The following is a 60948-nucleotide window of genomic DNA, read 5'->3' on the forward strand; positions in this document are numbered from 1 at the left end:
GCCTCAGTGTGCGTTGCGATTGGGAAGGAGATGAGGCTCCAAAGCGACTCTACCATTTTTTTCGTTTTCCAAAACTTTCTTATTATGTCAGTTGTGCAATCGATGAATGGTTTGACCCGCATCTGGTGGGCGTTTCGAAGGCTGGTGGTGGAGGACAGCTTTTCTTTTCGGGTGATGGGTTAAGGTAATTTTTACGTCTGGAATTGTTTAACTGGAAAGCTCCAATTCGTTTGAGAGCCCTGCGATGGTGTTCCGCCATACAATTGTGGTGGACAGAGATCGACAGAGACGGGAAGGGATGCGATGTAGATGACCGGATTAGCGGAGACTGAACGAAATTACGTAGAGAATATGCTGCGGTCAGATCGTCTGTGGCAGCAGGGAAGCAATTGATGTGGCACTGTGCGCTTTGTTGTTTTTTCTGAGAAATGTGTAGCGGAACCCAAAAACCGGCTTGTGACAGGACCGGGGTTAGCGAAAAGTGGTGGCGACGCTGCTGCTCTGAGCATCTCGCAGCCGCTCATAAATGATGACATCCTTTCGCATCTCAGTCGACCATGCTCCTCTGCAAATTCTCGCCCATCAACTCGATTCCTCGCATTCAGTTCGTGAGCTGCAGGAGCCTTGTTGGTGAGATCTTGTTGAGAGATCTCTGGGCAGGCATTCCTCATTTGCTGTTTGATGTCCTGTAAAGACGCTCTCAGCTCCGTGTGCAGGGTCCTTCAGCGAGGGAACCCATCGAGCATGTTCAGCACAGCGGGGGCGTGTTACATTCATGACTCTGTGAGGGTGTCTTTGATCGTTCTCACGGAGCGTTCCCTGTGATTTCTAGAGCTAAGCAGCTGGTATACGCCAGGATACAGATAGAGGTATGTGCATTGCATTCCTACACCTGTGCCAGCCAGTCTGGTAATGGATACACGTAGCCTCCGACTGAAGTTCGCCATCGTAACGGTTTGCGTTGATACTCGTTATATATCACCCTATACGAACAAAGTCTTAGGAGTGGAAGCTTTGGAGAGTATGTCGAGTAAGGTTTGCAGGGTTGAATGCCCTGCTTCTTTTCTCTACAGTGCAACGGGTCGTAACCTCAGCTTAACGAGAGCTGAGTGATATAAGTTATATTTTCTTTTTGAAATCCTCACGGTGAGGGTTGGAAAGCCGTAGCATCTTGTACTTTTATCTCCTTCAAGACCTACAGCGCACCTTTCGTTTTAAATTCCGAAGGAAGGACGGTGCTATGGTAAGGGTCAGTATCTTGGTGAAGCTTGCAGTCGTGCTCGCTTTTTGATATCACTATCGATCGTTTGAAACTACACTGGTCGTGAATGCTGTGAAGGCACTGATGTGTATCAAGTGGAATTTCAGATAGTTTCTTCACGTACGGTAGAAAAGCAATCGTGGCTTGTCTCATTTGTTGTAATAATGCTCACAGAGTACCTCTCAGAACCTGCAGGGCCTTGATATCTGTGGATTGAGATTCCGGATGGCAAAGTCGAGTTGCTAATTTTTGTGATTTCCGACATTGTGCATGGACCATTGCCATGACTTGTTGTGCATTGTGTGTGTAGAGGTGTGATGACGAAGTATGGGAATGCGACATCTGGTAGTTCACCTCCAGGCGAGGTGGTAGTGGTGACCCCCGCAACAGAAACCTTCAGCAGTGAGAGTTGGCGGCCAGAGCCTGGTCATGTGGTGGTCTTAGCGCCAATTGACACTGACGGCGACTCGAAACTCCAACGCGCAGAGACCGCCGATGGCAGTCTCCCTGAAAGAGTGGCGCTCCTCTCAGGATGGCGTCGGCACAACGAGGTGGCGTCGTTGCAAGAGGTGAAGTCATCCATTAAGGTGCCCGAGGGAGCATGGTATAAGAAGGTGTTCGCCTTTGCGGGCCTTGGATTCATGATCAGTGTTGCATACATGGGTCCAGGAAACTGGGCCACAGATCTCAGCGGAGGTGCTGCATTTGGTTACACGCTACTCTCAGTCATCTTGTTTCGAATTTTACTGCCATTTTCCTCCAATCCATGCCCCTGAAGCTCGGTATTGTGGCGGACCGTGACTTGGCACAAGCATGTCGCGACGCATATCGCAACTACGTGGTGTGGTTCCTGTGGGTTATGACGGAAATCGCTATCGCCGCGGCAGACCTGGCGGAGGTTATCGATTCCGCCGTCGCCATGAACCTCTTGTTCGGCCTCCCCTTGTGGGCTGGCGTGTTGATCACCGCTGTGGATACGATGTTCATCCTCGCGTTCGGAACCAGAAGTTTCCGAAGCTTGGAAGTAATCGTCTTCCTCCTGTGCATACTCATTGTGGGAGTTTTTGTCTATGAGCTCATCGCTGTGAAACCGGAGTGGATCAAAGTTGCCCAAGGGTTGTATCCCAAACCTGAAATCATCACCAACCCAGACATCCTTTACAACGCTATCGGCATCATCGGCGCTACTTGCATGCCCCACAGCTTGTATCTCCATTCAAGCATCATCCAGACGCGCGCCTACCCTCGCACCAAGGAAGGAAGGAAAATGGCAGTGAAGTACGGCAGATGGGACTCGACCCTTTCTTTGATGCTTGCCTTCTTCGTGAACGCATCCATTCTAATCCTCGCTGCTGCGGCCTTTCATTACGGTCCTCACGTCAATCGCGAGCTCGCTAACCTCAGTGACGCGTACATGCTCCTCGCACCTGCTTTGGGCAACAACGCTGCAAGAATCCTGTTCGGAGTCGGCCTACTCGCGAGTGGCCAGAACTCGACCATCATCGGCAAACCAGCTGGCCAGATCGTGATGGAGGGGTTCCTCAAGAGCAGAATCAAACCATGGCAGCGACGACTCGTCACCCGATCGATTGCGATCATTCCAGCTGCGATCGTCGCGGCTATTGGCGGAAACAGCGGTGCGGGGCGTTTGCTGGTCCTCAGTCAGGTCATTCTGTCCTTCACTCTGATCTTCGCCGTGGTACCGCTGGTACATTTCACTAACTCCCGTCCCAAGATGGGCCGCTTCGTCAACTGCAGGATTGCGAGAATCTTCGCATGGTTCGTTGCAGCAGTAATCGGCTGCCTCAACCTTTTCCTCGTGGTGCAAAGTATTCGTGAGGGGTCGTTCGGGGAGTCGGGCCACATCTTAGGCACAAGCCTGTGTCCATCAGTCTGATCCAAGTCGGTGCCGGCACTGTGTTGCTTAACCGCGGTTGTTTTACCGACTACGTCTTCCATTTCTAGATGCGAATGATTCACACGACATGGGAAGAAGTCGTAGTTGATGTTTCTCCTTCCCCTTCCGAGTCAACCTCTGGAATGATCCCGATGATGGGGTGGATCGAAGAGCTCCAGTTAAGTGAAGTAAAATCAGGAAAAACGTAGTAGATCTGTCTCTGTACAATCAGTCGATCATGCAGCTTCATTGCTCAGTCTTCCACGTCTGTTGTGAGTATTGTGCACAACCGGGACAAGTGTGACTGTGTAACAAGATGGATCCACGTTGTGTTTCCCCTGTCATGCTCGTACTCTGAGTTGCCGTTGTGTGTCATGCTTGCCATAGCCTTCTGTTGCCCACATGGAGCTGATAGTGTGCATGTTGCGTCAAAAACTACACACAACATGCAGATTCTTTTGCTGTGAAACAGTTCTTCGCAAACACTCAAAATAACCGGAATAATACGCTTTTCTTCTTAAATCAGTAACCTTGACATCCTCTGTGTGTACCATTTGAATCAATTCCATCATATAGTTTGTGTGATAATTTATGTATTTACTTATTTATTGGCATGTATGTATGTATAATTTTACTTTTGGTAAATTAATTGACGTAAATTGACGTCACAATATGCTTCAATTGATGTCACAATATTTGTTTGATGTCTTGCTGCAAACCAACGTAGTTAATTTCATGTTTAAATTATTGCAAAATGTTGCAGTATGCTGTATTTTGTGCCATAATAAGGACAATGTCATGATGTAACAAAAGACTATTATGCTTCAAGTTTGATAACAATGTGTATACAAAATTACTTATAAAAATACCCAATTAAATATGGGAATTACAAGGCAGACACCCCATTATTACTATGTGGATACCCCCCTCTGCCATGCATCCCTACATATACACAATAAAACTCTTATTTATACTAAAAATATTTAGAATAAATTTATAGTAAAAGTTTTCCTAAATAAAATTAATAATTTTTCAAACTGAATAAAATGATTTCAATAGAATGTGTTATAAATGTTTGTTGAATTTAAATATATATATATATATATATATATATATATATATAATAAAAATTTTAAATTTTTAAAATTTAAAGATCTTATTATGAAAAAATTGCCAACATTTAAGATATATTTTTATTTTTATTATATTAGAACGAAGATTGATCATGAGACAATAAAAAATTTCAATCATTCATAAAATAAATCTAAGAAGTCATTGCTTAGATTATTTGTTTTTCTTTAATATATATTAGCTAACAAAGAATCTAGACACCTTTTTTTAAGCCCCTCTCAAACATTGAGATATTTGGAAAGGCAGTATTCATATATAAAGAATGAAAGTGGCAGTTCTACATCCATGTATTATGATCTCTATACTCACGCTTTTGTCTCTTCTATCGCACTATACAATAACTCACAACAATATTATTGACCGAGTTGTAAGACTCTTGCTATTATTGTTTGTTGCATCAATATTCCAAAATATCGACTTGTTTGTTTATGAATAGTTTTAGAGATTAAGTGAATGTGGATGGTTATTTTTGTTTATTAGCTTTACATTATATCAAGTATCTTTCATCCAATTTTTCACAAAAGGATGTGTATTAGAATATCTTCTATACATCACATCTACATAGAGATTCATTGAAGTAAGAATATGATATTTTAGATTCAAGGATTACTATTTGATCTAGATAATAAGCTTGGTCATACATATATCAATGATCCTCACAAGTTTGGTATATAAGTATATATCAATCTAGGTAATTATTATATCATCCTTTTGTTTCTCTATTTTATTTCTCTCATGGCATTAAAATAAGAAGCTTATATTTTTTTTATGTCTTTGTTTTCTAATTATTACTTATCTTTTTTAAAACCATTTTTATTTTTACCAATCATTGGGACTAGATCTATACTCATTGTTGCTTTTTTTTCACAAACTAATCTATTTTTTTTTAGTTACATATGACAAAATCACCATGAACAACTTGAAAAGAATCTCTTCAAAAGATACAATGTTAGTGGGACCTAAAAACTACATGTATTGATTAATCTTTTTACAAAGTATTTTTGAAAAAGATGATTTATGGGACTTGATTGAACCAATCTTATCGTCAATCTTGTCTCCTACAATATAAATAAACACCAAAGATATTCCAAATCTGGATATTACAAAGACAAATCATGAATAAGCATCTTCTACTAAACCTATTAAGTAATGACAAAATTTTGGATTCCTTAGAAATAATTTTCTTTAGACAACCAAATAATGATTGGATTTTTGATTCAAGAGCCTTCTATCATTTTTCAAGAAACTACTTTGCATTTAATTCAATAGATTTATTGCACAGTGCCACAATCACATCCACAAGAGGCTACTCTCATATAATAATAAGACAAGGATTAGTTGACTTATATTTGTCTAATAAAAAAATGTAATCCCTAAAAGATTTCTGTTATATTTTTGACTTATATAGAAACATACTTTTAAAAAGATAAATTACTCATCTAAGAAATCTATGCATTTTTAATCCTATCAAATATAATATCATCTCACTTCAAAAATTACATAGAATAGTAGCTAAAAGATCCCATGAGCAAACAAATGGACTCTACAAACTAGAATACTTTGACCAAAGTTTTAAGACAAATAGTTATCCAACTAAAACCAACAAAGTACTAGAAATAAATTGCTTAAATAATACTACCAACTTATCTATATCATGACACAAATATTTAAGATACATAAACTATACAAGCATAGCTTTCATCAATTCTTATAAATTAATAAAAGAAATATCTTCTTTTTATGTAGTTGTCAAGGACATGAACTTCAAAGAAAGAAAATCCTTGATTCAGTCTAGTATCATTGAAGAGAATTAGAAAGTCACTCCAAAGGTAATGTAATATTAACTAGAATGGCTATTGCCAAAAACAAGAAGATTAGAAAGTCTTGAAACAAGACTAAGTACTAGAACCGCATTGATAAGAGTGAAGAAGGTTTCACTCTTGCCTCCATATTTTTTTCTTAATTATGAGCTATGTGGCGATATTCTACAGGACCTCCAAAACATATTGACTTTACTAGCCACATGTCTTAACTTGCAAGGCAAGTTATCTATATATGCACCATATGATTAACTTATTCTACAAGCTATTATACGGAGTTAACTTATTCCACAAGCTACCAACACGTGATTAACTTGTTGGCCAAGTTTCCAACCTACAAACATATCTAAAGTCAAAACCACATCTATGTAGCTTCTAAGAAGCTTCACTAAAAGTCTTTATGAAATTAATCTATATTTACCTACTTCTACTTAATTATATAATTAATTATTGAGATAAATATATATATCCATAACATTATCCGCCCTTTTAGGGACAAGTTCTATGAAAAGTGGTGTCATATTGTAACATGACTATATGGTAAAAGATGATAATATGGATCTTATTATAGAAGAGCCAAGTTAAAAGATAAAGTAAAAAAATATGGATAAAAGATAGGAAGGTCGTAAAACTATTAGTAGTACTACTACTTTTTTATAAAAGTGACTTTTATTTACTTTTAGGACCATAAATTAGGCAAAATAAGGTAGATTGGAAAAATAAATAATATAAATATCTTTAGAAAGAAATTAAAAGTAAATTTTAGCAAAAATTACCTAAAAAAACTAGATATTGATACTCGAGGAGGGCCGGTTAGTAACCTAGTCGAAATCAGACCTTGAGGCTTAAAATCGAGCACCTACGATAACTGGGAAGTTCTTTTGTAGATCGAAGAGTGGGGTCTGATAGCAAACTACATAGGATTTTTATAAGCATTGGATTTGGATAATTTGGAGTTGTTGTGACTTTGTAAGAGCTTTACAAAATCAAGTTTATTTTTGGATGACTTGGATTTAGTGAAATAAAATAGCATTGACATTTTTAGTCATTTCAAGAGTTTTTTAATAGATCTACAAGTGAAATTTTGTAGGTTAATGGTCATAGTTGTGCTTAATATGTATTGTGAATCTTAGCTCGATCTAATGGTTGAATTGAGCGTTGTTGAGGTTTAAGTTGGTCAAGGTCTCAAAAAGTAGAATTTTAGGTCCAGTGAGGGTTTAGGGTTTAGGATTTGGTTTGGGATTTGGTTAGGATTTGATTTAGGATTAAGATTTGGTTAAAAATTGGTTTAGGATTTAGGATTTGATTTAGGGTTGGTTAGGATTTGATTTAGGATTAGGATTTGATTTAGGATTTAGGATTTTATTAGGATTTTTTTAGGATTTAAGATTTAGTTAGTTTTTGGCCTAAAGTTTGAATGAAGTCTAATAGGATTTTAATTAGGATTAAATTAAGATTGAATAGAGATATATTTGAGATATATTTGTGATCATTCTAATATTTCTTTAATATTTCTTATTATTTTTTTGTAATTCCTTTGAGATTTCTTTGAATTTGATTAAAGCTTTTTTAATGTTGTTATGGTCTAATTAGAATTTAATTAATATTCTATTAGAGTTAGAATTTTTTTATTGAAATTTCCATTCTACTTTCCACATTTGGTGCCCAAAGCATTCTCAAGCAAGACTTCACGTATTACGACAACGGTCTTCATATGTTGAATAAGTCCAAGATACGGCAAATTATATTTGCCACAAACTCTGATCTTTGTTTTCTTTAAAGATGGTTGATAGGCCTTCTCAGCCATCAATAGTATTCCATATCAAGACAAGAAGACCACCTTGTTATTTAGTTGTTGTTGAGGCCTTTGTAACTTCCTTCAAATAAAACATTTGAAACACTATTAAGAGTTATTTCTACCTCTAATAAAATCACAAAATAGCGGGAGTCTCTTCCAAGGTCATTATACCAAACATGTTGTATCTCACCATCTAATCAAGGAAGAATATGTCATTCTTGAAGATCTTCATCTCAATTTTATTGTCTTAAAGGTTGTCACAATCGCAATGTCTCATCTGATAAGTTTGCAAATGAAAGCTCTTGAGTTGAATCTGTTGGTTGTTGGCTCTCTATCTCCTTAGCATCACAAATATACATAAGCTATAAAAAAAGATAGAAGGTAGAATATTATCTTCTTTTGATCTTGTTTCTTTTATAGAAAAGATTTTTTATTCTTGTCACGGACAAGAACTCGATGAAAAAATAATTCAAACATGTGAGCATTCACTCAAAGAGAGGTAACAAAATATATAAGTATATATATTGAAAGAGAAACTGGAAGGGCTATTGCCAAAAGATAAGAAAACTAGAGACCCTTGAAACTAGACTAGAAGCAAGAAAGGAGTTGACAAGAGTGAAGAAGCCTTCACTCTTGTCTCTATATATACTATCTAACTAGGGGCTACGTGGCGACGTTCTATAGGACCTCCAATATGTGTTGACTTTGTAGGACACATGCCTTGACTTACAAGGCAAGTTTTTCTATGTGTGGGCCACATAGTTAGCTTGATCTTCAGGCTAACAACATGTGTGGCACATGGCCAACTTGTTGACCACGTTTCTAATCCAAAAAGTCAATTAAAGACACATATGAAGTCAAAGCAGCGTCTAGGAAGTTTCTAGGAAGCTTTCATATTAAATATTATAGAATTAACTTACTTTTATCTACTTTTACTTACTTCTACTTATTTCTATATGTAATTATTAGCTTACATGATTATGGCCGTGACATTACCCCCCCTTCTAGAGACGAGTTCCACGAGGAGCGCTCATCATATGTTGAGGAAATCTATGATGCGACGAATTGTATTCGCCATATATTTTGATCTCTGTTCTCTTCGAAGATGATTGATAGGGCCTCTCAACCATCGGTAGTGTCCCATACCAGGGCGGGAAGACCACCCAATTATTTGATCATTGTTGAGGCCTTCGTAACTTCCTTCGAATAGAATATTTGGAACACCATCAGGAGTTGTTCCTACCTCTAGCAAAATCACCAAACATCGGGAGTCCCTTCCCAAATCGTGATACCAAACGCGTTGTATCTCACCATCTATTCGAGGAAGAACATGTCGTTCTTGAAGATCTTCATCTCGATTGCGTCGTCTTGAAGGTTGTGACAATCGTAATGTCTCGTCCGGCAAGTCAGCAAATGAAGGCTCTTGAGTTGAATCCACTGGTTGTTGGTTCTCCATCTCCTGAGCACCACTACAACGCAGCTATGAACAAGAATTGAAAGTAGAATGTTATCTTGCCTAAATGTTGTTTCTTTTATAAAGAAGGTTTTCATCTTGATTTTGATGGATATCGTCGATGAAAAGCCTCCACTGCCTTTGCTGCATTTGCAAGATTCTTCATTGGCTCCCATGTGCATTCACTAATACCATATCCGCGCCAATGGACAAGATATTCTATTTTATTTCGGCATCGCCTTGAATCTAAGACTTCTTCTACTTCAAACTCTTCATTATTGTCCACTTCTATAGGAGGAGGTGGAGCTTGTCGTCTTCTTGGTATGTCCACTGTCTTATATGGTTAAAGAAGAGACACGTGGAACACTGGATGGATTTTCATTGTCTTCGGTAGATGTAAACGATATGCAACTGGATTGATTTGTGCAGAAATAGAAAATGGTCCCAGCCTTCGATAGTCCAACTTGTCGCAAGGACGAGTGGTCTTGATATTACGACGAAGTAACCATACCTTATCACCCACGTTGAATTGTGGTTGCTCCTTACGATATACATCTGCGTTTATCTTTTGTCGTTCTTGAGCTTCCTTCAATTGCGCCTTCATTATTGCATGTTACTCTGACAATCGATTTGCCATATCTTCTGCTGCAAGATTATCAACTTTTGAAAAATCAAAAGCATCAAGTCGTGGATGATAGCCATAATTGGCAAAGAAAGGTGTTTGTTGCGTGGAGAAATGTACCGTATTATTATAAGCAAACTGTGCCAATGGCAGAAGGGTTGTCCAATCATCTTGTTGGTAGTTGATGGTACACCTTAAATACTGCTCCAAGACTTGGTTTATGCGCTCTGTTTGTCCATCAGTTTAAGGATGGAAAGCCGAAGATAGCTTTATGTCCACTTTTAAAATCTTGAAAAGGGTCCTCCAGAATCTCGATACAAATTGAGTTCTCCTATCCGATATGATATCTTTAGGTAATCCATGATAGGGATAGATGTTATCAATGAAAAGCTTAGATGTTATCAATGAAAAGCTTAGCTGTTTCTTCACCTGTGATAGATTTTGTACATGGCTCAAAATGTGCCATCTTGGTGAAACGATCTACTATCACAAATATAAAATCATAAGATCTTGAGCTTGAAAGATCTGTGATGAAATCCATAGAAACAGAAGACCATGGTTGTTATGGTATAGGTAATGGCTGAAGAAGTCCGTAAGGTCGATGACGAGGAGTTTTTGATCTTGAACAAATATTACATGATTGTACAAAGTCTTTGACTGACTTCCACATTTGAGGCCACCAAAAATCTCTTGATATGAGTTCCAAAGTCTTATTATATCCAAAGTGTCCTGCTGCTGGAAAATCATGACGTGCTTGAAGAACACGTAAACGTGCTTCTCCTTCTGGAACATATAGGGGTCTTTCAAAATATAATAGATTATTCTTGAACTCGAACTTAGAAGAATCATGAGACTTGGAAGAATTATTTTCAATATCATGAACAAGAGGGTCTGAGGACATACTGGACTGGATTTGCTTGAGAAAAGTTGAATCAACAGTCAATGTTGATTTCATTGCTCGGAGATGAAATTGCTCCGGTTTCAAGAGGACCGTTCTTTGTTGCTCAAAAGCTGCATCTCCTTCTTTTGGTGCAAAATAAGAACGTCTAGACAAGGCATCGCACAAACCTTGTTGTTTTCCTGGCCGATAAGTAATAATGAACTCGAATCTTGACAAAGATATACTCCAACGAGCTTGACGATGATTCAACACGCGTGCTGACATGAAATACTCGAGGTTCTTGTGATCTGTATACACAGTGATTGGACTAGAAGCGCCTTCTAGACAATGACGCCATTCTTGAAAGGAATCCACGATTGCAAGCAGTTTTTTATCATGGATCTCATAATTGATCTCGGCTGCTGAGAATTTTCTTGAATGAAAAGCTATCAGATGAAGTTTGTCATCTGTTCCCATTTGTGATAAAACTGCACCCAAGGCAAAATCCGATGCATCTGTTTCCATAAAAAATGCCTTGGAAAAGTCAACACGATATAAGACTGGTGCAGAGACAAACGATGTCTTCAAGGCTTCAAATGCTGCTTCCGCTTCTTGATTCCATTGGAATTTGTCTTTATTGGTCAAGCGTGTAAGTGGAGTTGCAACTCGTGAAAAGTCTTTGATGAAGATCCGATAGTAATTGACAAATCCCAAGAAACATTGGACATCTCTTACTGTCCTTGGAATCTTCCAATCCATGATTGTTTGGACTTTCTTAGAATCCATCATGAGACCATCATTTGAAATGATGTATCCTAAAAAGTCAACTTGAGTAGTGTGAAATACACACTTTTCTATCTTGGCATACAATCCTGCATCTCTAAGTTTTTGTAATACTTGACGAACATGTATTTCATGTTCTTCGAATAGATCAGGATATCGTCTAGATAGCAGACGACAAAATTGTCTAAGAATTCACGAAATACATCATTCATGAGATGTTGAAAAGCAGCTGGTGCATTCGTGAGTCCAAAAGGCATGACATTATATTCAAAATGTCCGTACTTGGTTCGAAACGTAGTCTTCCATTCATCTCCTTCCTTGATTCGTACTAGATTATATGCTCCTCTTAGATCTATTTTTGTATAAATCTTAGCTTGATTCAACTGGTCAAGGAGTCCTGATATCAAAGGTAATGGATACCTGTTCTTGATTGTGATCTTGTTGAGTCCTCGATAGTCAACACACATTCGCAAAGATCCATCTTTTTTCTTTACGAATAGAATTGCAGCTCCTGCTGGAGATTTTGAATGGCATATGAAATTCTTCGCTAAATTCTTGTCAATATATGTCTTGAGTTCAGCCAACTCATCTTACGATAAACTGTAAATTGGTCCAAATGGTGGCTGAGTTTCTTCCTTGAGGTCGATTGAACAATCATATGGGCAATGCTTAGGAAGAATATCTACATTCTTTTTCTCAAAAACGTCTTGATAATCCTGATATTGACTTGGAATGCTACTTGAAGTCTTTACGCTTTCAGAAATAGGTGCAGCATAAATAGCAAAAGTTGATCCTTTTTTTGCTGCATGTATAAATGCTTTTGCACCTATAAGTACAGATTTTATTATACTAGACTTATAACTTTTTACTTGGTTGGTAGAACTATTAATAATGCTTTGGGAAAAGTCAAGTTTACGAGAATTCCAATCTATTCGAGGATTATATTTTTCTAGCCAGGATAAACCTAAAATAATTGGATTGGACGGGGATTCAATTATGTTAAAAGCTATTTAGCTAACATGACCGTTTATTGTTACTTTTATAGGGCGAGTTTCATGAGTGACATCTCCAGAAGACAAAAGACGGCCATCAATGACTTCTACATGTACGGGTTTAGTTTTCTGTACAAAACGTATTTTATGACTTTTAACAAATTGTTCATCTAAAAAACATGCTGAGGCTCCCGAATCTAATAAAGCAAAGGCTTTGTAATTCTTAGGTCCTAAATATAATTCTATTATAAAATAAGAAGAGGGTTCTGAGGAGAGGATAGGACCTTCATTAGGAATTGTACAAGGTTCCAGCTGCACGGTCCCTATTGTAGCTGGACGAATTCGTTTTCCGACATGTTGTCTTCTTTGACCACCGTACCCCTCATTTTATAGTTACGTTGTTTCTTTGGACAATGTTGAGCAGTGTGCTTAGGTTCTCCGCAGTATAAACATAATCCTTCTTGACGATGACGAATCTTTTCTTGCTCAGTTAGGGGTTTAAAACGTACTGCGTCAATTTGCATGTCTTCTACTTTCGAATGTACGTTTGGCGAAGATGCTGATGTTGCCATTGAGTAATAACGTTGAGGTTCCCGTGTACGACTCTCGGATCGAAATTCAAAAAGTTGATTGTCACATTTTACCGCAAAATCGATTGCTTGACTCAAAGTTTGAGGATCAGGTAAGTTGAGCATCAATTTCTTTACTTCGTATTGCAATCCATAAAGAAATTGATTGATGAGTGCAGCATCATCCCACTTGATGTCAATTGCAAGTTGTTGAAATTATAAAGCATACATTGTTACTGAGCGATTTCCTTGTCGCAAAATTCGGATCTTGTTTGTTGCGACACGAGTTGCATCGTGTTCACCATACATAGATCGAAACTCTGCCAAAAAAGCTTCCAAATTGTCCAATATTGGATTTTGTTGTTCAAGAAAAGACGAAAACCACGATAATGCAGAACCAGAAAGTAGAGTGCCAATAAACCTGACTTGTGATCCTGGAGTTGGATAGCTTTGCGGTTGAAGTTCAATTACCAATTGTACTTGGTTGATGAACCCTCGAAATTTTGATCTTGTACCATCAAATTTCTCGGGTAAAGCAATTCTTGGTTCTCTAGTGCTTACAGGATGTTGTACAATTGGAGAAGGAATGTGATTTGGTGCAGATGTTGAAGCAGCTCTAATCATCTCTATATCTCCACTTTCTGCTATTCTTGTTCTTTCCTGTGTTGGTGAATTGAGTTGATGCATCGCAAGCATTAACTCCCTCAATTGTTCTTGCATTTGTGCCATTGCACTCTTCATTTCAATAAGCTCTGCCATAATGATACTAAGAAGAAAAATTTGTCTGATATTGCTCAAGACAAAAGAAAAAGAAAAGACTTGATAACAAAGAAGATACTAAGAACAATATCAGTTTAGAAGTGGGTAATCCGCAAACTTCTACTACGCTTATGTCTTGTCAAGAAAAAGAGGTAATCCACTCTTACTCAAGAAAAAACAAAGCTCCGATATTGTAAGTGTACTCTTGTCAATCTATCACGGACAAGAACTCGATGAAAAAATAATTCAAACATGTGAGCATTCACTCAAAGAGAGATAACAAAATATATAAGTATATATATTGAAAGAGAAACTGGAATGGCTATTGCCAAAAGACAAGAAAACTAGAGATCCTTGAAATTAGACTAGAAGCAAGAAAGGAGTTGACAAGAGTGAAGAAGCCTTCATTCTTGTCTCTATATATACTATCTAACTAGGAGCTACGTGGCGACGTTCTATAGGACCTCGAATGTGTGTTGACTTTGTAGGACACATGCCTTGACTTACAAGGCAAGTTTTTCTACGTGTGGGCCACATAGTTAGCTTGATCTTCAGGCTAACAACATGTGTGGCACATGGCCAACTTGTTGACCACGTTTCTAATCCAAAAAGTCAATTAAAGACACCTATGAAGTCAAAGCAGCATCTAGGAAGTTTCTAGAAAGCTTCCATATTAAATATTATAGAATTAACTTACTTTTATCTACTTTTACTTACTTCTACCTATTTTTATATGTAATTATTAGCTTACATGATTATGGCCGTGACAATTCTTCATCTTGATTTTGATGGATTTTGTTGATGAAAAGCTTCAACTTTCTTTGTTGCATTTACAAGATTTTTTGATGGCTCCTATATTCATTCACTAATATCATATCTACACCAATGAACAAGATATTCCAGCCTATTTCAGCGTTACTTGAGTCTAAGACTTCTTCTATCTCGAAGTCTTGATTATTATCCACTTTTATAAGAGGAGGTCGCATTTGTCTTCTTTCCAAAATATTCACTATCTTATATGGCTCAAGAAGGGACATGTGAAATATATGGTGGATCTTCATAGACTCTGGTAGATATAATCAATAAGCAACAGAATTGATTTGTTCACAAATAGAAAAAAGTTCCAACTTACGATAGTCCAACTTATCACAAGGATGAGTAGTCTTGATATTGCGATGAAGTAACCATACCTTGTCACCTATGTTGAATTGTAATTGCTCCTTGACATAGGCATCTGCGTTGGTTTTTTGCCATCCTTGAGCTTCTTTTAATTGAATCTTCATTGTTGCATATAGCTCTGATAAATGATTTGCTAAATCTTCGGCTGTAAGATTATCAATTTTTGAAAAGTCAAAAGTATCAAGTCGTAGATGATAACCATAATTGGCAAAAAAGGTGTTTATTGAATAGAAGAATGTATTGAATTATTATATATAAACTCTACCAATAGAAAAAGAGTTGTCTAATTATCTTGATGATAGTTGATGGTACATCTCAAATACTGTTCCAAAATTTGATTCACTTGTTCCGTTTGCCCATCAATTTAAAGATGAAAAGCCAAAGAAAGCTTTATATCCACCTTTAAAATCTTAAATAAGATTTTTCAAAATCTTGATACAAATTGAGTCCTCCTATCTGATATAATATCCTTTGAAAATCCATGATAGCAATAAATATTGTCAATAAAAAGCTTAATTATTTCTTCACCTGAAATAGATTTTGTACATGGTACAAAATGTGCCATTTTGATGAAGTGATCTACAATTATGAATATAAAATCATACAAACCTGAGACTAGGAGATTCATGACAAAATCCATAGAAACAAAAGACCATGATTGTTATAGAATAGGTAATACTTGAAGTAGTCCATAAAGTTGATGGCGAGGAGTTTTGGATCTTGAACAAATATTACATGATTTTACAAAGTCTTTGACTACCTTCCATATTTGAAGCCACCAAAAATCTCTAGATATTAGCTCCAAAGTCTTATTGTATCTAAAATATCTAATTGCTAAAAAATCATGACAAGCTTGAAGGACATATAATTGTGCCTCGCCTTTTTAAAAATATAGACGATCTTTGAAATATAGTAGGTTGTTCTTGAATTCAAACTTTAAAGTATCATAGGATTTAGAAGAATTATTCTTGATATTATAAACAAGAAGATCAAAGGACACACTTGATTGAATTTGCTTAATAAAGATTGAATCAACAATCAATGTTGATTTTATTACTTGAAGATGAAAATGCTCAAGCTTCAATAGGATCATGCTTTGTTGATCAAAAGATGCATCTCTTTTTTTTGGTGGAAGATAAGAATGTCTAGAAAGGGTGTCTGATAGACCTTATTATTTTTTGGATTGATAAGTAATCTAGAAATTGAATCTGAATAAAGACATGCTCCAATAAGCTTGACGACATTTGAAAAGATATGTTGACATGAAGTACTCCAGGTTCTTATGATCCGTATACTCAGTGATTGGACTTGAGGCACTTTTTAGATAATGATGCCATTCTTCAAATGAATCCATGATTGCATGGAGCTCTTTTTCATGGATCTCATAATTAATCTTAATTAGTAAAAATTTCTTGAAATAGAAAGCTACTAAGTGGAATTTGATATCTATTTCCATTTGTGACAACATAATACCTTTAGCAAAGTCTGATGCATCTGTTTCCACAAAAAATATCTTGAAAAAATCGATGTAATGCAAGATTGGTGCAAAAATAAACTTGTTCTTTAAAGCATCAAAAGCTACTTTTGCTTCTTTATTCCACTCAAATTTGTCTTCACAAGTCAAACGTGTAAGTAGAGCTGCAACTTGAAAAAAGTTCTTGATGAAGATTCATTAGTAATTAATAAAGCCTAAAAAATATTGTACATCTTGTACTGTTTTTAAAATCTTCCAATTTATGATAATTTGGATCTTTTTAGAATCCATCACAAAGACTTCATTGGAAATGATGTACCCTAAAAAATCAACTTGAGTAGTATAGAATATATACTTTTCTAACTTGGCATGTAATCTTGTATCTTTAAGTTTTTGTAACACATGACGAACATGAGATTTATATTCTTCTGTGTTCTTAGAATAGATTAGAATATTGTCTAAATATCAAATGATAAAATCATCTAGAAACTCACAAAAATATCATTCATAAGATGTTGAAAAGTAGTGAGTGCATTCATAAGTTCAAAAGGCATGACATTATATTCAAAATGTCCATACCTAGATTGAAAAGTAATCTTCGATTCATCTTCTTTGATACAAACTAAGTTGTATGCTCCTTGTAGATTTATTTTGATATAGTTCTTTGCTTGATTGAGTTGGTCAAGAAGACTTAAAATTAAAGAAAAATGATATCTATTCTTCATGGTGATCTTATTTTCTTTTATAATCTACATACATCCATAGAGATCCATCTTTCTTCTTCATAAATAAGATAGGAGCCATAACTGGGGATTTAGAATGGCGTATGAAGTTCTCTGCCAAATTTTCATCAATGTACTCCTTTAATACAGCCAACTCATTTTGCGATAAGCTATAGATTGGTCCAAATGGTAGTTGAGCTCATTCTTGCAAATCAATTGAACAATCATAAAATCGATGCTTTGGAAGAATATATGCATTCTTCTTTTCAAAAACGTCTTGGAATTCTTGATATTGGCTATGAATACTACTTGATATTTTTTGAATATTAGAAATAGGCATAGTATATATAGCAAAAGATAATCCTTCATTTGTACCATACATGAAAGCTCTCGTATCTACGAGTAAAGGTTTGGATGTACTAGACTTTTGTGCTTCTACTTCATTAATTTGATCTTGGATTATACTACTAAAAAAGTTAAGGTTACAAAAAATCTAATCTATTTGAGGATTATATTTTTTTAGCCATGATAATCTTAAAATAATCGGATTGGAAAAAGATCTTATTACATTAAATATTACTATATTGTTATGATCTTTAATTGTTACATCTAAAAGAACAATCTCATGGATAACATTTCTAAAAGACAATGAAAAACCATCTATGGCTTCTACATATATGGATTTAGTTTTCTTGACTTAAAAATATTTTTTGATTTTTGACAAAATCTTCATCTATAAAACAAGTTGAGACTCCTGAATCTAATAAGGCAAAGACTTTGTGATTTTTAGGTCCTAAACATATATCTATTATAAAACAAGATGAGAGGTCTAAGGAGAGAATAGGACCTTTACTAGGTACTGTATCTGATTCTAATTGCACGATCCCTATTGTAGCTGGAAAAACTTATTTTTTGACACATTATCTTCTTAGGTAATTGTACTCCTCATTTTGTAATTGCGTTGCTTCTTTGGACAATGTTGAGCAGTATGCTTAACTTCTCCACAATATAAATACAAACCTTCTTAGTAACATTGAGTCTTTTCTTGCTCTCTGAGAGATTTAAAATGTATCGTATCAATTTACATTGATTCCAATCTTGATGAATATATTTCAAAAAACTTAAAAGTTGCTGCCATTACTTGACTTGTTTCTCTTGATCCAAGTCTTTGTTCTTGATGCCTTTCAAATAATTAATTATTGCATGCAATGGCTTATGCAATAAATTATTCCAAAGATTTTACTTTTGATATTATTAATAATAAATCTTTGACACTATCCTTCAATCCATATTAAAATTGATTGATAAGTGATTTGTAATTTCAGTCCACATTGTAAGCTAGGTTTTGGAATTTAGCAGCATATGTGGTGGTTGATCGTAATCCTTGTTGTAAAGATAAGAGTTTGGTCTCTGTTACTTGTTCTCAATCACTTTCTCTAAATGTTGTCATAAACACTTCTAGAATGAATTCAAATCATAAAAGAGTGGCAAATCTTTTTCCATTAAAGGTACAAATGAAGAGAGAGCACTTCTTGATAGAAGTACACCTATGAATCTAATTTGAGTAAATCCATCAAAATATTGGAAAGGCTGCAACCTTTGATAGAACTTGATTTATTGTAAAAATCCTCAAAATTTTTAACTTCTTCCATCAAACTTCTCATGCATACTAATCCTTGCTCTCATTATACTTATAGAAATAAAACTCCTTGGATTTGGTTGTAACATCGATCTACTTGCTTCCTTCAATTGCATAACTTCTTGCCGCAAACTCTGAACTTCTTTCATAGGCGTAGGCATAGTATGTCCATAATTCACATTAGAAATATATGAGATTTCTACTCTAAGACTATTGATAAGCTCATGAAGATATGCAATAGTTGCAGATCTATTCTCACTTCCACTAAGAATAGTATCCATAATCTTTTCTTCCATAGGTAACTCAAATAAATCTAAAAAAGTTAAATTAGAGGAAGATAATCTACAACCTCTAATAAAAATTTCCACAAAGAGGAATAATCCACTTTTTTTAAGAAAAAATTAATATTAAAAAACAAGATTTTTTTTGTTGAAAAGATGAGTAGTTTGTAATCTTTAAAATACAAAAATAGAAGTGAAGTAATCCACTCACTTCTAAAACAAGACAAAAATAATATGTTAATACTCTTGTCAAATTATCAAGGACATGAACCTCAAAAAAAAAGAATCCTTAATTCATTCTTGTATCACTGAAGAAAACTAAAAAGTCACTTCATAGGTAATGTAATATTAATTACAATGGCTATTGCCAAAAACAAGAAGATTAAAAAGTCTTGAAATAAGACTAAGGACTAGAACTACATTAACAAGAGTGAAGAAGGCTTTACTCTTGCCTCCATATATACTCTTAATTAGGAGCTACATGGCGATGTCTTATAGGACCTCCAAAACATGTTGACTTTGCTAGCTACATATCTTAACTTACAAGGCAAGTTATCTATATATGCACCACATAGTTAACTTATTCCATAAGCTACTATATGGAATTAACTTATTCGACAAGCTACCAATACATGGTTAACTTGTTGGCCAAGTTTTTAACCTATAAATACATCTAAAGTCAAATCCGCATCTATGAAGTTTTTAAAAAGCTTTGCTAAAAGACTTTATGAAATTAATCTATATTTATCTACTTCTACCTAATTATATAAGTAATTATTGAGATAAATGTATATATCCATGATGTTAGTATACCAAAATTGCCATACTTGCTATCAAAAAAAACAAAATCGCAGCAAATTCTCAAAAATTTCTCTCACAAGAACTATTAAACTATTAGCTTTTATTCATATGAATGTATATGGACCTCTTTCTATTAAATCCTTAGGTCACTCTTATTACTTCATCTTACTTATAGATGACTATAGCAAATTTTTATATATTTACTTTATGTCAACAAAAGATCAAGCTTTGGAGATGCTTAAAAAATTTTGAACTATGGTTAAAAAACAAATTAGATATGAGATCCTTTGTATGAGGTTTGATAGAAGTAGGGAGTATCTCTTAACACACTTTTATCAGAGACAAGAATTTGATGAAAATAAATACACAAGTATAATAAAATAATAATTAAAAAAATATGTATATTAAAAAGAAATTGGAATCGCTATTGCTAAAAGACAAGGAATCTAAAGATTCTTGAATCTAAACTAGAATGAAGAAAAAAGTTGACAATAATGAAGAAAGCTTCATTCTTCCTTCTATATATACTATTTAATTGAGAACTACATAGCAATGTTTTATAGGACCTCTAATATATGTTGACTTTGCAAGACACATGCTTTAGCTTATAAGGCAAGTTTTCTATATGTGTGCTACATAATTAGCATGTTCTTCAAGCTATCAATATATGTAGCACATGGCTAACTTGTTAACTATGTTTCTAACCTAAAAAGTCAATTATAGATACCTATAAAATCAAGGCAATGTCAATGAAGCTTCTAAAAAACTTGTATAAAAGATATTATGGAATTAACCTTCTTTTATATACTTTTATTTAATCATATAGGAAATTATTAGTTTACTTGTGTATATTTGTGACATTATCCCCTCTTGTAGGGATAAGTTCGATGAAGAGTGGTTATCATATATTGAAGAATTCCAAGCTGGGGCAAATTATATTTATTACATACTCTGATCTTTATTCTCTTCAAAAATGATTGATAGGGCCACTCAACCATCAATAGTATTTCATAATAAGGTGGAAAGACCACCCAATTATTTGATCATTGTTGAGGCCTTCATAACTTCTTTCAAATAAAACATTTGGAATATAGTTAGGAGTTGTTTCTAACTTTAGTATAATCACCAAATATCTGGAATTTTTTCCAATGTTGTGATATCAAATGTGTTGTATCTTACCATCTATTCAAAGATGAATATATCATTCGTAAGGTTCTTCATCTCGATTGCATCATCTTGAAGGTTGTGACAGTTGTAATGTCTTATCTAATAGGTCAGCAAATGAAGGCTCTTCAGTTAAATCCACTAGTTCTTGGTTTTTTATCTTTTTGATATCACAAATACACAAAAACTATAACAAGGATAGAAAGTAGAATGTTATCTTGCCTAAATTTTGTTTCTTTTATAGACAAGGTCTTCATCTTAATTTTAATGGATATTGTTGATGAAAAGCCTCCATATTTTTCACTGCATTTGTAAGATTCTTTGTTGGCTACTATGTGCATTCACTAATATAATATCCATACCAATGAACAAGATATTCTAACCTATTTTGGCACTACCTTGAATCTAAGATTTCTTCCACTTCAAATTCTTTATTATAGTCTATTTCTATATGAAGAGGTGGTACTTATCTTCTTTTTAATATATTCACTATTTTGTATGATTCAAAAAGAGACATATGGAATACAAGATGGATCTTAATTGATTATATTAGGTATAATTGATATGCAACTAGATTGATTTATTCAAAAAAAAAAAAAAAAAAAAAAAAAAAAAAAAAAAAAAAATCTAAGCTTATGATAATCCAATTTGTCACATGGATGAATAGTCTTGATATTGCAATAAAATAACCATACCTTGTTATCCACATTAAATTTTAGTTATTCTTTTTGATAGATATCTGCATTAATTTTTAGTTGCTCTTAAGTTTCTTTTAATTGGGCCTTCATTGTTGCATGTAGCTCAAATAAATGATTTGTCAAATCTTTCGCTGTAGGATTATCAACTTTTAAAAAGTAAAAAGTATCAAGTCATGGATGATAACCATAATTGGCAAAGAAAGGTGTTTGTTGCATAAAAAAATACAATGTATTATTATAAGTAAACTCTGCCAATAGCAAGAGGGTTCTCTAATTGTCTTGTTGATAATTGATGGTACACCTTAAGTATTGCTCTAAAACTTGGTTTACATGCTCTACCTATTTATGAGTTTGAGGATGAAAGATTGAGGAAAGCTTTATGTCTACCTTTAGAATCTTAAAAAGAGTTCTCTAAAATTTTGATACAAATTAAGTCTCCCTATTTAATATAATATCTTTTCGCAATCCATGATATTGATAGATATTTTCAAAGAAAAACTTGGTAGTTTCTTCACCTGTAATAGATTTTGTGCATAATAAAAAATATCCCATTTTGGTAAAAAAATCTACTATCACAAATATAGAATCATACAAACCTAAGATTGAAAGATCCGTAATAAAATCCATCAAAATAAAAGACCGTGGTTGTTTTGAAATAGGTAATGGCTGAAGAAGTCCATAAGGTTGATGATGAGGAGTTTTTGGCCTTAAACAAATGTCTCATAATTGAACAAAGTTTTTTACAACCTTCCACATTTGCGACTACCAAAAATCTCTAGATATTAGCTCCAAAGTCTTCTTGTATTTGAAATGTCCTACCACTAGAAAGTCATGATGTGTTTGAAGAACACGTAAATGTGCTTCTCTTTCTGGCACATATAAGCATTCTTTGAAATAAAGTAGGTTGTTCTTCAACTCAAACTTAAAAGTAACATGAGACTTAGAAGAAGTATTATTGAAATCATGAACAAGAAGATCAAAAGATATATTTGATTGAATTTGTTTGAAAAAAGTTGAACCAACAATCAATGTTGATTTCATTGCTCAAAGATGAAATTATTTTGGCTTCAATAAAATTATCTTTTATTGATCAAAAGCTACATTTCTTTCTCTATGTGCAAGATAAGAATGTTTAGAAAGGGTATTAGACAAACCTTATTGTTTTCATGGCTAATAAATGATATTGAATTCAAATCTTAAAAAAGACATGCTCCAATAAGCCTGGCAATAATTTTAAACATGAGCTGATATGAAATACTCAAGATTCTTATAATTTATATATATAATGACTGGATTGGAAGCGCCTTTTAGATAATGATATTAATCTTAAAAAGAACCTATAATTATAAAAAGCTCTTTATTGTGGATCTCATAGTAAATCTCAACTATTAAAAAAATTTTGGAATGAAAAGCTATTGGATAAAGTTTATCATCTATTCTCATTTGTGATAATACGGCATCGAATGCAAAGTCCAATATATTTGTTTCTATAAAGAATGTCTTAGAAAAATCAACATAATATAAGATTGATACAAAAATTAAGATTATCTTTAAAGCTTCAAATGCTAATTTTACTTTTTGATTCTATTGAATTTTATTTTTACAAGTCAAATGTGTAAGTGGAGCTACAACTTGAAAGAAGTCTTTGATAAAGTTCCAATAGTAGCTAGCAAATTCCAAAAAATATTAGATATCTTGTATCATTTTTGAGATCTTCTAATCTATAATAGTTTGAACTTTCTTAGGTTCCATTATAAGTCCATCATTTAAAATGATGTAACCTAAGAAGTCAACTTAAGTAGTGTGGAATACATATTTTTTTATCTTGGCATAGAATCATACATCTCTTAATTTTTGTAATACATGATGAACATGAAGTTTATGTTCTTCTATGTTCTTAGAATAGATCAAGATGTTATCTAGATAAGAGACAAAAAAATCATTCAAAAAATCTCAAAAAATATTATTCATAATGTTAAAAAATTATTGGTACATTTGTAAGTCCAAAAGGTAAGACATTATATTCAAAATGTCTACATCTAGTTCAAAATGCACTCTTCAATTTATCTCCTTTTTTGATGCATATCAAATTATATATTCTTCATAGATCTATTTTTGTATAGATCTTAGCTTAATTCAATTGACCAAAAAGTCTAATTATTAAAAGTAATGGATACCTATACTTGATGGTGATCATATTGAGTCCTCAGTAATCAATACATATTTGCAATGATTCAATTTTTTTCTTTATAAATAGAATTGAGGCTCCTATTGGAGATTTGGAATAGCATATGAAGTTCTTAGTTAGATTCTCTTCAATATATTCCTTGAGTTCAACCAACTCATTTTGTGATAAATTATAAATTGGTTCAAATGGCAGTTGTGCTCATTCTTGAAGGTCAATTGAAGAGTCATAGAGCCAATATTTTGAAAGACTATCTACATTATTTTTTTCAAATATATTTTAAAATTCTTAATATTGTCTTTAAATGCCACTTAAAGTCTTTGCAACATTAGAAATGGGTGTGGCCATACAAGAAAGCTCTTACACCTACAAAAATAAGTTTAATTGTATTAGACTTATGATGTTTTACTTAATTAACTATACTCTTAGTTATACTTTTAGAAAAATCAAGAGTACAAGAAATTTAATCTACTTAAGGATTATATTTTTTTTAACTACAATAAATCTAAAATAATTGGATTAGAAAGATATTAATGATATTAAATAGTACAAAGTTATTAAATAGTATCTAATGATATTAAATAGTACAAAGTTATTACGATCATTAATTTATACTTCTCTAAGAAGGGTTTTGTGAATAATATCTCTAAAAGATAACGGATGACTATCTATGACCTCTACATAAATAGATTTAGTTTTTTCCATGAAAGATATGTTAAGTCTTTTAGTAAATTCTTCATCTAAAAAATATGCTAAGGCTCCTAAATCTAACAAGGTAGAGGCTTTATAATATTTAGGTCCTAAAATAATATTTAATATACAAAAAAAGAGGTAGTTCTGAAGAGAGAATAGGACCTTCATTAGGTATTGTGTAAGATTTCAACCGTGATGTGCCTATTTTAGGTGGACAAACTCATTTTTTGATATATTATCTTCTTTTATATTTGTACTCTTTATTTTATAAATCTAAAAAATTTGAAATGTACCACATCAATTTGTATATCTTCTACTTCCAAATATATGTGTTGAGGAGGCATTGGTATTGTCATTAAATTATAATAACATTGGAGCCCACTTGTCCAACTCTTAGATCAAAATTTGAAAAGTTGATTGTCACACATCATAGCAAAGTGAATTACTTGATTCAATGTTTGAAAATCAGATACGTTGAGCATCAATTTCTTTACTTCATATTATAATCTATAGAAAAATTGATTAATAAATGTAGCATCATCCTACTTGATATTAGTTACAAGTTATTGAAATTGTGAAGCATAAAATGATATGGATTCATTGTCTTATCACAAAATATGGATCTTGTTGATTGCAACATGAGTTGCATCATGTTTTCCATACATAGATTAAAACTTTGTCAAAAGAACCTCCAAATTATCTAATATTGGATCTTGTTATTCAATAAAAGATAAAAATCTCAATAATATTGAACCTGAAAGAAGTGTATCAATGAATCTAACTTGTAATCTTGGAGTTGGATAGCTATGGGATTTAAGTTCAATCACAAGTTGTATTTAATTGATAAATCTTCAAAACTTGGATCTTGTACCATCAAACTTCTTAAACAAAAAAAACTCTTGGTTCTCTAGTACCAAAAGGATATTCCACCATAGGAGAAAGAACACGATTTGGTGCAGATGTTGAAGCACCTCCAATCATATCTATATCTTCACTTCCTGCCATTCTTGTTGCTTCTTGTTGTGATAAATTGAGTTAATGCATCCCAAGCATTAACTTTGTAAATTGTTCTTGCATTTGTACCATTGCACTTTTCATTTCAACAAGCTCTACCATGATAATACTTGAAAGAAAAAAAAAAAATCTAATTTTACTCAAGTCTTGTAGAAAAAAAGATTGGACATCAAAAAAGATATTAAGAACAATATCACTTTAAAAGAGGATAATCTGTAACTTTTAATATGCTTATATCTTATCAAGAGCAAGGATAATCCATTTTTAATCAAGAAAAGATAAGACTCTAATATTATAAGTGTAATCTTGTCAATTTATTAGAGACAAGAACTTGATGAAAGTAAATAAATAAGTATAAGAAATAAAAATAAAAAAAATATGTATATTAAAAGAAAACTGGAATGGCTATTGTCAAAAGATTAGAAATCTAAAGATTCTTAAATCTAGATTAGAACCAAAAAAGGTATTGACAAGAGTGAAGAAAGCTTCATTCTTGGTTCTATATATACTATATAACTAAGAGCTATGTGGCAATATTCTATAGAACTTCTAATATGTATTGACTTTGCAAGACACATACCTTAGCTTATAAGACAAGTTTTCTATGTATGCGCCACATAATTAGCAAGTTCTTCAAGCTACCAACATATATGATACATGGTTAACTTGTTGACTACATTTCTAACCTAAAAAATCAATTATAGACACCTATGAAATCAAAGCAGCATCTATGAAGCTTTTAAGAAGCTTGTATAGAAGATATTATGGAATTAATCTACATGTATCTACTTTTATCTAATTATTGATTTATAAATGTATGTCCGTGACAACTTCACCTCTTTTTTCAAAAATAATGGAATCATATAGATTAAAAATAGATAGAACTCTATATATAAATAAATAAATAAATAAATAAATACTAAATTATAAAAAAACCTTTGCTCTAGTTATTTAATAGGACATAATATGCATGATATTACCTCTTTTTGTAAAAAACAAATGGCAACTCTACTATATGGACATAAAAACCACATTTCTTCATAAAGATCTTAAGCAAAAAATTATATCACACAACCTCAAGGATTTATAAAATCTAAATATAAATATCTAGTATGTCAACTTCATAAAGCTATCTATGGTCTAAGATAAGCATCCAAAGCATGGTATAATAAGATTGATTCTTTCTTATGTCACTAAGGATTTACAAAAAAAAAAAAAAAAAAAAAAAAAAAAATTATAACCTTTATATTATACATCATGAGAAAAGAAGTCTCCATCTAAATTTTTATGTTGATGACTTATTCTTTACTAGAAACTACATCAAATAGATCACATGGTTTAAGTCACAATTAGAATCAAAATTTGAAATGTCAAAATTAGGAAAAAAGTGACCTCACATTCTATCTCAAAGCCAAAATCATTGAAGTACCTCAAGGTCTATTCATGATACAACAAAGTTATACTCTTTAAGTAATAAAACATTTTAGCTTAGAAAGATGTCAACCTATGATTACTCTAATGGTTGAACAACTTAAACTTACACCAAATATACAAGAAGACATTGTTGATCCTACCTTTTATAGATCCATAGTTGAAAAACTTATCGAAGTTGTTCATTCATAATTAGACGTTTCTTATTCTATTGAAATTATAAGTAGGTCCATGATGAAACCACAAATATTTTATTTAATGGTAGAAAAATATATTTTATGATATATTGCAAGCTTATTAGATTACAGCATTTTTTATACTACAAAATCACCAATAATCATTTCAGACTATATAGATATAGAATGGATTAGAGACTTAACTAATGGACGATCAATAATTAGTTTTATATTTGAGCTAGGAACAAGTCCAATAACTTGGCTCTCCAAGAAACAACCAACAATAACTTTTTTCTCTTCAAAAGTTGAATATATGGAATTTTCTATAATAATAAGAGAATCGGTCTGACTCAAGAAATTCACAAATGATTTTAGACTAAAAATGCCAAAACCAATCTCTATCTATTGTGATGATGAAAGAAGTATCAAAATAGCAACAAATCCTAATATCAATCTACGTACAAAATATATAGTAACTTATTATCACTTTATCAAAGAAAGAATTGAAATAGAAGAAACAAGATTAATTTATATGCCATCATTAGAGCAAGTAGCCAACATATTTATCAAATCCTTTGGGCATGGATTATTTTTAAAAATTAGAACTAGATTGAATATCATTTCTATCAAAGAAGCCAAAAATTAATTAAGAAGCTATCTTACAATTTAGCTCCATTTTCTTTTGATCATGAAGGTAAGCCTCTATCATCAAATTCCACTCAATTGACATACTACTACAAATATTATTCTTATCTCTATTTCTTTTCACATCATATATATCAGTCTCTATCAAACAACTATCCAATAAATTAAAAATCAGCCTTATTGAATGAAGCAACCAACATACATCATCACTTACACTAGGATTTTGAAGCAATCTTGGAATTATCACGTCATGAAGGAAATCAGTGGAAAAATTTAGCAAGTATGAAGCTGTCAATCAAAGATCCTCAACAAGCTCTTATACAATGGCTTCTTTCAATACAAAATCCTTTACCACCTCTTGAATTTCCACTTCAATTTTAGTCAGAGCATTGTCAACTTTCTCAATTTTCTAAGTGAATTCAGCGGCAACTGACATCAAATTAGAAGAAAAAAATCTTTCGCTATATCCCAACTAATAGATTCTTCTTGGTAGTTGCTTTATCTCCTCTCTCAAATTATGCCCTGTACAAATTATTTGAGCACAAGTGCGGGAATCTCCATTATATTCAAAGCTTCACATTTTAGTTCCAAAACAATGAATTTTGAAATAGCCACAACTAATAACCATGGCTTTATCCTTTGAAGTCAAATACAATACATCACCTCTAGTGATAAGGCAAGACTCTTAGAACCTTAATTTTGAAGAAACTTCATCTCTATCACTTGTAACATCAACTAGGGGTTTCACTTCCACCCTCAAAGCAAAACAAACTTTGGCCTCATGGTCTACAAAACCAATCCTTAAGATTATAAGCAAGGGCTTTGAGATTATCAATCAACTAAGAACATCATACAAAGAAAGATTTGAAGACTTGGGAAACGCACTCAATAAAACAAACAAAAGAATGTCCACTAGAAAATCTATGTAATCCATTGTAAATAAGCACCTTTGTCATAGGATGCAGCAAGACATAGCAAAGGTGTTAAATTAGGGTAGAATGTTTTTTTTCTGATTGTAGATGATTCCGTAGCAAAGGAGAGTGTTAGAACATCCTCTATGTGTCACATCACACACAGAGATTCATCTAAGTGAGACTATGAGATCCTAGATTCAAGGATTAATGTCCCATCTAGATCATGACTTGGTCGGATATATATACCGGTGACCCTCACAGGTTTGGTGTGTGAGTATACACCAATCTGTGCAATTGTTTTATCATCCTTTCGTTTCTCTATTCTATTTCTCTCAGTGCGTGCGCTCATGACAAAACATACGCCTTCCCCTCTTCAGTGGTCAATTGTGGCATGCCACTCGTTTTGCGTGTACACATCGGTTTGATCATTTTAATCGGCAGTAACGTGATTTGTGAGAGACTGCTTCGTGATAAGTAGCTTAGTCTCAAGGGGGTTTAAGAAGTTTAGTGATAGTTGGTTCCCTCATCTACTATTGAATAATAATGCGGGCATGGATGGAGAGAACCTACTTCCACATTGAGCGCCTTGGATGCGACAATCGAACAAGAAAAGGAACGAACATGATTGGTAGGCTACAATTGGAGGTAGTCAAGTGGTAATAATCAGTTCGTAACCTCAATTAGGTTTTTCGGTTTGAATCGCTGGTTTGGAGATGTGGTGAAGACGAAAGCACGGCTTTGTTACTTTATGTATTGCGTTTCCTAGTAAAAGATGAGCCATATGCTGGGAGGACGGAGTAACTCAGAGGAAATGGCGCGTGAGAGGTTTGCTGAGAAGGAAGTTCAGTGAAGAATTTTTTTTAGGATTCCAATCCTAATCAGATCATCCATTCTCTTAATATACCCAATTTAGTGATTGTCAGAGTTCAGAAAGGATATGCTAAACAGTTCAGGGTTACTTAACCAAGTAGATGCTAAACCCAATGGACCCTATTGAGTTCATGTTGTAATTTTACGTGCTTCGAACGGATTCGCGCAGCTCCGACATTTCACGTTTTATAAGGACCCGCAAATTATCCATGAAGGGTAGTGTATTAATTAGTTCAGCAGCTGGAAAATGGTGTCAAATATTGCGGGGACCCAGACACGTCAATCCACCAACTCCATATTCGCGATGATTGAGGCTTTCCTTCGAAAAACACCAAGCTGACTACCAATTCCTCGTTACTGATGTTGGGCTCAAGAATTGTGGCCCCTGCGTGAAAGTTGGTCTATGGGTTCTGCACTTCTCTTCATCATAGGCTAGTCCTCGTGGAATGGCTCACACATTGCTTATAAAATGCAAATTAGAATTCTTACTAAAATGAGATTGCATGGCGATTAAGGCGAGGATTGTCAGGGGCAGCTCAACCTGATGGGTGTCGTTGAAGTACCTACCTCCCTGTTTGTTACAGCCGAAAAGGGTTGCTATGTCGGATCTGGAACAAAATCTCTCATTGGAGAGATTCTGCAACAGCATGTGTTTATTGCCATTCTTACACATTTTAATACAGTGAAGGTCTAACAATTTCGATAAGGGCTTATCTGTGGGATGGAACTCTCAGCTGCCCAGAAGATACTGCCACGTAAGTCACTGGAGGTTTACTTAGATTTAAGCTTTTAGACATTTCTTCAACACATCCCTAGTACGGATGGGGAAGGTTGCTTCAATTGCAATCTAAAGGGAAGTACCGTGAAAGAGATTCTTGACATTCAATGATATCAACTGAGTCAACTTGAGGGGACATGCCAGGGATTAAACTCGCGGATCCTCGAATGATCGGAATCATCTTCATTGATGTCGTCCAATCCTTGAGAGGTTTAGCTGCCCGTAGACTACAGCTAGTATGTGGGTATTATTTAAGTAATAACATTGGAATAAGGACTTTAATGGTGCTTGAACAGGCTGTTCTCTCATCTCCCCACCACTGATCTGTAATAATTGGTTCCGATAACAAATTACAAACCCAAGTCACATAAGGTTTGGGTAGTAACTCTATACATACACAACGTCTAACCTCTGATCTCACTGTTCATTACAGTAACGTTGAACTCTACAAATCCACGGCATACAAAATGGATCAGCGTTACCGCCTTATGTACGTTTTATATTTTGGGAAAAGATTTGAAGTGGAATACAAATATAACGTGGTTCATAATCAAGTGAAATTTTATCACACAAAGTGCTATTTGCCGACGAAGATATGTCGCCAAGAAACCATGGTATCCGCATTGAATCCTAGAAAATGTCACTATACATCAATGCAAAATTATTTCGATTCAACCAAGAAAACTTTTAAAAAACTGTCCAGTTAATACCTGAAGCTGATTCTAGCAAAGTCATTCCCACGCATGTCTAAACACATGCGTGGCAAAAATGACTGCTTACGTCGCAAAGCAACTCGACCAGGGAGCACTCGGCACTCCCCAACTTGTTTTTGTCCAGTTCCCAGCAGCATGTAACTTCTCCAAACAATTCTGCGTTACGGTCTCTCAAGATATGGAATGTGCTCTCCATCGACCATAAAAGAAAAATACTCAACAGGAGGGTTGTCTTCAACTCCGCGACATTCGTGAGCTCTCGAAACTGCAACTCATCTTTGACTCTGGTCGTATCTGATTGAGGTGCTTGGCATTGCCCTTGTGAATGAACAAGTAAATGCTGCCGCATCACAAGTGTTTTATGTGAACAAGGCATCGGAGAAGCTTTCTTCACCTTCTTCCTTCGGCTCCATGCTGTCAATAGATTCAGGTAGTTCCACACGCTCAGCACCCCGTATCTCCAACGTACTTGGATCCTGAAGAAATACAACAAGGCCACACTTGGCCCGAATGAAACCGTCCCACAGCCCGAATTGAACTTGTCCAGTAATAGCCTTCTTCGCTGGCCAATCATGAAGCGAACAAGCCTTCTCCAAGCCTCTTACCACAAACTCGTTTGAAAGAAATTTCCCTCTATTGCCTCCTGCTGAACATTCAGTAACCTGTCCATTTTGATAAATGGCTACCATAACATCCAACGCTTGCTTTTCTACGCGCTTCTTGTAAGCCAAAGTAAGAGAAACTCGCAATGTTGATCGAAATGGGAGTTCATAACTGGCTTCCTGCATAACACACAGGACGACTACTAATAAACAAGGGCAACGTAAAAATGGAATCAAGACGATTTAACTTCGTTACCCCATATTGGAGTAGAATCACATTTGAGGCAAATGAAGATGAGATGGGTGAAATTAAAAAAAGGGAAAAAACAATTCAAGAATAAGAAAACGAAGAAAGATGCAGAAGTACAAGAAAACATTTCAGTGATATTGACGTATGCACTTTGTTCGTACTCACAACAAACGTACATCCAACCAATCCTTGAGGAAGACAGAGCTCCCCACCTTAGAACTTGTAAAATTACATAAAATGAAAATCATAAGGGAGGAAAGTAACATGCGACTAGCACGACCGAAATATGGCTAAGACTTTTAAGATCTTCCGATAATCATGTTAACTGCAACCAGTTTTTAAGAAGAAATCATGAGCGAAATTAGCGGATCGGCAAGCTCGCTACACCTCAAGCGCGCTTACTGTTGCGAAATAGTTCTATTAGATGCATGACATTGTTGGGGCATCCTGAAAGACGAGACACTTAATCTTAGCATGCGGAACTACGACGAGGGCCATGAGACGAAACATACCAGTACATCAGGACCCGGAAACCTCTGTGCAGCTTTTATCAAGCCCGTGACACTTTCCATTTTATCACCTTCAGCGTGCGCACACCCTTGAACGATAATTCCAGGGGTGGAGATAGAATCTTGTTGCATCTTCTCCCCGTATGCTTTCTGCCTCAAAGTCCAAGAAGCACTGGAAAATGGATCTCGCCAGCCAAGATGATTCCAATAATCAACATGATAGGCTAGAGCTATAATAGGAACGCCTCCGGTTGCATCTTGAGCTAGCCCTTGCCCGAGCTTCGCAAATTCCAGATCCGCCGATGGACATGACTTGCACCCTTGTGAAGTGAAATACTCTACTAAAACCAAACTTTGATTTTGCTTCTCCCTCTTCGCATCTTCTTTCAGTTTCCCCTCCTTCGTACCATTGGTACTACTAGATTTCGTCACGTTTTCAGCTCCATCATTAACTTTGCTCCGTCCGAAGCAACAACATAATCGACTCATGACTAACCTTTCACGAAAAAACACAACTTAGATCTTTCTCCCCTGTCGAACACAATCGATCTGCTCTGTTTCAACACCACCTTGCCACGCAAGACAACACCGCTCCAATATTCCACCACCCCTCCCTCCGACTTCAAACCGGTGGACCGCAAACTCTTCGGCAACCTCCCCGACTACAATCCTCATTAAAAAGCCAACTATCGCGAGTCCCGACTGAGTGAAGTGGGAAAAGGACACCTTGCGATCTCAGTCTCTTGACAGCTGCACCACGAGACTAAAACAAATGTTAAAAACTTACTCCGGAACGCTAAAAAGCAAGCAAGGGCCCTACAATAACCGCGAGAGCACAAGCACCGAGGCAACGACAAAGCTTCAGTTCAGCTACTTCAAACTGTGAGCCACTCCTTCGTAACCACAGGGCTCGAAAGTATTTACAAAACCACGGGGAAGAAAGGTCAAATGATCTCGACAAATGTGGACAATTTCTGCCTCGAAAAATAATTCAAATATGCAACCAGGGCCTCGCGTTCCGCATCCCCGACATCGTCGGCTTCCAACCCTCTTCTTCAAAACTGTGTGTACCATATCGCTGGACGGAGATGAACGAACAACGTCGACGAAAAAAAATCGTCGGACTTTCTCTGTCATGATGCACTACTAGCCTTGTCCCGACGAACGCATCTCTTCGTTCGTCCACGGCCTCTTCGATTTTCATTCATCCTTCTTCAAGGCATCAATCATTGGCATCCGAGAATAGGAACAATATCATCCACGATTTCGAAAGTTTTTTTCATTCGTTTCTAGGCGACCGTCGTTTTTCACCGTCAATTGAGCTCGATTGCGTGTTGTAGGAGTCCTTGCACTGTGTGTGTATGTCTGCAAGGCCCGCGTTCCATGATTTGTAATTAGATCAAGGATTGTGCGCTTCCCTTTACGGTTTAGAGCATCGTAGCTGCCGCAGGTCTGTGAAGAGCTTCATGAGAATTCTATGCGATCTCGCTCTTTTTTAGTTTTTTTCTTGTTTTTTAATTCTTTTGTTTTGCAGTGCGCTTGCTTCGGTATTAAAGTGTAGATTTCAAAAGTAGTGCATTATTTTTGCACTCAACCTCAGTTCTTGAATTCTTTGCTGATTCCTGTGTGGCATCTGGAATGTTACAGAAATTTGTTTTTTTATGAGTGTGCCTTTCGACTGTAATAAAGCTGCACACCACCCGAACATCTTGCTCGTGATTGCTTGATTGCAGGCTCGCCTGGCCCACGGTTTAATATCCTAAGCAATGACGGGACTATTCGATACATTTCCGTGTTAGTTACAATTGCAGGTGGTTACACTCGCCTGCTAATGTGTTCCTGCAGCATTTCTAAGGAGTTCAAGAATTTTCATTCTTCTCTAATATTTTGTAATTCCCTGTCGAATACATGTTGCATTGTAGGAGCGGGCAGTGTTCGTGCGTGGAATGAAATTTGACGAAACAAAGTTCGTCCTTGTAGATCTGTTCTTTGCAGGCAAATTGCTGCTTCATATCCAGTACTGCCACTAGTCTATGCAGCAGCCGCACCAGAAAGGGACATCAGAAAGAGTCGGCAAAAATGTTACATGTACTGAAAGCCTGGACACCTAACGAAGGGTTGCACTCCACAGGATGTAGCGATTCCAACAAACATCTCTAAATGGATCTGCAACAACAATAATCATTTAGACATTGTTCTACTGCCAAGGATTATCCCTTTGAATTCTTTCCACACGCTGCTCTTGATCTTCAATGTGTCAAGCCTCTCTTGATATCTGTGAATGGATAAGCTCAAGTATTCATAAAATGCTGTCTCTAGCTTCTGAGGTCTTGCAATCAAATTAAAAAGTTTAATTTTGCTTTAGTTGTTGTAAATACGTTATTTGGTTAGAAGTTTACATGTATGCAATATTTCTAACTGATATTATGAATAATTAAAAAAAACATATAAACAAATATTCCTTAATTGTTGGTCAAAGTTTTGACAAATACTCAAACTTTAGTTGTGGCATTCTGTCGAAAAAAATATTCACATTTTTGAAATGACCTTTTCCTTTTTTTGTTGTTTGTATTACCCAACATCTTATGTAAGTTTTATAATATATAAGAATGTAAAATAAAAGGTCAAAGAATAGACATTGGCGTTCTAAAAATGACAAATTAGTATAAATATATATTTACAAATAAGTAAAGTTGTGTGTTTTTATTTACAGTTTGTCATGGTAAATTTATTATTTTTTAAAATTCTTAAATTTTAATAGTGGATATACATTCTAAATCATTTATAGCAAAATTTTTAAAAAGCATGAATACTACTATATAGCCATTAATCAAGTTATATTTTTAGTCCTACAAATAAGATTTAAAATTCAAATACTTAGAATGTATATTAATTCCAATCTATGAAATGGTTTAAGATTAAAAAAATTAATTAAACACACACACACATACACACACATTTACTCACAAATATACACATTACAGTACATCCATTGAAAAAAAATCATCATTTTATATTTTTCATGATTGTTAGAATCAATACTTGAATTGATATGTTGAAACTTGTAATAAAAACAACAAAAAACTGTTCAATTCATTTTCATAGCTTTTTCTCACTTTGTACTATCTCCAAAAACCAAGACTTTCAAGGAATGTTTCTTTTTTTTTTATTATTATTATTATTATCAAGTAGAAAAGCTTGGTGAGGCTTATTAGTCTTAGCTTCAAATAAATTTATTACAATCTTTAAACATTATAATTTAAAAAAACATGAACTATGATGTATTAAAAAAATCTTGAAACCATATCGACAAGAAATATTGTATTCTATTCTCAATATACAAAATCACCAAATAAATATTATAATTATTTATTTTCATTAATACAATTTATACATGAGTAATAATTATACAAATGAAAATCAAATCAAAAATCATGTATGTTGTAATATCACAACACAAATTAACAAGGTTAAAATATAGTAAAATTTTAATCACATTTATATCATATATACTTGAAATTCTACAAAAGTCTAAAACACATTGGACTCAATAACGTTCTAAGAGATACAATAAAATTCACATACCAACTCTATGGATCTTACGGAATTTCAGAAACATTGAGAAGAAAGTTGTACATGATATTATAAAATGATATTGAACACTCAACATCTGTTATTATACCCTTACGATTATATCCACGTGCATAAAAACAATCCCTCCTCAACAATTGTCAATAACCGATTTTGGTTAATATTTTAAGCCCTCAAGGCATCCAACCAATTCAATGTGGACCAGTGATATGCACTAAACCTTTGTCACTGTAGCGTGGACCCCGCATGCGAGTGTATCACGCATATTCCATCATGATTAAAGAGACCGTTTCAAGTTCAATTGAAGTGAACACTGCAGACATCCAAGTCGTGTTTTTTGATAGAGGATATGGGTGTTGTAAATGACTGCAGATTGGGCATGCTTCATTATATATTAATGCAAATGAGATTTACACCAATACAGTGGCTTTGACTTGGCCTATTTCACCAGGTCTTAGGATTGGATTAGGCTTACTGCCTATATGAAGTTAGACTACCATATCTGAGCAATTCTGCGGTGGTGTTACAATGTTTTCTTCATTTCCACCCTTTTCTTTAGATCATGATTTCTCGTGCTGATGCGTGGACTGATTCTGCTCTAACTTAGACTTTGTTGTTTTTCACTGCATGGCACAATGCCAAGTATCACGTTTTGTCTATTTTCATGACATGCTGCAGGTACGGTACATTTTACAAGTAAATATAAAGTTGGGTGCACTCAGCACTCTCATGCTTCTAGGTTATAGAAGAAGAGGTAATTGAAGGAGTAGGTGTTTGAGAAGGGCTCCTTTGATGAGGGTGCTACGCCAGGGAGAAGATTTCGTTGGCAGGTGCGCCGCATGTTTAGAGACACATCACGATCTCCTTCAGTGAATTTACGCAGAGCGCAGCTGCAGCGTCTGGACGAAGCACCGAGCTGGCATGCTCGTGAAAAGCTACAGACAGTACATGTGTGTTAATCCATAATCTCGGATATAACAGCTTCAGATCTCAATTCCTTGGAATCATGAAAGCGGAATAGAAACACTTGTCCAACCATTCAACGTCGGTGGCCTCGACAGTGGAAAATCTTGCACCACGTAATGAACCTATTTCCATCAAACATAGAGTGGCTTACCACCTAAAAATAATGCGTTCACTTTATCTGCAACTGACGCGAGATCAGCTCATGATCGCCATCAGTGACCTCAGTTTTTGCATCTTGATCTCACCCCTCTATGTTCCATCAAACATAGAGGGGTGAGACAGACAATCTTGATCTCACCCCTCTTGTCATTGACGCCGTCATTCTTTGCAGTGTCGTTGCCACCCGAAGGTGACAACAATCCGAAAGATAGTATTCTAAATGGTGGTAATCACTAACGGCTTCAATAAGTGAAACCATCTAATGAGTCTCTGTAGATTGCATGGTCTGTCCCAAAGAGTAATTGCAGCAACGCTGCTCCCTAGGACAATGGAATATGCGACCTCGATTCCACAGATGAATCCTCCACACAGGAATGCGCAGAGGAAACGTCACGTGAAAAAAGTTGATCTACGACGTTAGCAAAGGATTCTGCGGCCACAAGTGCATCACATGAATGCAATGGCCACCCCGAGATGCTAGAATTGCACCGCGCCAAGGATACAATTCCCGTCATTCCAGTTACTCAAACCCGTGAGTCCTAACAACATCCTCTCCAGAAAGCTGTCAGTTGGTAGTGCATGTTTATTCAACATGTAGTTCAGGACAGGTCTATGTATTCTAACTTCATCCAGCCTTCCTCCACACTCCTCCCCACAAATCAAGCCTCAGTCGAAAGATGGTGATTCAATGCTCATCACAGAAGTCAGAAATTTGGGTATTTTCTTCATCAGCGGCTCTATTACAACCAGAGAAGAGCCATGTTCAAACACAAGCATACCAACCTTGAGACGTTGTAGCATCCACTAGAAAGCCTCAGTTTACATTGTAGCGTCACAGAAATGCAGGTGGAATGCTGAGGAGGTTCTCCTTGTCAAACAAGGTCCCAGCACCACCCACAGCTAACGCCCATAGAGGTAACCATCATGGGCATAACAGCTAAAACCTAAATCCTTCACTCACAACACCCATCAAACCGAACACAACTCGCCACAACGTGATGGTGGTCGAAAACTAAGCAAAACAACATAGGTAACAGCACATTCCCATTGAACTTCTAGCCACCTCTTAGACCCACAGTGAACTACGAGGGATGGGATTGAAGGGTAATTGTGGGATGGAGAGGCACTGTGAGCAATAAGTAGGAGATGAATGCACGCGAGCAGCCAGCAAAGCGAAACCCTAAAACTTCCGTCCATACATGAAAAACTATCACGTGACATACCCTTTCGCTCCGAAACCCTAATTCAACGACCCCATGAATTAGGGTTGAAGAGACCAAAGAGATGCGGGCTCCACATTGTTCTCAGATTCCAAGATACGGCAACAGGTTGAAACCCTAAAAAGTGGTGATCAGGGTACTTGGTGACTTTTGTTGTTGTTGTGCTTGTTAGATTTGAAATACGCATTCAAACCCAATTTTCATGGGTTTTTGCAACAAAGTTGTATTTATTACATTATACAAAGGAAAAAAAAAACAAAACCTTTACATTCTATTTAAAATATTTGTAAATAATATTTTTTGCATTATATTTTATGATTTCATGTTGATAAAATATTTTACAACATTTGGATTATGTTATAGCACACTATAAAGAATTATTATCCTTGAATTTATAAATATATGTGCAATATTTCAAACTTCCTTGTTATGTAAACTAAATGATTAAAAACCAGGTAAATAAGTAAATGGATAAAGTCATCATCTGTACCTTCAACTAATAAAAAAACACAAACACAAATCATGGCAAATAATCATTAAATTGATGAGTTTGTGTTAAAGAATTTGTACATTCATTCATTAAGTGCTTCTACTATAGATTATTGCAAATTTGTAGATATATTTAACATCTATACCAATTGAATAAGATTATACTTAATACCACACTTTTACAATTCTAATGTTAAAAACAAGATATGAATTCATGAATAATATTAAATGCCATTGTGGAATTTATTTTTTTGGATGGCATTCATGCATGAATTCCTAAAAATTAAACCATTTATGTACAAATTCTCCAAAAAATAAAACTTCAAAATTCTAATGAATATTTTTTTCATATTATAATTTTTGTTTTTGTTTCATTTTTTTGTTACATATTTTATTGTTGTACAATTGTTTTATTATATGGACTTAAGTCTTTATTATAATTTTTCTATTGATCATTTTTTGTTCAATTTTTTCAAAGCTCATATTAATAAAATTATAAATATTATTATGACTACTTTACAAAGTTATAATCTACACAATAATGAATTATATATACATTATCTATATTAATTTATTATTACTTATATTAAAAGTGGACTAATTTTAAAATATCTATTATATAGTTGATGTCAAGTAGTAGTTTCAATTAAAAGTATTTACCAAAAATTAACATGTGAATTAATTATAATTAAGATTTTAATCTATTTGGGTGGATAAATATTGCATAATATAACATGGAACTTTCCTACATTTATAGTAGTGTCCTCTTTTTGTTTCATTCTTTATATTTAGTTTGACTTCATATTATTGTTTATATAGTATTCACAAGTATAATTAATCATATGATTCTAAAATATATGTTTTATGTTTTTGAAGATTTGAATAACTTATTAATTTTTAATCTAATTTTAGAATGATGTCAAAATAAATAATCTATTGGTACACTTATACTTGAGTATTACACATATTTGAATATAGAAGTTCCACAATCATAACATTTTAGACTATATACATTTTATTTTAAGAAATTATTACTTTCCACAATAAGTTTGATGAAAAAAAATAATTATTATATATATAGGGAATTGTTAAATTGACCCATGTATTTACTAAATCAACCCATCTATTATCATTAGCTACAAATCCAACCATTTTTTCATTGATTTTCAACCAATATGGATTCAACAGTAGAGAATTTGTTAATGATGGTTAAGATAGGTGAGTTGATTTAGTAAATGCTTAGATCTTTTAATTTTTATTTATATATATATATATATATATAAACTAACTAGTTGTCTAATAATAGATGATGTACATGGTTGCTCCCAACCCAAGCATGCCTCTCATAACAATTATCGTAATTTTAAATATATTCAAAGATAAGATTAAGGTGGTGTTTATTGTACCAACTCTTGTCCACTATTGTTTTGGCACAATACTTCCTCGTACCAAGTCTTACTCTTCCTTTGTTTTTATGTATGTATAAACATAAAAATAAATAAACCTATGCTAAAAGAAACACAATCAAACAATCATTAATATGCAGAATCAAACTCTGTAAGTCACTTCACATAGAAATGTATGTCCTTTATTAAACTTCAATCATATATATATTTATTTCTAATACTTTCAATGCTTCTATATCATTATTATGTAACTTGGTAAAGTTTTGCTAAGATTAAGTGAAATTTGATATAAGTGTCATTTTGAAACTTCAAGTTTTCTTAGAATGGCACCTCTTTGTAAGAAAGTATCTATCATATGCTTATTTAGGTGTAACTACAAATAGTGTATACATAGTCAATGTGTTATATATATATATATATAAATATATATACATGAATAGTATATATAGTCAACATTTAAGATATATCAAATATTAATATATGAAAAAAAAAGTTTTTATATGTAGTAAGAAATTAAGAATTCATTTGGAATTTTGGAAAAAATATATATTAAAACATAGCAATGGGAAAGGTCCGCATATCCTCTCACGCGCCTTTAAGGAAAGCACATAAGGACACTGCTTACGTGGCAGGTGTACTTAATGAGGGGACCCGAATACCGTGTGGAAGTAAGTGCATCACATCTTCACGATTCTCTAAAGATGGATGTTTTGACACTTCGGAAGCATAAATGTTTTGATTTTCTTTTTGTCAAAAAATAAAAATAAAAATAAAAAAATCCCAATTAATCAATCAAATATATTTGATTGGGTAGAGTTGGATTGTGTTCTTTTGATCCTTTAACTCTGAGTTTAATGTTATGTCCAAATCATGTCTGGCGGGATGAAATAGATAATAGCTCGTGGCTTGCTCATTCACTGAGGTTTTTATTCGTTCAAACATTGTAGATTTTATTCATAATATTATATTGTGAATTATGATGTTTTCAGAATTATGATGTCTTAATGTCAGAATTGCTGGAAATGGAAATAATCTTCTGAATAAACTTCACAGGAAAAATAAAAAAGAAGAATTTAAAATGGAACTCAGAAGGTGCAAGTTTGAATTTACATATATTTTTTGGGAAATATGTATTACAGTTATTCAATCACTGGAACTAATAATCTATTTTCTGTACTTTTAGTTTATACCTATTCAATGAAAGTCTCAAATTAATAAATAATAAAAGAGGGTTCATAATACTACTGAAGACATTGTTTTATTTGTATTTAAGATTTTCAATATTTCAAATTGATATCAGATATGTTTTTCTCAATACTATTTTGGAATGTTGATATATTTATGTAATCCAAAAACTTAATTTGGGTGTTGTTTACATAGTATTACATACTAACATTGTTTTCTTTTTACTGCAGATATCCTCATTGATTAATGTTTTTTTCACTCTTTAGTTTTCAATAGAACTCTATGGGAAAAAAATTAGAATGTTTCCAAATTTTAATATCATCTTAGACTAAAAAATTGAACTAATTCGAATATTCAGAACACTCACACATTGAAAGATAAATATATACCAGCATAAATTTCTAGCAATCATTAAAGCAAAACTTAAAATTATAATATGTTATTAAACATGAATGATAAATATTAGAACTCGAATTTTATTAACTCTTATGAACTCTTTGGAAAATATTAGAGTGTTAATAAAATATGCATTTTTTAAAATTTTTTCTGGAATACAAACAAGTGTAGTTTTTGTGCTCCCATCTCAATCAAAGTGAATAAACAAAATAGAATCATCAAAAATAAAATACAACATACTTGATGATACATAATGTTATTATAATTTTTTTAAAAAAAAAACATTCTTGACACCCAAAGAGTAATTTAAATCCATCTTTTGTATTATTATTGTCCCATGACCCACAAAAACGGAATTATATAATTTAGAATTGTTAGTTGCCAATGATGTAAGCCAGTGCAAATTTTACATTCAATAGTGTGAATTTCCTTCTAATTCACATGTGAAAACACAATTGAATACATGTCCACTAACATTATCCACTAATTAGCTGTAAAAAGACACCAATTATAATTGAATTTCACATCAACCATCAACTAAATTACAAAGTCAACTCAACTTATCAAGCAAGAAAAACACATGGAGCAATAAATACCCACAATCAACCAAACCCACAACCCATTCCACACACAATACTCATTTCAAGCACATAAAAAAAAAATGATATAATTTCCAAAGTATAAAATGAAATAAAGCGAGATATTTCCCCAATTTTAGAAACACGGAGAATCATGTCTCCTATCCATCACCCTAAACCCTAAGAAGCACCCATAAAAGGAAATTCCACCCCACAAATAATTCCAGTCAACATAACTACAACACACTCATGCAAGGCATGTCAATAAACCAAATTTGGAATGAAGGGGGGAGGGGGTAGCATTAGGGTTGAGGAGATTATTGGGCGGTGGGGACGGACGACGAGCAAGGATCTTGTGACTCCTTTCTAGCTACACCCACCACACTCCTCCAAAATGCTTCCCCTAGTTCCGCAATTGGAACATGTCAAAACCCTATGGAAACAACAAAAGACCTAATACTCACACACAAACTCAATTTGGCACCACACAAGGCCCACCTCCCATGGTTACTATTATAGTAAGAACTAGAGCAATGAGACTAGGAGAAGACTCATTCTAACACTCCCCATTCTTCATGGATTTGGGTGCTGAGTAAGACAGTGGGCTTGTAGCTTTATTGAAGCTAATTAAGCTAATAAAGCTTGAGAAGGGCCCAAGCAACGAAGCAAAAGGAGATGTGGGCCCCCGCGGTGAATCCACATGTCATCAGACATTAACCGTTCCTAATAGTCAGTGCCATGCTGGAATACACCCATATGAAAGGTGCCGGTGTGAACAGGGACACGTGGAGGCCGGGTCGGAGCCGGGTCTGGGCCGGGTCGGGGCGGAGGCACCGGGCAGGGTTTAAAATTCCGAGGGTGAGCCTCGCGTTTCGGAATGCTCTCACTCTGCTCATCGTTGTCGTCAAGCTGCTGCCCTCGTCGTCGTCTTTTTTGGTCTTTGCTTGACAGCCATTTCATTTACTTCCCAGACGACTCGTGGCTGCTGCTAATCGCAATTCCCTCGGATTGCCACTGCTTTGCTTCTATGACGAGCCGAATGTGTAGATAGCCCACGGTGTGCTTGACATTCTGATCCGGTTTGGTGCCGCATCCGTGTAGAATCGGCGAAGCGAATCTCGGATCGGAGTGAGTGTGTTCTCTGAGCCTTGGCTGGAGTTTGTCGCCCGGTTTAGGGAATTGAGTGTTTGAAACGGGAGTTTCGTGTTTCTGAGGTGAGATAAGGGGGATAGTTGGTCGGAAATGAGGGGAGGTTTTAGGTTCATTTGGTCGTGGTTTGTTGTTGAAGCGATTGATTGCGTGTGCATTGATTCGGGAGTGGGAGGTTTACGCTTGCACCAGGGGTTGCGTTCTGAGTTGGAGGGTTGAGTGAGTTTGGGATTAATTGAAGTAGTTGTTTGGCTTGGTGTTTTTGTTTTGTTTTTGTTTTGTTTTTTCTACACTTTAGTGACTTGTGCGGAGGTTATGGTATGGATCCAAATCATAATTTTAGCAATTTTTCCATTCCTGTTCTGCCTGATTGATTCTGTTGACCTTTCGGTGTGCATCTGGGGTTCGTGATACCTTTCAGCGAAGGGCTATATGGTTGTTGATTTCTTCAGCTGTTGTGTAATTTCTTAGTTGTGTTTGGAAATCGATGAGGAAGGTCATCTTTTCGATGTTTGTTTGAGTGTGGAGACAGACTCCCTCGCACTCTTGTGAATTGTGATAAACTTAGCCACTTCCAGTTATTGGCATTCTCCGTTCAATGGGACACAGAAGTCTTTGTACGTTTCCTAAGTTCATGATGCGCGGCCTTGAAGGCGAATTAGTGCAAATATCGTAATTGCGAAGTAATAGTTTCTCCAACCTCACAAGCAATGATTAGCCAGATTGTACGCGTTTGCGTCGCTGCGATTTCTTTGATTACAGACGGCTCGCCTTAGCTGCAGCTCCTACAGTACGTGTTAAGGGACGGTATTCTTAAGTGGGAAAAAATCTTTGTGGTCTCAGAACTGACGAATGCCAGTTTAATTCTTTGTTGGAATGTACAGTTCGTATTGCATGTTCCAGACGTGAGCTCGGTTACAGGCCGAATATTTTGAGTAGGTGCATGTCCACAGGTTAGTTTACTGTTTTAGCATGTGAAGCTGTAGGTTGCTTGGATTTCCTTCGTGGAGGCTGTAACCTTGTGCTTCGAACCTTTTCACACAGAAGCGCTGGCGTCCGACTCTCAATTGCATTTCTCTCACCAAGCAATATTACTCCAACCTATAGATATTGACTACTTTTCTTCAGCATTATACTTGCAATGCAGTCTTTTCGCAGTGCCTTGTGTATGCTGGCTTTCTTGATACCGTGCTCATGTTGCTGATGGTGGGAAAATATGCATTGCTCAACAGAGTGACTACAAAGTTGGTGCAAGGAATTTTCGGTGAATTCTTCCAGCACCTTTATTATTGAAGCTGTAGCCCATTGCGCTCCGGGTCATACTAGCTAAGTTATTGGACAGCAACTTAACGTGCTTTACGAGGTAGAGTTGTTAGGTCGACAGGATGTTGAAGATATTTGGGCTTGGTCATCACACAGAGGACAAACCTGAAGCAAATCATGTAATAGAAGGAATGGAGACCGAGACCTCCGCAGCTGTGCACAGCCCTCCTCCTCCAGTATCCTCGAACAGACGTAGCAGTGTTGGAAAGTGGTCCGCAAGACCTCTTCGACTTGTATATTGTGATGAAAGGGGCAAGTTTCGAATGGATCCCGAAGCAGTCGCAGCGTTGCAGCTTGTTAAGGGACCTGTTGGTGCTGTCTCTGTATGTGGACGTGCTCGTCAAGGCAAAAGCTTCATCTTGAATCAGGTTTGCTTCATGAAACCTTCACACTCGAGAGTTTGGGTCAGTATATTGTCATACTTGATGCTCTTTAGGTCTTCCAAAAAATATTAATTTCTGAGGCTTCATTCTTAGGATGTGGAATTGCATCCGAAACATATCTTGCAGCTTGTGACTGCAACACTTTTAAACATCCATTGTACATTTTTCTGTTCATCAGCATAAAACTTGGATGCTATTGTTGAGGGAATGAGAAAGAGAGAAAGAGCCTATATTTTCATGACTTTGCTATTCGTCCAATAGCACTAAGTGCCTTGAAAGTAATGTAGCAGGTTAGTGTTGGCTGGAGATGTAAGGTTGTATCAATAATCATGTAACTAAAGTCTGGAGCCTGTTCTAGTTGAATACTAGCTGATAATTGTACATCCTCCACGACTTTAGCTGCTAGGACAGAGCAATGGGTTTGAAGTTGCGGCTACTCAGAAGCCTTGCACGAAAGGACTTTGGATGTGGAGTGCACCTATTAAGCGTACAGCTGCAGATGGAAGTGAATACAATCTTATATTGCTGGATAGTGAAGGCATTGATTCCTACGATCAAACTGTAAGCCTCTAATTATTTTCTGGCATATATGCATAATTACATACAACTAAGGGTGTCAAAGTAGGAAGTTTAATCCTTTGAAAAATCTTATCTTTGTGATTGACGTCTGCGTATGGCATCAAGGAATATTACAAGACGTTGTTTGTGAGCCTTGGCGCTTCTAACATTCTGCAGTTGTTTAGGCAGCTGTACCTTCGTACATGAGAAAGCCCTTATGTGTGATAAAATGTAAGTGATTGACACAAATATCCGCTGAAGTTTATCTGCGCTCTTTCGTGTGTATTGTGCAGGGTCAATACAGCACGCAGATCTTCTCCTTGGCTATTCTCTTGTCGAGTATGTTCGTGTACAATCAGGTACTTTGCGCATGAGTTCTTCTGTTTAACAATTTCCAAACTTCTTTTAACACACACACTTCTCTTTTGCTCGGCACTTTCGCTCCTCCTCGGTCATATCGCTCAAACGCTGCTACTCAATTGCCAACCCAGCGGCAATTTACGGTTACAGATTTTTCAGTTGAACAAAACTAGCGGTGTTAAGAATCCAGCGCAGTAGGAGCGTTTGAGTATATTGAAGAGAACATTTCATTCTTGGTTGGTAAAGACTAAATCTTGTTTTGCATTTCAGATGTTTGGTATTGACGAAGCAGCACTCGACAATTTGTCTTTAGTTACAGAAATGACCAAGCACATTCGAGTGCGAGCCTCTCAGAATACAACCTCAGCAGATGAACTTGGCCGGTTTTCACCACTATTTGTATGGCTACTTCGGGTATGATGTTATCTGATCATGTTTCTACTACATTAGATCGCTGTGTTCTTCAAAGGGTCTAACAATATTGGAGTATAATAGTAATCATCCGTGAGGGTTATTTGACCTTGAAAATGTGTTACTTGCCATTCTTAAACTTACCTCGTCCTGTAAGTAGTCTTCGAAGATTTCACTTACACACATGGCTCATATAGCCTATTATGTAACTGTTTGTGGGAATGCCAGGATTTCTATTTTGATCTTAGCGACGATGGGCACAGGATAACTCCTAGAGATTATCTGGAGTCGGCACTCCAACCAGTTCCAGGATCTGGAAAAGCTGCTGCTTCCAAGAACGAGGTTTTCATTTTTTACTTTCCTATCAATTGAGGTCCATGAACCTAATTCAGTCAGTTGTGTGATGTGTGAATAGAAGCTTCAAACGTTTTCATTGTGGATAATAAATTGCTCCAAGAAATCTGCATATATGGTGGTTTATAAAATACGAACTGATTCTAGGTTTTACTACCTGAAATTCAGATTCGAAACTCTATTAAAGCATTGTTTCCAGAAAGGGATTGCTTCACTTTGGTGCGTCCCTTAGAGGCAGAGCAGCGATTGCAACACCTTGACGAAATACCGGTACGAGAGTATGAGTGTACATTGTCATTATCAACCCACGTGTCCATTCATCGTCTGTATTTTCTTCCATAGTGGCACCATGGTCCCATTAACCTCAGCTTCAATCGTTACTGTTAAATGTTCCTAGAGATATAATTTCTGTAGTACATGTGCCTGCATTGTGGATGGTTATGTATCAATAATCAAGTGATTTCCATGGTGTATGATTTGGTTCTGTGTGTGTGTGTGTGTGTGTTTTAGGTGAATCAATTACGTCCCGAGTTTCGGGCTGGGTTGGATAAGTTAACAAAGTATATTTTTGATAGGGCAGGGCCAAAGCGGCTGGGGTCAATAATATTGACTGGTCCTATGTTTGCTGGCCTCACACAATCGTTTCTTGACGCCATTAATTCTGGAGCTGTACCTACTATAGCCAATTCTTGGCAGGTTGACCTTACTCCCAATATATCCGTATATAGCAAACCTTCTAAGTTATAAACCTTTGCGAGGTGCCGTAATGGCTAATCTATCTGCAAGTTCATTTTCTTACGAGTAAATTTTTTGACTTTCAGAATGTGGAAGAAAGCGCATGTCGACGTGCCTATGAGCTCGCTATCAGAACGTACACCGAGTCTTTTGACAGATCGACTCCTCCTGAAGAGGTACAGCTGAGTAATTTTAGAGGTTAATAAATATAGTAGCCTCGTCATTTGATCTTTGTCGCCATGTACAAATTTAAAACCCTTTTTGGTACTTCTTCTCTCACTAAGTCATCTTTTTGTCAAGGAAAAGGTAATTCTTTGTGTTTAAATAAAAATAATTTCTCATTATTGGGACAGACTTTGTTGCAAGAGGCTCATGACGAATCTCTTCAAGCAGCCCTAAACACGTTCAACCTTGAAGCTGTGGGAGGGGGAGCATCAAGAAAGAAGTACGAGAAGGAGCTTTACATCACTGTAAAGAAACAATTTGAGGTAAGTAGGGTTTGTCCAATACCCCCCCCCCCCCCTCACACACACACACACAGCTATATATATCTGAGAGGTAGATTGGAAGTGTGTCGAGAACTAGTGTGCCTTCCATACACTCCAAATTGTGCAAGATGTTATGGTCACTAATTTGGTAATAAGTGTTATTGAACTTAGAGTTGCAAGCGTAAATTATTCTTAGAGGCGGAGCTCAAATGTTTGCGAGCTGTAGGCAGTTTGGAAGAAAGACTGCGCAATGCATGTCATGCACCAAACGCGTCCTTTGAATCTGTGGTTAAGGTATGACCTTTTCTCTCATTTACATTTTACTTGGATTTGCATAGCCTCTTCCTGTCTGGACCACAAACGCAGTCCGTTCATCGTTATTGCAGAGTTGTTCAAATGTTTACGGGCACTTGTAAATATTGCTGACCTGCGTATCCCGTTCACAGGTGATCGATGGCATGGTGGCTGAGTATGACGTGACGGCGACGGGATCTTTCAAGTGGCACAAACTTGTCAAATTTCTTCAAAAAAGGTATAAATTTATAATTGTAAATAAGGTTCATCTGACTTAGAATTGCACGGTTTAATTGGCTCGGTCTCTGATAATGAGCTTTAAACTGTTTGTGTCCATTATGTTTGCAGTTTTTATTTCATTGACATGTAGACCGTACTTGTTCCGATTGAGGATAACTTGAAAACATTTAATCTAGTTAACGTAATTGACTACGACTTCGATAGTTTGTCAGGGCCGTTGCAAGACCTCGTCAAGCGGGAGAACGGCAAAGTCATCGCAGAATACTCAGCTTTGCAGTTACAGATCAAGTCTATGGAGGAAGAAGTATCATTTACGCATAAACAAGTAGACGCTGCTCAGAAGAATGCTCAAGAATGGAAGAAGCGCTACGAATTATCAATTAATGATTACAAGAAGGCTTCAGAGAGTACTGCTACTCAACATGCCATCCTTCAGAAGAAGGTCATTACACTTGAGGAGAGGCACAACACTGTGACATCCAAACTGGAAGCAGCTAAGAAGCAGGCAGCGGAGTGGCAATCAAAGTATCAACATTTGCTGAACGAGCGACGGATAGATGATGAAGGGATTGCTGCGGAAATGAAAGTCCTTCAGGTAAATTGTTCAACAGAAAGATGAATGAATCTTATCGTTTAATAATAAAGTTGATTACGAACTGACTGATTCAGCAGATTCCTCGGGTTCCATCAGAAGTGCACTGAAAGGGCTAATTTATCTGCTAGACTGGTCATACAACAATTGCAAACCTGCTGTGAGAGCTTGCAGGTGAAGTGGGTTGAAAGCTGAGTCTATCATGACAATGAAGTATGAATATCAGAAAAACTCATGCATTCGCGATATTTTTTTCCTTTCTTTTGTTGGTGTATGCGAATGTATTATACCTTCTGGTTTGTTGTTATGATTCAACGTGTGGTTTCTGCGTTACAGAACCGATGTACGACTGCCGAGGCTCGTTTGGCAGCCATGCGGGAGCAATGTGATGCTGCGAAGGAGGAAGCTGTTGAGTGGAGACATAAGCATGACACTATCGAAGCAGACACTAAAGCTGCAATTGAAAGGGCTACCGTGTCGAAGGACAGAGCCATAAGACAGGCACAGCTTCGGGAGGATGCGCTTAGAGCAGAGTTCGCCGCTGCTGCAGCACAAAAGGTACCCATACATACAGTACGAAGTTTGTTTTATTTTTCCAGAACTCGATTACTGTAGCTGGCCGAAGATAATTAGTTTTTTTATTTTTTATTTTTATTTTTTATGTTAATACCCAAACTTATCTTAAAATTTCCTGCAGGACGGTGAGCTAAAAGATTTGCAAGCTAAGTTCGAGCATGGAGAGCGTCAGATTTCTTCTCTGTTAACTCGCCTTTATGTAAGTATGGAATTGGGTCTGTGAGGTTGCATTTTAGAAAATGGATATACAAATTAAAAATCACTTGGCTTAAAAATTTGGAGATCCCAATTTTGCATTTGCTGCAATGAAGGTGTCTTGCTTCCTGACTGTAATTTGGTTCATATTACCCGGAACGGCACATATGTGTTATCTTTTTCTCTTCCCTGTGACATCGATTCAGGAACTCAGGCATTGAAGTGTGAGCGACGAGATTTGAATGAGAACTATTGAGAAAGTAATACATAGTATAAACACGTGTCGTATTGTGGATGCAGGAGCAAGAATCAAAGTGTAACAATCAGGCTACGGAGTTATCGACCTTGAAAACAGAATTACGGCATTCGCATGCTGAGTTTGAATCTAGAGTATCAACAACAGTAAATTTGCGAAAAGATCTTGACAAAGCGCGTCAAGACAAACAACATGCTGAACAGCGAATGGCAGAAGCCCTGAAGAGAATGGAGGAGGCTGAACGGCACTGGAAAATTGCAGAGAAGAGAGAAAAGTTTGCATCTGAAGCTGCGGATAAGGCTCGGAATGATTCTTCAGCAACAGAGAAGGAAAAATTGGAGTCTCAACGACTGGCTGTCGAGAGATTAGCAGCTATCGAACGTTTAGAACGGCGGTGTGAATCTCTCGAACGTGAAAAAGACGACCTGACCCAGGTATTGTCTTCTGCACAAACATATCATAAAATTTGTAGCCGCTAGAGTTTCTATGACCGATCGCCTGTTTCTGCCGTATTTCTATCAATTTTGGATCCATTTTCGTCTATTTCATGTTAGACATGGTCCCAGTATTTTATTTATTGATCTGTGTAATGTGGGAGCGCAGACACTCCATCAGTTAAAGCTGTCCGAAAAGGAAGCGTTCTCCCGTTTAACTACTCTTGAAAACCGCATTGAAGAGCGAGAGAAAGAGATGGAGAAGCTTCTTAGATCTTCAAATGAGCAGAGGATGAAGACAGTAGAAGCTTTTGAGGCCCTGCTGGATAGCGAAAGAAAGGCCAAAATGGAGGCTGCCATGCGTGCCGAGACACTTTCAGTTCAACTCACAACTGTCCAAGGGGACCTGGACGCTCTTCAGACACAGTTTATGTCCGTTAGGAATCATGAAACTGCTCTAGATACTAAGTTGAAATCATATGCGGATGTGTCAACTGTCTCCCCTGGCGATTACACAATGCGTACTAAGAGGAGGATGGAGGACACGGTAGTGGACATGGAAGGTACGGAAGTTGACAAAGCTAGTACGCAAAAAAGCAAGAGGGAAAAGTTCACGAACAGTAGCAGCCGTGAGGAGACTAACGAAGGGCACAATTCAAATGAGGTAACGCGTGACAATCACACACCACTGACGATGGAAGATTATCACAAAATGACAGTAGCAAAGCTGAAAGAAAAGTTGACTGAAGCTGGGCATGGAGAAGAGTTGACCCAAATCAAAGGCTCTGCTACAAAACGTGATATCATTGCCGTATATGAGAAACATATGCTTCACTAGTGATCTGTCAGGGTTCTTGGAAACCTCTCCTACAAGCACGCCAATGTGGGCGTTTAGGATGATGGCAATGAATTGCCATTGACACTGCTGAGACTGCGAATGGACCGCATCGACTTTCTGACTGCACTGATATATATATATACCGCTTTTTTGCGACAGCCACAACCATGTGAAGCCGATAAGCATGCCTCGATTGGCTCTGTTACCACTACCACCGTTGCACCACGGTTCATGTAAATTATCTTCCTGGGTCAATGACGCCTGTTCAGTCGATTAACAATGGAGCAGGGTATTTATGGCACACTGAGAAAAGTTTTTAGCTTCTCTTAGCTTCTGGTATGAAGCGAGCTTTCAAGTGTACATCTCAGATCCTGGAAATGGCTTATGAATTGATAAGCACTCAACTGTAGTATTCTGGTGTATCTTGATGAATGTTATTGACTGAACCTGTATTCGTAATGAGAGGCCTAACTGCATCAAACCTGTCAGCCACAGACGAGCTTTTGCTAAGCATTTCAAAGCCTCCCTTTATAACTTGTCCGCTTAAATTCTGGAATGAGTTTAGCTTGCCTTACACCTGGAGATGTGGATGCAAAAATGTTAGCTATAATGTCGTTTGCACAAAAACTCACGAATCTAATGATAAGAAAATTAATGATCGATGAGGAAAGGAAAATGTTCATTTCAAAAGTTTTGTAAAACAATCTCCGTTTAGTTTGCCATTAAGAAAATAATTTTGAATTAATGATTTAAGGGAAATGTCCATTGAATAATTTGTAATTTCTATTCAAAGAGAAATTTCAAGCAGAACATGTCGAAGCCTTATATTGGAATGTTTGGATTGCTTTTTCTTCACAAAGTAAGAAAAGATGTACAGCAATCATGCAATGTTTAGCTTCATGATATGGTTGACAATAACTTTTAAAGACAATTCTTCATAAGTTCTTGAAACAGTCCTCAATGACGTCAATCGACTATTTTTGCTTGTGTATCTTTAAAGCCAACATTTCAAATCATACCAAAGTTGAATACTATAATAAAAATTTTATTCTCTTGGCTCTGCTGATTAATTTCATGTCTAGGTAAAAATATTCATAATTAAATCGGATTAATTCTAAAGATAACATCAAATGGTTAGAGGTTGGTGAAATTTGAGTTTTTACAATTATAAAGAATGTGTTGTTGTTATTACACATATTTCAAATGATATAAACAATTTCTGGATTGTGAGCATTAAAATTATTTGGAAAGTTCTAAAATTTTAAAATGACACAATTATTTTTTTATATTATAAATGCACTTTAAAATTATATATATATATATATATATATATATATATTTTTATGATACACATGCCTAATTAATATCTTGATTTGTCAAAAGATGCATCTTACTCTATGTCACAAATAATTTGATGCTAGATTTACTATGTTTTCAAAAAAAGATTCAAACATTCTATCTCTTTGTTTAAATTAAATTCTTTTGTATTTGCCAACTAATCAGCTGTAACTTAGATGATTAAAAGAAATATTAAAATCATTGATATTTTTAGAAAATAATTATTTTTATATTTATTTTATAAGTAATTTTAAAATCTTTTTAATCCTTAAAATATTTATTAAAATATTTTATTGGATTTTAATTACAATTATTATTATTATTATTATCATTATTACTTCTTCTATCACACCATGATAAAAATTGATATATATATATATATATATATAGATAGATAGATAGATATTAGAGAATGTTGAATAGATCCACTATTTTACTAAATCAACCCACCTTATTGTAACCATCATTAGAAAAATAAATCATCTCCAAAATTATCATTAACATCATCTTCACCTCCCTCATTTCTAACCCACTTTTGCTTTGTTTCCAACTCTCACCTCAATCCTTGATTTGTAGTCTTCATCTTTACACCCTCAATTTCCATCCACAATGGTAAAATTTATCTTTGATACATTCTACTTTACAAAAGAAGTTATTTACAATGCTTGCAACAGTTTTATATCAAGAAGATCCAGAGTGTGTGAAAGAATTGATGGAATGGAGTGCATTATCTAATCAAAGTGAAGATGGTTAGCTCCATCTAGCTAGGGAAGGAGACTATTTTCATCGTCATGTTGTATATGCAGTTGGCATGACTGGACAAGAGATTGAGAGAACTTTGTTGACTATTGTTTCTTAAAATCCGAATATTGTTATCTTTAAACATCATGTTGTTGTGGATCTTCTCACTCTCTAAGATAGAGATAATATAATATGCTATGGTATAGATATTCTATATATACAAAAAAATAAAATTATATATTTTCTAGCCAAAATTACAATGCAAGTATTAGGAGGTATATGACATGTTTATCCTACTATGACCAATCATTTGGAGGAAATTATCAATGGAGTTGATCTAGTATAACAGCCTAGTGTAATGGTTTCTAATATGGAATCATGGCTAAATTTTTGAATACTTTCCATATGGAGATGACTAAGGTTTGGATGTAAGGGTTGAGAGATAATTGCATCAACAATCTCCTCCTAAAATCTTAAGCTTAATTTGTGGGATTTGGCTTGACATCTATCTTACTTGCTAAGACATTAGTTAAGAGCTCTATTGAACTTTTAAGCAAAAATTGGAATTGCGTTGAAAAATTATATGATGTGTTTGAACCCATGATAGAAAAAACATTATTGAAGTAGCCACATGAATAGTTACAACTTGGTGATCTATTCAATGCCAAATGTTATGTCAAACTCTAAGATATAATGCTTTATAGTGTTACTCATTTTTTTTTTTTTTTTTTTTTTTTTTTTTTCCCCTTCTTCTTCTATGGTTGGTTGTGGTAATGGATTTGTCTCTATTATTTTGGAAATGCAATAATGACACCATGCTAGAATAACATTTGATTTAATTGTCATATATGAGAATGTTTTTTATGCAAATCTTTTGCAATGTGCTCATGATGGATCTTCTATGTGTTAGTAATGTCACGGTACAATCAAAGATAGAGGTAAGGAGTTTTGATTAATAAGAAATGTTGACTTGCCAAACATCAAGAAAAATTGTACAAGGTTTGCATCAAAAGGACATAAACCTATTCTAGTTTATCCACATAACAAAAGGGAATTAAAATATTTGAGTAAGTAGATCAATGAAACACAACAAATATTAATGTCATTGTGTGGTATATGTTAATTTAAAGATGAAAACTCTAAATTATAGAGATGTGCTCAATATCAATAGAGACAATTAATAAAATGCACACTTATAATCAACTTAATAAGAAGATGTAACAAAACTCAAGTGAGCTTGCAAAAACTATTGGCTACCTCAATATAAAGCTGTTGCAAGTATTCTAAACAACCTCTTTTACAAAGTGGAGTGTGTCAAAGAGAAATTCTATTGCTATGGTTGAGAACTAAGGGTGTTAAGAGAAGGATTACGAGTGGGGGAACAAGGGGTTGGAATGAGAGTTGAGAACAAAAGGAGTGTAAGTTGGAAATGAGGGGGTAGGAATGATGGTTTCTAGAAATGATATATTTTTCTAATGATGATTACAACAAGGTGAGTTGATTTAGTAAAATAATGGGTCTATTTAATATTCCCCTATCTCTATATAAAAAATAAAAAATAAAAATGACAGGTATTACATTCAATTTAAACCAATAAATAGATGTTTATCAATTTTTACAAATATCTAATAACATGCTGTAACTATGTATTCATTGACCAGTGGAACTACAACACTTACCAAAATAGATAACAAATCAGGGAATCGACTCCCGACGCCAAGCTTAGGTAACAGACACTGGATCGGAGGAACGAATGGTGACGTCAACTTTCAAAATTGTCGATGGATTGCAGGATCGATTCCCGGAGCTGAAGCACCGGAGTGAGCGATGCGACATGGGGCCGCAGAGTTTGTGCAAAAACACTAGAGAGCAGGAGGAGCAGCAGCATCGATATCAAAGCCCATCTCTCTCACACATCCCTCGAAACACTAGAGACCCAGCAGCAGCAGCAGCCCCATGTCGACGCAATCCTCCTGCGTCTCCTTTCACCTGGTCTCGCCTCACGCAGGTGTTGATACACGTTCGCTCCTCGCTACCGATCGATTTCATGCACGTCTTTTTTTTTTCGTTTCATGATCGAGGTTTTGTTGCGAGCGTGTTGCTCTTTCCCATTAGGGTTCTGCCTCTGAATGGCGATTGTGCTTGGAGATCGTTCGAGTCGGCAGTCCTAGTAGTGTGTTCGAAATTAGGTCTTTGTTGGGTTGTAGGAAGTGGGGTCAGTCAGTGGTTTAAGGCTGCTGCCCCAAACTGACACGCGTTGGGGCATGTTTTGAGGGCGCTTTTGGTGAATGGTGCTGAGCGGGGCGGATCTGGAATAGCAGTGCAAGTGTTCCGATTGGACATGCAGGATTTTTTGTGTCGAGTGGTCGTGTTGCGAGTCGATACGAGCGTCATTTCTTGTGTGGGGTGAAATGATGTATCTGAGTCCATTTTCTGAAATTTTTGTCATCTCTGCTGCGACTCTTTGTCTTCGGTTTGTTTACCTGTCTCTGTTTCGTCCCTTAGCAAGCATGGAACAGAAGGTTTTGATTGTAGTTGACTTTTTTGTTTTTTTTTTGTTTTTTGGGTTATATGTGAATGCAGGGATAGTGGTGCAGTCGTTTTCAAAGAGCAAGCTGTACATCGTGGAGTTAAGCCATAATCCACTGTGATTGGCAAGTCTCCAGCGTGGAGGGGACCAATAAGAGGGGCTTAACCCTGCAACAGGGATTCAACATAGTTATGTTAATGACCAGAGTTAGTAGGGTTTTTTGGATTCAGAGCATAGAGGCCCAGATTCCTAATGCTTGATTGCTATCAACGATTGTAGTTCATGCTTATGCTGGCTTGGCTTCATATTTTAGCAGCTTCAGCAGGAGGGGTTAAGTCCGCCGTGTGTATGTACTGGGACAATGGTGAGCAACGGTATTGACGCCCGGCTCGCGCACCTTGATGATCCCGATTCCCCCGATGCCGAAGTTATTGGGTAAGTGGAGATGGGATTCCATTTTACACATGTGGTGGTCTCCCATGAGGGTTTTTGGCCTTTTCCTTTTGAGGTACCAGAGTGTATTTTAATGGTTAAAATTTTATTTTGTTTTTGTTTCTTATTAGGGTTTGGATTTCAATGCCCTTGCAATTCCGGTTTATGGTCGGTCAGGCAATGTCTGCATTGGTCATCAATGTAATATCAACCGACACATGTTCCACAGTTACTTGAGGTTACACGGCATGTACTTCAGTTAATGCGATGGAAAATCCTGGTTCATGATCCAGATTCGAGTACTGAATTAATGTTTCTAGTTATTTATTTTATCAATTTTCAATCTACATTACTATTTGGTAAACCGCAGTTTTGTGACGTTTTCTGCGGTTTTGATTAAAGAGGGAAAAAGAAACGAGGTGGAAGGGCTGCTGGAGGTGAGAAGGGTGGGAAAGGTCTGCGGCACTTTAGCATGAAAGGTGAAATCCTGTTTTCCATTCTACGCTATCAGCCAGCCAATATTTAAAAGGAATGTTTTTATGTTCTTGCTTCACTTCAATCATGTCGTTCTGTTGGTCAGTCAAGTTCGCCTTTCTCCCTATCATTAGTAAGAGCTACTAGTGTCGAGACATATCTATGTATTGAGGATCTGTGAAGCTTTGCAATGGAATCTCCTGAGTTAAACTTTTGTAGTATGGTGATATCCTATCCTTATTACTTGGAAATGAATCAGTATGCGAAAAAGTGGAAAGCAAAGGGCGGACCACTTACAATGAGGTGAGGACATTTCATTTTTCGTTGTAGTTGCTTGTTTCCTCATGTTTGTAGCACGCGTGCTATTAAAGGTTCAATCAATCGTCACTTCTTTTGTTTACAAGCATTCTGCACTCTCTCCGAATTCGGTTTAGTGGGCCGCCAATATGACTTCGATTTGGTGCAAGGTTTGGTTTATCTCGGTTTTGGTGTTTACTTAAAGTTCCTATTGCCTGCTACAGGTGGCCGATGAATTAGTCGCCGAGTTCACTAATCCTGACAGCCCTCATGTCTCCCCTGATCAGGTGCGTCCTCCCTGCATTTAGCTAAAAATGCGGACTATCTTTGTCTCGATGATCTTAGTGACGGTGTTTCATTTATTGGTCAACGGTAATTCAGTTGTGCATCAGACTCAGAGGATTAGTGGACTAGTGTCGTGTATGCAATTTTTATTGCAATCATAGTATTATGTACTTTTTGTTGACATGATAAAGGGGCCTGTATACCTGAAATAAAGTTTCAAAAGACGGAATAGGCAATGTTTTGGAACACCTACATCCGGTCACCCTGGAACTCTTTTTTGGTGTGGAGGTGCAGAGTTTTAACTCACTTCCTGACGATGTTAGTCTCTTTGATCATTTCACTTTTTTCTTCAGGGAGCTGATACTGTTAGTGTGCGTGCTGGCCAGCAACAATATGATGAGAAGAACATTCGTCGGCGTGTTTATGATGCGCTCAATGTGCTCATGGCTGTGGGTATTATTTTGAAGGATAAGAAAGACATTCAGTGGAAAGGGTTTCCATCTGCCAGTATTGACGATGTTGCAGATCTCAAGGTTGCCTCGGATTTGCTAACGCTCCTAAATTCATTCTAGTTTTTCTACCTCCTTTCTAGCAATTTTCTCTTAGTTGTTCATTCGGAAGTGTTCATTGTGTAATCTTCTTCTGAACATGAAGGTCTGAATGACTTCGTTTTTTGCAGCGTGGACCTCCATGCTTAGAATGACGTTGCCCAGCCTGTTTAATACCCGCTCCTCAGGGGAAGACACATGTTTCGAAACTAATAGTGGATGCGTACAGGCTGAAAGCATGCGGATCAGAGGGAGAATTGAACGGAAAGCTGCTTATCTACATGAGTTACAGTCTCAGGTACCGCATGTTACTCGAAAATGCACTAGTTCCATAAGTGCACAGAAGCGTTGTTCTTTTATAGAACGCAGTTTTATTGCTGAGTAGCTTTAACACCTATGTTGGGTTCTTCTTGTACCGAGTTCAGTCGAAATATATTATTAGATTGGCGGATCCGACCTAGCAATCAGTTACTATTAGCTGTAGGTATTTTATGATTAAGATGTTACATCTTAAGTTAATGTGTATGCGCCAGCACTCTTTGGAGGTGAAAGCATAAGCAGTTTTTTCTGTGTTTGGCAACGATCTTCATACGCTGGGCCATTTGCAGATGACAGGTTTGCGTAATTTGGTTTCTCGCAATGAAAGCCTTTCTCAGGGAAACAACTCAGTTCCACATGTGGCACTTCCATTTATTCTTGTGCAGGTGCATTGCTAACTGTTATTTTTTTTGACCAGCTTTTTGGATGCTTGGTTCTGCATCGGTCTGCCTCTGTCTAAAATGAACTCTTCATTATTCCATGCTGTAAAATTATTTCCGGCTTGTTTTGTCTTTTGTCGTTCGTTCGTTTTTCTCTTCTTCCTCATCCCGTGGGTGCCTATTCTAGTTGTCAACCTTGTTAGTGTATCGGGTCAGGTCCAAAGCATCATTCTTGGTTCGTTGGACGTGGCCTCGTAGACAAAAGCATTATTCCGGGTGTCAATGAGGATAGATACTTTTACTCTTTCGAGTGTTGGAGTAGGGCTTTCTGACCTTAAAATACTGGTGGTGTTGCTCGACAGACTCGACCGCAGGCTACCGTGGAAGTGGAGATTTCTGAGGATATGCAAGTTGTGCACTTTGACTTCAATAGGTTTGAAATTCTCAACACGGCGTTAATCATTTCTCCTCCTTTGATAGAAAAGCCGTGATTATGGCTTACATGTAATGCCTCTGTCTAGAACTAAAGTTCCATCAGCTTCTGCCGTCCTAACCCTGCACAACTATCTTCTTACTAATTACATGCACGTGCTGAAAGGAGCTAGGCTTTGGGTATCTTGTACTATGCCCTTCTTTTCCCAGTTTCTTATATAATAGATTTTGGGTGCATGCAGTACACCATTCGAGTTGCATGACGATGCATATGTTCTCAAGGCAATGAAGTTGCAAGAGCAGCCGGGTGGCACTTGCTCAGATGGTATGGTCCATGCCGACTTTGAGGATGAGATTGGTAGTTTTGAGGAAGACTCCCCGCCGGTTTCAGGCGTATTTCAGCGCTCGAATTTTCCTGCTCATCCCAGCTCTCATTATGCGTCTATGTCTGGTGCTGGTAAAAACTCTTGGCCCCCTGTTCCAGGTATCCTTAAAGCTAGGGTGAAGCATGAGAACGTCTCATAGTGGGTCACAGCTCACCTTCATGTTTATTCCCTCTTTCTTATTATCGTGTGGATCAAGTGTGACAGATTTGGTGGTTTGGGAATAACTAGGGGGATGTGTAAAAATGACCACTTAGAGCTCGATTAATGTTCTGAGTACAAGACATGACTTGGCATTTTAATGTATTGCGTCACTAACCATTGATATTTATTTGAGAATAGAGTATGGTTTACTTTAGCTAACCCCTGCAAAAGGAGCTGTACAATACATCAATAAGTAGAAAGATACTTTTGCAAACTTCAGCTTCTCAACGGTTTTGCTATTTCTCATGTCAGGCTGTCCATAAAGACTTCGAAATTAATTGTAGCATTGATATTGTGGAATTATGAAATCTTTTTACCGTGTATTGACGGATTATTGTCAAAGTAAAACTTTTAGTTGGTATAGTTGGTACTGTATTTGTGAAACAACGAGGTTTGGAGTGCATAGGTACAATATAACAATTTACTTACACCACATTGTAATGCTAAATTTATTTTAATACACATTATTTTGTTATCAAAACAATACATTTTGAGATATGTGAATTATTCGAACATTTTTGCGTTACATTTTGGAATGTGTATGCCTTCCCAAATTATTTCGACTTTCCATTTCTTGGTGTCTTGGTGTTTTTACAGTTTAAATTGTATATACAATATTCATACATACAAATTTGAAGTAACATTCTCATGTAATGTGTACATTTGAGTTAAGATAGTTGGAAATGATATACCATAATCGTCTATTC

General features: G+C 35.9%; 3 protein-coding genes, 2 long non-coding RNA genes and 1 pseudogene across 11 annotated transcripts in view; 4 read left to right on the plus strand and 2 right to left on the minus strand.

Moving 5' to 3' along the window:
• Positions 1 to 3687, plus strand: part of LOC112279552 (uncharacterized) — a 4111-nt pseudogene extending 424 nt beyond the window's left edge. Inside the window, exons 1-2 of the transcript XR_016502059.1 lie at positions 1 to 1243; positions 1572 to 3687. The exon at positions 1 to 1243 is cut by the window's left edge and continues 424 nt beyond it. The product of XR_016502059.1 is annotated as an uncharacterized LOC112279552 (transcript). The remainder of the gene's footprint in view (positions 1244 to 1571) is intronic.
• Positions 3688 to 31144: 27457 nt separating this feature from the next.
• Positions 31145 to 33342, minus strand: LOC112280413 (uncharacterized). The gene is made up of 2 exons (XM_024515877.3): positions 32707 to 33342; positions 31145 to 32124 (listed from the first exon to the last, which is right to left on the minus strand). The coding sequence occupies exons 1-2, from the start codon at positions 33190 to 33192 to the stop codon at positions 31702 to 31704; spliced, it is 909 nt and encodes a 302-aa protein (XP_024371645.1). The 5' UTR covers positions 33193 to 33342; the 3' UTR covers positions 31145 to 31701.
• A 686-nt stretch (positions 33343 to 34028) lies between these two features.
• On the plus strand, positions 34029 to 35169 carry LOC112279739 (uncharacterized). The gene is made up of 3 exons (XR_002969126.3): positions 34029 to 34153; positions 34351 to 34514; positions 34626 to 35169. It is a non-coding gene; the product is annotated as an uncharacterized LOC112279739 (long non-coding RNA).
• A 1479-nt stretch (positions 35170 to 36648) lies between these two features.
• LOC112280666 (uncharacterized) lies at positions 36649 to 37923 on the minus strand. The gene is made up of 2 exons (XR_002969368.3): positions 37412 to 37923; positions 36649 to 37229 (listed from the first exon to the last, which is right to left on the minus strand). It is a non-coding gene; the product is annotated as an uncharacterized LOC112280666 (long non-coding RNA).
• A 5655-nt stretch (positions 37924 to 43578) lies between these two features.
• LOC112280097 (uncharacterized) lies at positions 43579 to 52288 on the plus strand. 5 transcript variants are annotated; one of them, XM_024515151.3, is made up of 18 exons: positions 43581 to 43821; positions 44727 to 44795; positions 45075 to 45533; positions 45948 to 46109; positions 46400 to 46465; positions 46737 to 46880; positions 47106 to 47219; positions 47400 to 47501; positions 47742 to 47927; positions 48053 to 48142; positions 48320 to 48454; positions 48626 to 48748; positions 48901 to 48986; positions 49193 to 49583; positions 49917 to 50138; positions 50278 to 50355; positions 50652 to 51041; positions 51211 to 52288. In XM_024515151.3, exons 3-18 carry the CDS (start codon positions 45228 to 45230, stop codon positions 51877 to 51879), a joined length of 3264 nt encoding a protein of 1087 aa, XP_024370919.1. In that variant the 5' UTR covers positions 43581 to 43821; positions 44727 to 44795; positions 45075 to 45227; the 3' UTR covers positions 51880 to 52288. The 5 variants fall into 5 exon arrangements, with proteins under 5 accessions (XP_024370915.1, XP_024370919.1, XP_024370918.1 ...); XM_024515148.3 differs by having other exon boundaries at positions 43583 to 43907; XM_024515147.3 differs by lacking the exon at positions 44727 to 44795 and having other exon boundaries at positions 43579 to 43907.
• A 3521-nt stretch (positions 52289 to 55809) lies between these two features.
• On the plus strand, positions 55810 to 60589 carry LOC112280664 (transcription factor-like protein DPB). 2 transcript variants are annotated; one of them, XM_024516409.3, is made up of 10 exons: positions 55810 to 55966; positions 56542 to 56923; positions 57323 to 57399; positions 57654 to 57697; positions 57916 to 57978; positions 58330 to 58509; positions 58754 to 58822; positions 59133 to 59228; positions 59585 to 59655; positions 59897 to 60589. In XM_024516409.3, the coding sequence occupies exons 2-10, from the start codon at positions 56850 to 56852 to the stop codon at positions 60177 to 60179; spliced, it is 957 nt and encodes a 318-aa protein (XP_024372177.1). In that variant the 5' UTR covers positions 55810 to 55966; positions 56542 to 56849; the 3' UTR covers positions 60180 to 60589. The 2 variants fall into 2 exon arrangements, with proteins under 2 accessions (XP_024372177.1, XP_024372178.1); XM_024516410.3 differs by having other exon boundaries at positions 55824 to 55966; positions 58363 to 58509.
• Positions 60590 to 60948: the final 359 nt, after the last annotated feature.

Source organism: Physcomitrium patens, chromosome 3 (genome assembly GCF_059467195.1).
Source record: "Physcomitrium patens ecotype Gransden chromosome 3, ASM5946719v1, whole genome shotgun sequence".
Lineage (NCBI taxonomy): Eukaryota > Viridiplantae > Streptophyta > Bryopsida > Funariales > Funariaceae > Physcomitrium > Physcomitrium patens.

Coding starts and splice junctions, on each gene's coding strand:
- LOC112280413 (XM_024515877.3), bottom strand. CDS start 33,192: ATGAGTCGATTATGTTGTTGCTTCGGACGGAGCAAAGTTAATGATGGA. Junction 32,125..32,706: donor TTCCGGGTCCTGATGTACTG/GTATGTTTCGTC, acceptor TGTGTTATGCAG/GAAGCCAGTTATGAACTCCC.
- LOC112280097 (XM_024515147.3), top strand. CDS start 45,228: ATGTTGAAGATATTTGGGCTTGGTCATCACACAGAGGACAAACCTGAA. Junction 48,143..48,319: donor GATCGACTCCTCCTGAAGAG/GTACAGCTGAGT, acceptor TTATTGGGACAG/ACTTTGTTGCAAGAGGCTCA. Junction 48,749..48,900: donor CCTTTGAATCTGTGGTTAAG/GTATGACCTTTT, acceptor TCCCGTTCACAG/GTGATCGATGGCATGGTGGC.
- LOC112280664 (XM_024516409.3), top strand. CDS start 56,850: ATGGTGAGCAACGGTATTGACGCCCGGCTCGCGCACCTTGATGATCCC. Junction 58,510..58,753: donor ACGATGTTGCAGATCTCAAG/GTTGCCTCGGAT, acceptor GGATGCGTACAG/GCTGAAAGCATGCGGATCAG. Junction 59,229..59,584: donor TTCCATTTATTCTTGTGCAG/GTGCATTGCTAA, acceptor GTTGCTCGACAG/ACTCGACCGCAGGCTACCGT.